We start from the raw sequence: 72,089 nt of genomic DNA, 5'->3' as shown, positions 1-72,089 counted from the left end.
TCGAATGCATATTTGACAAAATCAGCTCTGCCTCGGTAGCTCAGTCGGTAACGTGTTGGCTTGCTGTGCTCAAGATAGCGGGTTCGAACCTGGCCTAGGATCGCAGCAGTGTGTTGGGGAGTAAACATTACTTCCAGCACCGTGTTTCGGAGATTTCTGGCGCACGTGAAAAGAGCCCCAGGTGATAGAAATTACGTTACGCATTTCTGGCAATGGAGCAGTTTTTTTGCCTTTAATGGCTGCTGAAGATCCAACCTTTACTTCCCCCCTTTTTTTATTTATTTCTTCCGCAGTCCTGCCCTGCAGCATGTTCAGAATGCCGCTATTCGTTTCCACTGGCCGGCACGCCTTACCTGTGTATCTACTCCAATTACTTTCGTATCTTTTATTAGGGACCACACGGTAAAGCATAGCGTGTTCATTCAGAAGCGCAAAACCAAGAACGTTTACACAACATTACACTTTGGGAAGGGTCCAAAGCCTTCCTGATAATAGCGAAATTTTTCTATGAAAACAAAGGAAGGAGACAAAGGCTCTCGCATGTTGAAGCTGATATTGCCCACCTCCTCGACTGCCGCAGATTCTACACCCCTCGAGCCACACTCAGACGAAGTGTACTCTAGCTGCGGTGGGGAGACTTTTCTCTGGCCACTCTGCTATGCCCAGTACGACATCCCACACAGCGGTGTGTGACCAAACAGTTTTGACGTTCCTCAGCGAGACAGGTCCCATGCACAGCCGAACTCAAGTCTTATCTCATTCCTCAGTGCCCCACCGTGACCTCTCACCCTTATACACAATACAGTCATCTTTTTAAAATATTATTTGTCTTTAATCTATCTCATCAATCCTTCACCTTTTATTAAAGGGGTACCAAAATGCCACCATAGGTTCGCTTCAAATTACGTTACACGCTGTGTTCATTTCGCACTTGGTGTCGTATTTCAAAACTTTCATTCCGTTACGAAGTTACAATCAAAATTATACCGGACTCTTTCTTGCCTCGGCACTACGCAGTGAACATCGCTTCAGCTCGAGCATCGGGTATACATCGAGTGCTTTTAGTGCACGCTGCGCGTGAACGCGCCTTCCACGGCATGGAGCAGTTTCGACGAAAAAAACACTGCGCGACTTATGAAGCACGCTGGTGTCAGCATTTGCTGCCGCCAAAGATGGCTCTGTTTTCATTGCGTTTTTCTTCTAAACGGTAGCGCTGTGTGAACTGATTTTTCGTTCATATAATACTAATTGGGTCACGGCCATTCATGTGAGAACAAGTTGTTTTTGCATTTTAGTGCCCTTTAAGTTTATCATTTATTTCCTAACTCTTTTCTTTCCTCTTTATTTTTTTTGTGGAATAGCAAGCCGACATACCGTTTGGCTGACCTGTCCTCCTTTTTTCCCTCTGTTCTGATAAATATATTCCCCCTCTGGATCTCAAATCAAATATGCAAGCATTTTTATGCGAAATACGCAACAAAGTGCAAAACACATTTATATGCACCATATAACCCTCTTAATCTCTCCCAAACTAGGACCAAAAGAGTTTTTTTTTTTTCTTCGTCTGGATACGAAAGCGTAATGAAAAAGAAAACACGCCATTTACATGAAAATCCGCGGTCTGCACATTATTATTGCTTGATGTGCGTCAACAAAGGCTCCAAATATAACCACCTGGCTATCGGCTATCAAGCAAAAGGGTTAAGCAAAACTAAACGAATTAATTGGCTGGATATAAGATCGATAAGGCCAGTCCCGAGTGACTCGAGACTAACATCTCCATTTTTTTCTGTTACAAATCAATCAATCAATCAATCAAGATCGAAGATATGAATCAGAGGGACGGTGTTGTGTGCAGGTTGCGTGACAACGGGAGTCAGGAAAATATGAGGTGAATCATAGGTGCGCTGCAATGACAAGGCTTGGACTTGAACGGTCCTAACACGCTAAGAACTGCAGGGGACTAACTATGTAACGTGCGTCCTCACTATGCCTCTGCCCGCTGTGCTTTGTCTATGGCTCACTATGCCGATCGGTATAGTGAGGACGTACATTGACTGATGCATGTGACGCATATTCGCATCCATGGAAACCCACAGTTTTACATCAAAGGAAGAAATACAGAAAATTATGGTTGCGACGTCACCGCTTAGTAGCGTACTGTTACTCCAAAACGCATATCTCTTTCACTTGGTCACCTAGAAGAATAATTGTCTTACTAACCGTTCTGCCGTGCAGCCATACTTGGCGTAGTTATCTGCCGATAGTATTAATATGTGGCCACCACGTTAAACATCGATTTCTCTCGATGACATGACCGCATTTTTGTAAGCCTAGCAGCCGTGTAATTCCTTAATTATTTCTTTGATTTGTAATGTCACACTTGGCTCCCTATTAACCGAAATGTGGGATGTCGAGCAATTTGCAGCGTATGAAGCCTGCTTATATTATATGTTAACAGCAAGGAACCGTGTGCAAGTTTGTTCGCATTTGCGATCGGTTCCACGCGGGAGCTGCATAAATAGATCGCTTTACATCTTTACACTCTGCGAATATTACCTATACGTATTGATAAGGAATTATCTGTTTCTCAGCCCTTTTTTAGGGTATGCTGTCATCCTTCAGAAGGGGATTTCCTAACTATACCCATAAATGCGGCACTATTACGTTTCGACGCGCACTACAATGCAAACTTGCATATGCCCCTCGTTTGGGTCGAGCGAAGTCGAAAGCCAGACGATTACAGCTAAAGCAAGACAAACAAAAACGTCGAGGTGATTACCTGAAGCGTGGCCGGGAAAACATACTTAAGGCCATCGCGTTGAGCTGGATGAGCCATCATGGCAACGTGCACGTCATCGAAAGCTCCTCTGCGGATAAGGAGCTCCTTGCCCCCGTATCGCTCCTCGGCTGGGGTTCCCAGGACAACCACCTGTGAGGGTAGGAAATGTGCTTCTGTTGAAGACAGGATGCCCATTGCTATCGCCGAAATTACAATTTGTGAATAGTTCCTGGAATTTAATAGGCGTATAACCTACGTCAATTTCAACATTTTACTGTCTTGCCACAGATGAGTAAGTGAGAAATATAGGACCAGCACTAACAGCAAGCGGTACGAACCAGTCAAGAAGTCCAATCACTTGGTACGCTTTAAAGCAGAACTTCAGGACACGACACCTTCGAGGCTAACCACTGCTATTACTCTTGATTTAATCAGAGAGCATGCATGGCGTACACCTCTTTGTGACAATTATCATGCAACTGAAGTGTTCACAAAAAGCCTTATATATTCGTCCTGGAATCAGGATAGAGAACGACGTCACCTAAAAAGCATGGTTGTTTAGGAGCGTGTTCTGTTTTAAGATTAGGCCTATATAGGGATCTCGATATTGGATACACGCGAAAGCCCTGCGTGAGAATGGTTCCTTTCAAAGCAGGGTACGCCTGCTAAAACGTTTTGCGTTGATAGCCTGCTATCCCAAAAGGCCGAGCACATATGCTTGCGGCGAGCATACGTAGATGACAGGCACTTCGTTTGGTAAAAAAGAAAAACAAGGAGATGTTGGCCCAACCCTACATTGGGCCGGCTATTCCAGCACTCTTAGGGTGGGTGGCAAGGTCTTGCTCCCAGGATTCTAAAACTATGTTTGTTCCACGAAAATCTGAAAGAAGGAGAAAATAGAGTGGCACACAGGCACTATCTGAAACACCCACGCTTTTTTTTTTTCTTTTGTACGTAGGTTACACTTTCGTCATTTCCCTTCGAGCGACGTGCAGCCACAGCGACTTCAGGAACGAACTTCGCGCTACTATTGCATGCAGTCATCATTGATGAAGGGCAGCAACATACAAAGATCAGGGCTAAAACACAAAATAAAAGAGACACCACGACTGCCAACTAGCAACTGTGTATAGTTAACACAGGAACAGCAGTTCCTACGAAATTCGCAAGGACTGCAATGTGCAAGTGTGCCCTCAATTGGTTTGTGCACACTTACGGTCTTGTCGAAGCATAGACAGAAACGAGTTAGAGAAATCATCGAGGCTCATTTTATTGATAAACAGAAGAACATTTGCATTAGCTCTCCATCGGTCGCTCTCACTGAAAGCGAGAAGGTGTATCTTCGGCGTGATAGTGAGGTGGCGGAAGGGGAACCGCATTTGATCGTGTCACAGGATGGGTCTCGGCTGTTACTCGTGATGCGGCTCTCTGATAACGAGTGCTGCCCTCAGGCAGGTTATCTTGCAACAATCCGGGGGAGGGGTCGCTCCATCCTGCGAATTTTGTAGGAACTGCTGTTCCTTTGCTAGTCGTGGTGCCCCATTTGTTCCTACTTATTCCTACTTTCAATCATCGTTACCGACCAGTAGAGGCCCCAGAACGTAAAATAGTCTGTTTTGGAAACGTAGTATGCTGAAGCATGTCGTGCTTTGTCCTACCATCGTTTAACGGACATTTCTGTCTCGCACTGTTCGGTGGAGCATGCGTGGTGAATGGCGTGCCATTCTCTCATATGCTTCCCATGCTGCAAGGACCCTTCACGATATAGACATAACGTCTGCCGTCTGATTTTCAACACGATGGTACCTCTGCTCCACACCTCATTACCCAACCGCTTCTTTCCGATAACAAGGTTGCATTGGATAAGGAAAGTGCAAGGCAGCGAGAACGTGCGAGATACCATAATGCGGGCCACTCTAGTTGCACTCCAGAGTCTCATCGTTTTATCACGACTGCTGTAAACGTTAACGTTTTTATGGTACGCTGCATTTTATTGTATGCTTGCGCGTTGGCTTTCGTGCTGCATACACGTTTGTCAAGCGTGAGATGCTGTGTGCTACTGGATGTGTTAGTTCGTAATTTTATCACCATTAACTAATTCCTATCTTTCTAATTCTAATAAACGAGCGCGTGCGGTTACGTATTGATTTCGGCGACTCGTCGCAGCAAATTTGAGCGTGACATATGTGAAAACTTCAACTTGAAATAGTGTTGAGAAAATACAATAGGAAGAATCATATAGCTCTGTATGCTACTAGAAATAGTCAAAACATAGTGAAATTTGTAAGACGTAACGTATGAACCATTAACACAGCATTTCCCCCTAAACATTCATCACCCACTTTGTAGGTAAGAAACATAGTTGACCAAAGAAAACAGCAAATTACCATTAACACAAGCGATCAACACCGCAATGAGGCCACGTCCCCGTTGTGTCGCTGTCTAAGTTGCATTTAGATCACCTGAATCTTCGCTGCACAAATGATATTTACTTGAAGTTATATTGCGCAGCTTTTTGCAGACTCGTCCTCTTTGTAATTGTTTACTTTTATTAATAATGAATAGTAAAAAAAGCTCAACACATCTGCTTAGTTAGATCCCTGTGCGTGAAATCTCATAGGCATATCCATATTGAAAATTTTCTGTAGGACATAAACATTCAGGTGAGTTTGACAGAATCACCATGGCCGATCCAATGTCACGTCTAGGGCATTCCTGCATCCCGCTTCGTGTGCGGCCTCCGTGTCGTGGGCTGTGGCTGCTCCTCACTTTGGTTTCTAATTTTCCGAACGTGTGTTGTCCGAACGCACAGTTCACTGTGAAGTCTGCCCAGGATGCATGATCCCCCCGGAAATAAACATGTCACCATATGAGGTAAGCAAAGAGCACGGTAATTTCGACACTACCACCACCTATGTTCTTGGGCAGACTTTGAATTTGTGAAGTGCATTACAGTAATTCGGAGTATGCTTCCTATGATAACCTGTAAGAAGCTTAATCCACGAAGACTTATGAGCATGGTTTCAGAATGTTTGTGGTAATTTAAAATGGTGGTCCCTTAATTGTCGCTGGCGTATGGACGTTATCGGAGAGACAAATGGTAATACAATCACGGCGAATGAAAAATACCTTTCCAGTCAGAGTGGGGTCCTTACACAGCACCTCCTTGATCGCAATTCCTGCTGCCACGCCACACTCGGCGATCAGGTTGTGACCGCAGGCGTGACCAATGTCAGGCAGAGCATCGTACTCGCACATCACAGCAACGGTGGGGCCGTTTGTGGTAACTAGGAAGGAAACGGATCTTTAGTTATCACTGCGAACCAACTCCTATTCTGATGCGCACATAAAGCAATATTTTAGATCGTCGGCAGGCTTGACACGACATTACTTATAATGGCAGGAGGCAGCCAGATTAGATACTAGGCTTTGCGCGGTTTCTATACATACGTATGTGCACAGGAACTCATCTAACTTAAAATTACGATGCCCGGTTTGTGGTCCGTTAAAGGATTTTATTAAGGCCTCAAAATCACCAAACACCAACCCAAGGAAGCACATTATGGAACGTGTTTCATCAAATTAAAGACTGATAAACTTTTGATGTGTCAAAAATTACAAAATGTCTTTCACCACCAATCCTGACATCAAGATCTGAATTAGTGATTATACAATGGCCAGAAACTAAGAAGTACACGTTACGCAACAAGTAACTTGAAAGTAACTAGTCACGTCTGCAAAGTTCATTTTCATAACTGGAAGCTGCATTAGTAACTTCGTTAATTTTTTACAGAGTAACTTAACCTTTAACTAGGAAGGGAGTTGCCTCAGGACAGAAGCCGCCGATATTTCGAACAGAGACTGTTCTTCTTCTGGGCACCGTCCTCATCATTGGCATGGTATTTAAAGGGTTAGGTGTGACGTGTTTAAAGGTTCATGCGAATTGTGGGTCAACAGCCCGGAGGGAAGAAAGGTCCGTACGGGTTTTTACGGCGGGAGTGAATGGCTGCTTTGTTAGAGTGTGGAGGGGATTATGTGAACGTAGTGATCTAGGCACCTTTAACTAGTTCACTTTATCGAGTAACATCCTCATCTCTGATATGTTAGGACCTAGTGGGAGTGACTGCTGGCTCGAAATATTCAAATGCACTATTCAGAACGACGAATTAGGCAGTGTTCACACTTTTTTCCTGCAAGTATGAGCAATTTTAGACCTGCTCGCAGTTGATCGACACCGGCAACCAACAGCGACTACAGTTGCTCGGAATCGCTCCCCAACCGAAATCTTGAGAAGTTGCTCGTGCACCGGCCAATCGGCGAGGGGAGCATTGCCACGTGACTCCCGATGGCGTGATGTGATTTCGTTCGTGGGTTCATGGGTTCAGATCCTGCAGGTACAGCTGAGAAACATTCTTTTTTTTGCTAACACCACACAAACATATCAGTAGGCATTTTTAAAGATAATGTTCTTTTGGCGTAATAAACTGACTAAGATTTGATAAACAGCAGCTAAAGAAAAGACACCAGGGGGTTGGACTCGAACCCACATTCTCCGATTGCCGTAAGACTGCTTGTGGGTGGAGCCACCGAGTTGGAACGTGTAAACGAGGCCTCAAAGTTGCTCATAAGACGTTGGTTCAGGTTGGTGGAAAAAGTTGCCCCGTATGAACCTATCCTTAGGTGATGGTGCCGATCCCGCCGGACAAGCGACTTATCCTCCCGTCGTGTGACTGCACCAGACGGAAGTAACAATACTTGGGAGAGATGTGTTCGTTGGTACTATTGGTCGTCTTCGAAGAATTCTGTTTTGAAATTTCTCGCGAGAGGCCATTCATCGCTGGTTGAAAATGAACACACCGTTCATCAATCTGGCTCAGTGATGATTATATCCTTTCCCTGTTCCTACTTCACTGGTATCACATCAACAAAGCATACTTTACACGTAATCCAATAGAAGACTCTAGTCTAAAAAAAAAATATCTGTTTCATCGTACCTTCCTCGCTGCCGCCTGGGCTTCGGTATTCAGCTCGGAATGCTGTCGGCAGCAAGTAGTTTCTCTGCACAGAAAATCCTTCCGACTCGAGGAAGTCGGTGAGGTAGTCATGTGCCTTCACTTCTTCGAGCGCCAGTTCGGGATTCCCCCAGAGGAACCGGCTGATCTGATGCAGTTTCTCCCGGCGCCCATCGATTGCATTCTGCACTACTGTACGAAACATATCCTTCGTCCCTGCGTAAGTGTGCATCTGTCAAACGGCGTCTCGTAGAATTCGTGACCTTTCGTAACGTGAGCCCCCTCTCCACGTTAGTAAAGTGTGCTCCAGATAAACGCCTTATCTTATTGCGAAAGGGTAGTTTTAGTAGATGGGAACAACTCATCCGGAAACGTTGCGATAGCGAAAACTACCGCAACCAATCTGAGCGCTCCAAAACGCGAGTGCGATTGGCTTGTCATGTTATCATGATCTGCTGCATGGTTCTTGAGAATTACGCTTATCTTCAAGCTGCAGCCTCGAAGTGTTTTCAGGTTAAAAATAAATAAATCATGCACAATAGCGAGTTTTGGTAGATGGGAGGTGTTCCCAATAACAGTTCTGAAAACGTGATAAGCCAATCGCCCTGTTTCTTCGAAGTGGGTGACATCACATTGCGAAGCTTGGATTCGATAACTTCCTTTATCGCATCGTCTTCATAGACTTCTTCCGATGTACTAAAAATCGCTACAGCGAACGAGTTTTACAACACGGTAAGCAGATAAAGGAAGATATGAAATCAAAGCTGGGCAATGTGATGTCACCCACGTAGAAGAAACAGCGCGGTTGGCTTATCATGAGAGAACTGGGGCACGTTGCTTGCATGTCCTGAATATCGTAGCATCCTAACGCCGCTCACTGCGCGAGCACGGACGGCGTTACGATGCTGCGATCTTCAGGCGATGCAAGCAACGCGCCCCTGATGTTCTGAGCCTGGAACAACATAGAAGGGACAAATACATACAAAGCCTCAAATTGCCTAAGAAATTAACGAAGAAAGATGAAAGTCACTGAAAAGGTTAGCCAGCTGTAGGGTTCGAACCCACATCTTCTGGATTGCCGGTCCAGGGCTCTACCAATTGAGCTAAGCTAACACGCCTTCTCAGCGACTTCCAGGGTGCGTCATCTGAAGGGACAAACCAGTCACTCTCTCTCATAGCGTCCTCGATAAACTTGCTCCGGGATTGCCCCGAAACCACAGTGGTGCGTGGCGCTCTACACTGGCGGTGCCCTGGGCGGAAGCATTATCGAACATGAAACTGCATTGCACTGGTGGATCTGATGGATACTAGCATGCGCTACCTAGAGATCTGTGCTCGTTGTGGCTCGTAGGCTGCGCGACCCGTAGCGAGAGGCACCTGGCGAGCGGCACCGATCGAATGCCATGCTGACGATAACTGTCTGCTGCTACTTGCACGGCTACATCTGGCTACTTGCCGCTTCCGCCTTCCTCCGTGCTTCCGGCAATCGCGATGCTTCTTGGGATTGCACTCTGGCGCTCGGCCGATTTTCTCGGTGTGGGTTCAGGGCAACTCAGTGCTGCACTGAACGGGTGCACTCCTTTAATCGAGGACGTTCAGTGCGCACAAGAGCAGTTTATCGAGGATGGCAAGCCGCACCAGGTCGCACCGGGGCGCACCGGTGCAGTTTATCGAGGACGCTATCACTCATCCTCCTTTCACTCTTGCATTTTTGCTCACTCATACACACATTCGTACGACATGGATCGACGCAAGCGGCAACTGTTGAACATGAGAGAACTGATGTTCTGAGGCTGGAACAACATAGAAGGGACAAATACATACAAAGCCTCAAATTGCCTAAGAAATTAACGATGAAAGATGAAAGTCACTGAAAAGGTTAACCAGCTGTAGGACGCGAACCCACATCTTCTGGATTGCCGGTCCAGGCTCTACCAATTGAGCTAAGCTGACACGCCTTCTCAGCGACTTCCAGGGTGCGTCATCTGAAGGGACAAACCAGTCACTCTCTCTCACTCATCCTCCTTTCACTCTTACATTTCTTACGTTTTGACTTTCTTCGTTGACTTTCATCTTTCTTGGCTTATCATGTTGTCGGAACCGTTATCGTGAACACGTTTCGATCTACGAAAACTCGCTATTAGGGAGTTTTAGGAAATCGTAAGCACCCTCCGATCCATATCGCTGTAAGTGAATCAGGTGTCAGCAATGTGATGTCAGCCACTTCAAAGGAATCAGGAGAGTAGCTTATCGCCCAGCAAACCATATACACAAAAACTCGTTTCAGGGAATGGGCGTCGCCATTAGTGCCGCCACCCCATGGTAGTCACAGGAACTGTGCACATGTGGACTGCCGTTTGCCGAGTTCCTTCATTTTCCCGTGTGTGTTTTCGTTCATTTTCGTTTCCGTTGATGTTCATTTCGTGCCGGTTCATTTTCTTCCGCTCGGGAACAAGTGTAGAACAGATATCGCATGGGCCAGCACTACTCACGTGAACAACTGTGCATATCGCACGCGGAAGCAAGCAATCTTTTTTTCCCTTGATCTTTCGAACGTTGATACGCGGCTCAGATGTTTAGCGGATGACTAGTTGTATGGAATGTTACGTTATCGTCAGTCATACTCATTAAAGACGGCGGTCACGATTATCATCTCAATGGGAAGAGCGATTTTGGGAGTCCACCCCTGTTGTGTCGTCGCTGGGAAAGAGGCTAAGGAGCGCACTGAGACTAGTGATTGGAGAGTAATGCGGCAAGGTCTATACATTCCAGGTACATCCTAGCGATATCGCAAATTGGATGGTAGGGTATCCATGGGTGCTTCACAGAGAGCTCGTTCACAGAGAGGAAGTACATCCATGCGACTGCGAGATTCCTACTGTTCACATCCCAGAACCGTCGCATGGACATCTATTTGGGATATTTGGATGTTCAGGGAATATTTTAAAAATAATGCTGTATTTGTGTTGGATCAGTCTCTACAGAAAAAACGTCACTGTGACGTAATCATGACGTTGGTAGACATAGTGAAACCGAAACAGTGCCGCCGGAGAACACCGCCGTGTTTCACAAAGCCATATTCCTTCACTAAGATCGCGGATGGCTTCTTTGTATTAGTGGTACACACAAATGAGGTCACATTTTTAGTCGCTTTCGTGTCTTTGTTCGCGTTCCCAGTCCACCGCGGAAAGAAAAGTAGGCTTCATCCCAATGGTTGCATCGTCTGAAAGTCACTGTCGTTATCCTGTGCGGAAGATGGTTTGTTATTACTAGAGCCCGGATTTTTAGGCACGAAAAAACCTTGTTTTAGGCGCCTATAAAAGGCGCGAAAAATCCCGATTTAGGCACTAAAAATGGCTTCTTAGGCACTATAAATTGTTGCGTTTCTCTTTTTTTTCATCTGTAGCACTGAAAGCGCAAAAAGAAAGCGAATAAATCAGTTTTCTCCGCAGGAAGAATACCGTAAATGGTGGTTGTGACTGCTTTCATAATTTTTGGCTGCACGAAATGCAAAACTTATTGATCCTACTGTGGTCAAAAGACAAGACTTCTAGCCATTGCCACCGGTTTCACAACACTTCCTCGAACTTTTTAGGCTTCGCCTTCTGGATTTCGTGTTCGGCATTACTACAAGAGTCGCAATAGTATGGGGGATCAAATATTAGAGATCAGTTCTACTCAAACTGAACGCGGTGTCACGTGTCACCTTCGCTCGTGTACTTATGGGCCCGACAGCCCGCGACGAAGGGAGCTTGCTAAGGTTGCCAAACTGTAGGGACTTGTACGTCCCTTCATACGTCACGCCCTCTCATTGACAAAAAAAAAAGAAAGAAAAAGAAAATAAAGAAAGCTTCGGGGTCTCTTCTAGATGTAAACAGGCGATAACGATGCACGTTCTAGATTGACAGAAAACCGTTACAAAACGTGCTTATACTTTTTAATAACGACCCACGGGACACCACAATGCTGGAATGGAGAGAAAGAACAAGTAAGCTCCGTACCCAGTAATCGATTTCTAATTCTCAACTTACATTCCAATAGCTTCGCACCTTATCAAATGATCAATGGTTTCAAAATGACGTGCGACGTCACCCATGTCAATTTCCCCTGGAGTACGTGTTTCGCCACCGCTTTAGGGCCATTATCGGCAGTTTTTCATGTTTAATCGGATATATATATCGGATATATATAATCGAATATATATAGGCAGTTTGTCATGTTTAATCGAAGTTTTAGGCATCTACGCCAAAATAGGCACTAACGTCGGAATAGGCATTTATAGCCACTATCAAATCCATACAGGGGGTTCCCCAGCACCCAATTCGTACTCATGTATCGAAAAGGCACTGTTAGAGCCACACACACACACACAAAAAAGGCATTTGCCTAGGAATCCGGGCTAGTTATTACGCCTTAGTTCGCGCTTGCTTTGGACAGAGACACCACGTGCACTCTGAGAGAAACTCGTGCCCTTCAAGCTTCTGAGGACGGAAGAGCCCGGTAGCCACCTTTAGAATGGGCTACCGAAAAGATAGGGCTACCGGTACAATGTAGCAGAACAAGGCTATACAACTAATAATAAGAATTACAAAAAAAAAACAATGTGTGAAGCCACATTTAAACGTGAGTAGTAAAAGGGCATGCCGAGGTAAAAGAGGGATTAGTTGTGGGCGCGTTTATTGACCCCTGGGCCGACTTCACTCGCGTATTTTTTCCCACGCGGTGGGTGGCGCTCGGGTGGAGGGCTGCTCGTGCGCTTACGGGTGGGCGGCGCGTGGCCGGAGAGCTGCGCGTGGGCTTGCCCTCGCACATTTTTCAACCTGGGCTGACTTCTTTCGCCATTTTTCCGCATGTGCCGACTTCACTCGCAAATTTTTTCCCGCTACAACAGGTGTGCAGTAGGCGGCTTACATGCAAGTATAGACATGCAAAGGATAGCCATACACAAAAGTACAAGTGAAAATATACTTATTAAAGCCAATGCTGTAATGTCAATCTGTGAATGGGAAAAATCTAGCCGCAAAACCTGAAGCAGAAGAAACACAATACCCGTAATAAAGAATATGCTTATTACTGGTATGATGCAATAGCATTGAAGGGGTATCAAATATTAAACAGAATTTTCTTTATTATTAATGGTAATCATAAAAGTTTTAATGAATCAGAATTAAAATGGAGTAGCACATTTAATCGAAGAAGATATTATTAATCAATACGGTTACAATCAAAATTACAACGTTTATTATAAAAAGTCTAACATTCCTATACGTGAGCACCATCATTGCAATAGTGGAGCTTTAATTACAAGTTCTGATAGATGTACGTAATTTCAAGCACGATAGCTAAGTTGAATATTCCAAAATGACACAAATTTAATTGGGGTAGCACATTTAATCAAAGAAGATATTTTTAATCAACATGATTACAATCAGAATTACAAGTTTTATTATAAAAAGTCTAAAGTTATTATACGTGAGCACCATAGTGGAGTTTCAATTACAAAGTTCTGATGGTGTACATAAGTTCAAGCACAATAGGGAAGATAAGTTGAATATTCCAATATGGCACAAATTTAATTAAGCAGATTCTTATTAAGTGATCGGTGGTCGGCAGATTGACGGAGAGCAGTGCATTTGTTTACCGTCGCACATTTTTCATCCTAGGCCGACTTCTCTCGCGACTTTTTTCCCAGCGCGCGGTGGGTGGCGCGCAGGTGAGGGGCGGTCCGGGTGATTACGAGCGAGCCGAAGGGCTGAGTGTGCCGTTATCGTTGTGCATTTTTCACCCTGGGCCGACTTCTTTGGCGATTTTTCCACCTGGACCGACTTCGTTCGCATTTTTATTCAGGTAGCGCGTGAGCACTTTACATGCAAGTAGCGACATGCACACCGGCAACCACACCAAGCGATGGTGCCATCACACCTGGGCCGACTTCATTCGTAATTTTTTTCCCTCTACAACAGCCGTGTGGTAGGCGGTTTACACGCAAGTAGGGATACGCATAATGACAACTCCTGTGCAGACTTCATTCACATTTTTCACCCTGGGCCGACTTCATTCGTATTTTTCCCCGCTACAACAGCTGCGCGGTGGGCGGTTTTCATGCAAGTATAGACATGCACACTGCCAACACACCAAAGCGGTGCTACCATCACACCTTTGCCAGCTTCACAGGAATTTTTTCCTTACAACGGCCGTACGGTGGGTGGTTCACATGCAAGTATAGACATGCAGAGGATAGCCATACACAAAAGTACAAGATGAAGTATATTTATTAAAGCTGATAATGGCAGAAATTATGTTGTGACTCAGTGTGAAGAAGAAAAACTCAACAAAAAAAAAACATGAAACAGAAGAAACACAACACACATAATAAAAAATATGGGAAGCTAAGTTGAATATACCAACAGGACACAATTAATCACTTTCTTATGACGTGCACACATGCAAGGAAATAACGAGAAACACGATCATCAGCTAATTGAGAGCCAAACACATGCATCATCTAACAAGTAAACAAGAGATACATACAGGAAAATAATTGAAAAACAATCTATCAAAACGAGAAACATTACAACTTTAATACTGCGACCAGCACAAAGTTAATGCTGAAGAACAGAGAAACACTCTAAACAGCGCCTCATCCAACACGTAAACAAAAGATACATGCAGCAAAATAATTGAAAAATAATCTATCAAAACGAGAAACTTACAAATTTAATACTGTGACTAGCACAGAGCTAACGTTGAATAGCAGAGAAACACTTTAAACAGTGCATCTGCCAACGTGTAAACAGCAGACACATGCAGGAAAATAATAGCAAAACAAACTATCAAAACAAGAAACATCACAAATTTAATAACTTGAAATGGAAATAATGGAATAATCTTTTGAACTATAATAAAATCATCCTTGTGACCTAATCTTGTCAAACAATGTACAATTTTTATCTTACTCAGGCACTATAAACATTACCTTGACTGAGACGTTTCGAAGACGTTTCGGCAACACGCCGGGCAAAGTTTCCCGGACACCGTTCCGAAACCGAACGCGATTCGGCGTTACGTTTAGTTGCTTTAATTACTCTCAATTTCCCTTTAATTACATATAATTACCTCTGGTTACCATCGGTAATCTTGAATTTTATTTAATCTTTCTCTTAATTATATATACCTTACATCCATTACCTTTAAACTCAACTTTATTTCTTTAATTACCTTTAATTACCCTTACCTCTTACTCTTAATTACCTTAAACTAGGAGCAACTTATTTATTTACACATGGTAACAAGACTTACATGCATGAGACTGCACTTCTTCAGGTTACAAAAATATGAACATAACCTGAAGAAGTGCAGTCTCGTGCACGAAAGTCTTGTTACCATGTGTAAGTAAATAAGTTGCTCCTACCGTTTAATATCACTCTTTGATCTACTCATCACCTGCAACTTGCCATCGCCTATTTTTCTGTCGTCGTACCTTAAACTACTTCAATTTCATATCATTTACCTTCACTCACATTTACCCTCTTATCCCCTGTTTACATCTCCACTTATACATTTACCTCAGTGAGGCTTCACCATCTCTGACACACACACGCACACATACAGACACATACACACACAACTTTTTCCACTTTGACGCTTCTAAAGCTAACACATTAATAAAATCTACACCACGAACAAGCCGGATAGCATCACCACACACGACATGTGGTCCATTGCCAACGTACTGAATGAATATTTCACCAACCTATCGAATACTGTCAACCATATCACACATCAACTCCGCATCCTGTAATAGAACTGTTGATAACAGATCCAACGACATTCTTCCTAGCTCCCACCGACCGAAACGAGATCACAGACATCGTTAAAAATCTGAAAAACACAAAATCTACAGGCCATGGAATCTCCATTGGATGATGGGAATCTCTGTTGAACTACTGAAGGAAATGCTCCATATCATTTCGCCGTATCTCGCTCATGTAATCAACACAGTGCAGCACAGGTATTTTTCCGTCCACAAACTAAAGATACACTATCTTTAAGAAAGAAGACAAAAATTGCCAAATAGCTGTAGGCCAATAGAGATACTACTATTAGAGAAAGTACTACTTTGTCACCCGGACCATTTTTGCAACACAAACTCAGTTCTTTTGGGTGAACAGAACGGTTTCATAAAGGGAAGATCTACAGAATCAGCGCTACTTGACATCACCGTATTCATTATGGAAAGCATTGACAATAGACTAATAACCCGTGCATCTTTAGAGATCTCACAAGAGCGTCTGACTTAATTAACCACATCCTAATTATAGACAAATTATCAAGGTACGGAATACGAGGCATACCACTCAACTTAATCAATACCTGCCTCTCGAACAGGTGCGAATATGTTTCGGTTGAACAAACCAGCTCAAACATCAGAACAAACAAATTGGGCGCCCCACAAGGCTCAATACTAGCTTCTTGCCTTTTTCTACTGTACATTAACGACTTGCCAACGAAACTTAATTGCAAAACAGTCTGATACGCGGACGATACAACATTGTGCATTTCTGGTTCATCCATTATTGAAGTTTACCCGATAGCGAATAAAGACACGCAACACTCTCGTGATGGTTAGCAGCAAACGAACTTGTGGCCAATTAGAATATTCCAGCCGAAAAACAAACGACTGAAGACAGACAACCTACGTGAAAACATTTTGGACTAAGCTCTAAAGCAAGTTGACCATACAAACGTTCGCGACATTGTTATTGACGAAAAGCTTTCATGATGAAATCACATCAACACATTTTGTAAAAAGATATACCCAATGATTAGCACTTTCTCCAGACTTCCAAAAGATCTACCACTCAACTCATTACTTACTATATACGTATAACTCTCTCATACACTGGCGCATAGCCTACCGCACAGCCATATACGGAATTACATACAAAACTTTGCTATACCCACTACAAACATCTCAGAATAACGCTATTCGCGCAATACTAAACATGAGCCGCATGGAAAGCATGGAAAGTGCATTGTGACTGTACACGTCGCTAAACATCATACCTGTCCTGAAATTTGTACATTTCAGTGCCATGCTGTTGACTGATAGACTCATCCACAGTCAAATAAAAATACGACACATTGAACTCACCTATACAACAAATACTATGATACTATGACACCGACATTTCTTCTGTTCGCGAGCTTTCGTCTGCAAAACATGAGTGTACTGCTCCCCACAAGTCTCGCGACTTAACACTAGGAACTTCTGTGCTTCCTGCGACACAAATTTCAGCTGCCCCTCCACACCAGATAATGTTATATCTTTGCCTTCCATATTATCCAACGCAAACTCTGCAGTATATCACAGAAAAGTTTTTAACGACCTAAAGGGTGTACTATGGGGATACACCCGAATTACACTTATACTACACTCCACTAAGAGCTCGGGTTGGTGTAAAAAGGGCGTAATGTACCACAACACCCCGATCACACTGATGTTACACAGCATGCTAAATTTTAGAACTCCCATATCAGTGCAAAAGAGGAGTATGCCGCGCAATGCTCAAAGCTCGTGTAGTTTTCTTTTTAACTAAATGCAGATGTCGTAGAATGAAGCTGCTGTTGTGCTGTCGACTTGCCCCCTTAGTCTTAAACTCCCCTTTATAAATATTAAGGGGCAAATCGACAATGCAACAGCAGCCTGTCTTCGACATTCGTATTTAGTTAAAAAGAAAACTACACGAGCTTTGAATTTTCGGGTTGTAATCTCGGATCCATTCTTCCTGTTTCTTCGTATATCGGGTGTCTTAGTTAAATCCCCGGGCTATCCCCGGGAACGGCTGCACCAATTGACGGACTTTCATTTTTACAAGTATCTCTCCGATACCACCTACAAGTTGCACACCATGTGAATGAGTAGGAGGCGCTCATTATTGAAATACGAATTCAAATGAGTTTCGTGAAAACCATAACTTCTAAAGCAGGGAACTGTCGGCATTAAAATGGGTACTACCCCTTTTGGGACCTTCGGTGGACACATTTTAGAGAAAAATCTGCCATCGAAGCGGGTCATTTGTTGCAGTAATTAGTTGGTGTCGGTTTACATATTTGTCGCCTATGGTCGCGGTGAAGCGCAAAAGGACGTAATTCATTGGCGTAATTCATTGGTACGTGTAAGGGCATAATTCATTGGTGGATAAAGGAGGGGAAGAGTGTCCTCTTGCGCTTCACCACGAGCAGCCGCGACAAAAATATGTAAACCGAGACCAATTAATTACTGAAACAAATGACCCACTTCGATGGCAGATTTTTCTCTAAAAGGTGTCCACTGAAGGTCCCAAAAGGGGTAGTACCCATTTTAGTGCCGACAACACCTTGATTTAGAAATTATGTTTTTTTACGAAATTCATTTGAATTTTTATTTAAATAATGAGCGCCTCCCACTCATTCACACGGTGCGCAGCTGGTAGGTGATATCGGACAGATACTTGTAAAAAGAAAGTTCGTCGATCGGTGCACCCGTTCGCGAATTATTTAGCCAGGGGATTTAACTGAGACACCCTGTATATATATATATATATATATATATATATACAGGAGAAAGTGAGAAATAGCAGAAGCTCTGTGGCTGCACGTTGAGCATATGTTTGTAATTTGATCGTGCACTCCCAGCCGACGACAGCTGTTTCGCTCTACTTGGAGCTCGTCAGCCTGACGCAGGGAAGTGACACGATCTTGGGTCGGCGCTTGGGTTAGCGCCGACTCAAGATCGTGTCACCTCCCTGCGTCGGGCTGACGAGCTCCAGGTAGAGCGAAACAGCTGTCCTCGGCTGGGAGTGCACGATCAAATTGTAAACATACAGGGTGTCCACGCTAAGTGTGAACAGATTTTTTAAAAATATATCAATCACTTTTTCCGAGATGAAATCAATTGCAATATAGCATATGCTGAAGGGCACTTCCTAGGGGGTCATTAACAGGCTCCTAAGGCAATGTCTTAATTAACTTTCAATGATTAACTTTTTAATTATAAAAGCTACGAAGTTGCTCCAATGAGAACATCTGATCTCTTCGGTCACCAGATAGCAAAGCCGTTTTCAGAACAAAAATCCGTTCGATAGATCGTCCGCAAAAAATCGTGAAGGAACGCCATTTTTTCTTTATTTTATTCATTGCGCATCTCTAGAGACGCGTCTTTCCTTCGCCCCCAATACGAGAGGATGAAAGGCCACACTATCGCCTCTTGCGTCCTGGAAAAAGATTAAAAGAAAACAGAAAATGCAGCCCAAGATAAGGGCAGTCGCGATAGAGTCACCCGATAGATTTGTGTTTTTGTTTTGTTTCCGCAAGTTAACGCTAATCTTCGACGCATGAGGCGGCACTGTGCTCTTTCACTCTCTCACACTGGGGGTAAAGGAAATCCGCTTCTTTGAAGATGCGCCCAATAAACCAAATAAAGAAAAAATCGCGTTCCTTCACGAATTTTTTTGCGGACGATCTGCCGAACGGATTTTTGTTCTGAAAACGGTTTTGGTATCTGGTGACCGAAGAGATCAGATGTTCTCATTGGAGCAACTTTGTAGCTTTTATAATTGCAAAGTTAATTATTGAACGTTAATTAAGACATTGCCTTAGGAGTCTGTTAATGCCCCCCTAGGGAGTGCCCTTCAGCATATGCTATATTGCAATTGATTTCATCTCCGAAAAAGTGCTTGATATATTTTTAAACAATGTGTTCACACCTAGCGTGGACACCCTGTATATATATATATATATATATATATATATATATATATATATATATACATACACACACATACAACTACATTTAAGCAGCGTTCATGCGGGAAGAGCATACATAGGTCGTGATAAACTTGGCACGTGAAAAAAAAAAGAAAAAGAAATGCACACAGGTGATATAATGAATGCTAACTCAAGCTTCCATAGTAGGTTAAAGCGGAAGCACTTGGGGTGCTATAGCTAGCTAAGCTCTTGGAGAGCACAGCTAGCTAAGCTCCAGCCGCGACAAAAACATGTAAACCGAAACCAATTAATTACTGCAACAAGTGACCCGCTTCGGTGGCAGATTTTTCTCTAAAAGTTGTCCACTGAAGGTCCCAAAAGGGGTAGTACCCATTTTAATGCCAAAGGCGCCCTGTTTTAGAAGTTAAGGTTTTCATGAAACTCATTTGAATTTTTATTTAAATAATGAGCCCCTCGCACTCATTGATATGGTGCGCAGCCTGTAGGTGGTATAGGACAGGTACTTGTGAAAAAGAAAGTTCTTCGATTGGTGCACCCGTTCGCGAATTATTTAGCCTGGGGATTTAACTGAGACACCCTGTATATGATGCTTTAAACATTTTTGTTATACGCTTTCCATCATCAGCAGTGCTCCGGCTTGGTGACTTGAACTTTCCATCCATTTCATGGGCTGACGGCTCCCCGCATGTTGTACTCTCACCTAGAATTTCCGGTGAATTTTGTTAGCCTGTGTGGCGACTTTAGCTTTCATCAGATTGTTTCCCATGCTACTAGAATATCAGCCTCATGCTCAAACATTCTCGATCAAGTCCTCACAAACGCGCAGAGCTCCTATCACCGATATCATATCTTGAAGGATTAAGTGATCACTCTTTATTGCATTTCCATATCGCATCTTCTATACACCGTATTCCCAAACGACTAAAGCTATTCGGAAATTTCGAGTTGCGAGTGGCAATTTCAACGCCATCACCAATGAGCTCTGTGGTTTTCTGGACACTTTTCTGAACAGGTTCGAGGAAGGATCCGTCGAATCGAACTGGTCGCTCCTTAAAAGGATGGTGGCGGATTTAGTTGACCAGTACGTACCCGTTAGTTCCTTTCTTGCGCGAAAGGAACTAACGCGTGGGTCAACCGCAATTTAGTAAGACTAAGAAATGAAGGTAAGCGGTTGTACCGATGAGCAATATCCGCCTCCTCTCCCTCGAGATGGGACAAATACTCTACCTGCGTTGACGAATCCAAAGCGGCTGTTAACAAGGCAAAAACCGAATTTTACGGTAATAAATTGCCTGCAATGCTGTCAGAAAATCCCAATAACAAAAAAATGCCATTCTGACATCTCGTTCTGTAACGAAGCGGGTATCCTCTTCAATAAGGAACAGTGTGCTTATATGTACTGAACACTGTGTTCCCAGGTACGTTCTCTTCAGATTCCGATGACGAGCACCCCAGCCTTATTCAGTTCAACTATATACACCTTTGGATATGATCGTAATCGATACCGTTGGGACCCTTATGCATAAAAGCGTCGTAACCTCGCATAAAAGAAAGGAATGAGTGACCCCATTCCACAACCCTGGCAGAAACCACCTCATTATTGTCTGTGTACTTATATCTGCAGTTCCGATACTTAACACAAAGTTGCTGCAAAATATATTTTTGTGAGGTCCCAACGCTAGTTTTCACTACGGACCTCTTGCAGTATGTTTTCCAGTTTGTAACCTTCTTCAGTGTAAAATAAAAATGAAAGGAAATGAAATAAACTCTACGCCCAAAACATCGCGTACCTTCCCTAAATATTTTCACGCATAGTGTGGGACTGGACGTAGCGCGTACTTGCCATTTTGTGTATGAGGCAATATCTCCTTGTGTACTTTTTCGTGCCAAGATTTGCTAAGCACACTGTGCGGTGTAACGTTCCTTTATTTCGGAATGTCCTTCACGGCTCCCAAGAGGAGGATGTAGTTGTCGCTCGGCCTGTAAAGAACCAACAGGAAAGGCCGACACACCAGGAAGTCCAGTGGAGCAGATGGGAGCTCCAATGGCTTTGTACCGGGGTTTTCTTGCAATACGAAGACAACCTGAGAAAGGGTGACCACGACTTCGTTAACAATGCAATGCACAAAGTAAATTCTGAAATTATTAAAAAAGTAAGTTGATAAAGTAAGTACCACGTTCAATCTGCAAACTGTGGCTGCTAACAACATATAGGTTTACCTTGCGGTGCACCGTTACATATGGAAAAAAGTGGAAGAAAACGCAAAAGCATTACGTATTTAGAACGCACATATTACAGGAATATGTCATGGTCACAACCATGCAAATTATAGGAACGTTGTATGCGCAACGTATTCTACATATAACTAATTATCCGTCGTGGTCCTTCCTAAACACGAAAATCACGGACTCTACTAAATGAGAACACCAATAACAGCAATAAATGATGTTGGAATGCCTCAATTCGTTTCCTGCTAACTGTGGCATTGGTGGAATGTACAAAGGTGGAGCAGTGTCCGCAGGATAGCCTGTGAGCAAGCAAAAACGAAACTTTTCTCGGGTATAAAACCCTTGTGGAATGTGTGGATCACGCCGAACGTGAGCAGGCAGTACACAAGATGGAGCTACGAAACGCTATGGCAAAGTCATGTCGCGAGTCAGAATCATCCGATCTTTTGTAGATATTGGCTCCGAATGCTGACGCCACTTTCATATTTGCGATGGTCACGCCGCCGTGTCATATTACTGCACATGGATACTGTAAAACTCGACTGCAATGCTACCTGAAGTGGCTGAATGAAATACAGTGTAGGCTCGCCACATCGGCCACTGCGTGCAGACATGTTAGCACATCCTTGTGCTCTACCCTCTTTCCATCATTCGTACAGTTTGCACTAAAGTTAACTTGAACGTAGCAAACTTGTGAGATATCCTAGCCGCGCTTAATAGCAATAAAGCGCGATAACGTTTGGGCTATCCCCACTCGCGTGGGATAGTCCAAACTTCCCTTATATCTCCTAAGCGTCGCGAGGGTGTGTCTCGCCTCGATCCGCAGGGCGAGACTGAGTTCGAGTTAACGTTGCAGCAAGCTACATAACTCCGCTCCTGTCAAGGCGTGGCTATGGCAGCTGTGGCTATGTGCGGCGTACAGACATGGAGAAATGGGGACAGGGCAGCAGGAAGGAGTGGGGGATAGTTGGAATAGTATGCGTCCTGGGCCGGCTTCAGTGAGGACTGTGTCGACATTCGGCTGTAAAGTCTGCCGGAAAAACCTGGGAAAACCTCACACGATCACCCTAACCACTATGTCATGGGAGCTGGTACTGTTCTAAACCTGGCAAACTTTACGTTATGTCACCAGGCGATTGCACGCTCACAAGGCAACTACGATGGTAGGCGATGCTATATACAGTAGAAGAAAAGACACAGGCTACTCTCGCCCCTTTTTTTTTGGAAGCGCGTTGATGCGCGTGCGAAGAAGGCGGAGAAGAACGACGATTTGACAGCGTGGAGCGCGGTTGCGCGTGCGCGATTTCTGTAACTCTTTGTACCGATGAAAGTTGTTGACCCAACTTGAGCCATTCCATGCGAGCTAACAAAAATCGAAGGACGATTAATGTAATTAATGCGGTCGAAATGCATTAGCATTCAGCCGACCCACCCACTACCACTATCCACACCTATCCACCTCTATCCACCCCTACCTGTCACTAACTGTTACTAACTACACAGCCACAACAGCGGCACAAGCATTCTTCCACGCCGGCGGCGTATTTTGAAACGGGGCTTTCGCTCTTCCTCCGTCTCGTTCGCCCGCTTTCGGCGCCGAGCAGCTGCATCCTGAGTTGCTTGCGTTGTTCCTCGGTTTCGGCAGCTCGCCGCCTTCGCTCTGAATCGGTCTTCTGTTGGCGCCTACATGGCCCGGCACTCGTACTCGGTTCACACTCCATTGTGCACTTGCAATCAGCCCATACGCGTCTCGCACACCCGCCCGCGTATCTGGCAGTAGAGTGCAGCTGTAGCTTCCACGATAGAGCCTATGCATAATTCAGCGCCATCTCTCGAGGTGGCGGAACTTTCGCGCTCGCGGGATGTTTGTATATGGTATTTTTGGCGTTGCATCACAGAAGAGCTTCCCATGCCGCACACTGGCTCAGTTCCGGTCTGTATATATCGGGCAGGTGCTAATAGCACCAAAGAAAATGATGAGAAGGTGGGTACTACTTGCTTCATTCGTGAGTAACGTAACCGTAACAACAGACGTGGTAGCAGGCTGGCCGATAGTGGCCTCCTTTTGGAACTCTTTCGCGAAAATAGAGTACAGAGGGTTATGAAACTCCTCAGTGCGGCTTGCAACAGGCGTTTGACATTTTATTTTTACTGTTATAGGTGACATTCCAGAATTTCCCGTCCACAAAAACGCCGGAACGAAAGGCTCGGAGAAAGCGGTGGCTTACCGCCATAAAGCGTGCCGACGAATTTAATGTCGACAAGGCGAAAGTGTGCTCGAAGCATTTTAGGGAAACGGAGTTTGTTCGCAGTGTTGCAAGCGGAAGAAGACTGCTGGTTGATGCCGCTATACCATCGATATTTCCATTTAACCAACAGGCGAAGCCAAGGAAACCACCCTGCACTAGCGTCCCACTACAAAGTTTTCACGCTCTGGATCGTGTAGAAAGCAGTGGCAATGTGGAAGAAAGTAATGGAACTGAAAGTGAAAGAAACGAAGAATACAGTGAGGTTCCCAGGATGGACGAGAAACATCAGTTCAGCAACTGCAGCAAACGGCACACAGAAACACTAGCGAGTCTGAAAAACAAAAGCGACGTATAGAGGTGCTTGAACAAGAACTGCAAGAAACGAAAAAGTTGCTACGAGCTTCAGAAGGGTTCAGTGCGTGGTACGAGGAAAAACTTTTGTGTGCTAAAGACAGTAGCTGCTTCTGCATTGAGATCCTTAAACGTAACGACGAAAGTATATATGTTTCTTCACTGGCATGCACAGCTATAGCATGTTCGAGGCACTTGTTGTATACCTCGACCCTGGGAAGAACGGCTGTAACCTAAAGTACGAGACAAGTCCTACGACAGCCTGCAGTGGACGGCCACCAACTTTAAGTGTTGAAAACCAGCTTCTTCTAGTTCCCATCAGCTGCGGCTTGGACTGTTTGAACAAGACTTAGCTGAACGATTTCGTAAACACCAAACTACTGTAAGCAGGGTATTTTCGTCATGGATAAATTTTCTATACTACAGGATGTGCCAGCTTCCCCTGTGGCATTCGAGGCAGGTGATTGACAAAAACATGCCAGACGCATCCAAGGGAAAGTACCCATCAACAAGAGTAATAATTGATGCAACAGAAATGAAGTGTGAGGTGCCAAGCTCCCTGGTGCTCCAGTCTGAAACATATTCAAACTACAAATCAACGAACACCTTCAAAGCATTGATAGGAATTTCTCCAGATGGATATGTAACTTTTGTTTCACCGCTTTATACAGGCAGCATATCTGATGTCGAGCTGGTAGAGCGTTCTGAATTTTTGTCTTTATCATTTGAAAGGGGTGACTCCGTAATGACCGACAGAGGCTTCCGTATTCATAACCTACTATCTTCCATAGATGTCAAACTGAATATCCCGCCATCTTTAAAAAATGGGCACCTCACAAGTGCTCAGGTGGCAGAAACGTCGGATACAGAGAGTCAAAACATTTCATATCTTTGAAGAAGCATTCCTATCTTGCTTGCTCCGTTAGCTAACCAAATCTGGACAGTTCGCACCATTCTAACCAATTTTCAGTCATCGCTTGTGAAGTCAACCGCACCTTACATTGTAAGTAACTAGTCGGTGATGAGCATGGTACTTCAAATCGAAAGAGCCCTTCTGTGATAAACTGTGTAGTATGTTCTATTCTCAACCTAGACTGTTATGCCTACGCTCTGCCTGTTCCGTGGATCCTGTTTGCCACTGTTTGTTATTTTGACCGTGTCTCTATATATGTTTCCTCGGTCCAGTGACTACCCGGCTTTGTGCTCTTTCTCTCTTCTTTATATGTACCATTTCGATGCTAGGTTGTCAAGGCTAGTGTAATACAAGCAGAATCACAGATGCTGTCAAGTATGCAATATTGAAATAAACAAGAGAAGTCACAAATAATCTGGTATATGCTTTAATACATCACAGGTGACATTTACCCACATCACTCCAGTTCAAACTCACTCTTTGGTGAAAAAAGGTATGCTTGACGAGTATTATATATATATATATATATATATATATATATATATATATATATATATATGCAAGGAACGTTGTGAGAAGATTGGACACATTGTGTAATATCTGCTTACTTCAACAACATATGCATAGTCTAAATAAAGCAAACTCTTCTGCCTAACAAGTATAGGCTTCAATAGTATCAAATATGCTGATGTAAAATTGCTGGAAGATTGACTAATGAGAAAAATACTATGCAGGTACATATCCCAGCTGATTTGTAACAGGTAAAAATTATTACAAATTGAGATTGCGCAGATCACATAGTAGGGGTTCCCTAACAGCAATGTTATCTACAAGCACAAAAAAAGGAAGGAAAGGTAGCAAATAAATGGCACAAAAAAATTGTGCAAAGCAAGCATTCCGCCATTACATCACGACCACGTACGCACTAGATTAAAATAATTGTCTCCTGACTAGGCAAGAAAAGATAATTAAAACTAAAGTATAGAGTGCAAGAATATAGTGCTCTGGACAGACTTATCTGTAATTTCAATTGCACAAACACAAGGAAAAAAGAAGCACCGTAAAAGAATGAGTACAGCATTCAATATTTCTTTCCAGTGGTATTCTTCTCAGACCTCGTGGGCCGTTATCACACAGCACAATTGAGATTGCACAGAGATGCGTCCTGAGCATTGCATGCTGCATTAGTGAAAGACATTAGTCATCACAAGCAGCAAGATATGGGAAGGCAACATCGAAATAGAAACTATGTATCTTTTGTTTTACTCCCTCCCAGAACTGTGCACAAAAGTTCACCTTTGTTATTATAATCCACCCAGCTGAGTACACCACGAAGTGTGCCCACGGCAGTCCAGAGCAATAAAGCTGTCCCATATCCTGATAAAAATAATCACAGTCAGGTCTCAAGAATGGCTTCCCATCTTGATCGATCACATAGAAGTCTTTACAGCTCAGTGCCTCTGATAAAGAGCATGCCCTCTTTGACCAAGGGCACTTCACCTCAAGTACGCCGAAGGGACTGTCTCCTTGTGGATCGTACACTGGGCGGTCTGGACTCGCTCCCTGCCAGGGTGACTCCGGTGGAACAATGATTCCACAGCGAAACGTTTGCACATCGTGACCTTTTTCTTTCATGATCATCTCGTACCTCTTAACAGCGTTTGCTTCGTTCCTCACGCCATATTGTGTAGAAGACACGTGGGAAATGCCTTTTGGAAAGAGTATGGCGCTCAAACTAGCCTCTGTCCAGCCCGCCCTCCTTTTACATATCCTTCCCAACAAAGAGGACAGGATGCGTTTTTTTGCGAGCCTCCCTCCATTCACTGCTGGCCGCTTGCATTTGTGTATCCCTCTCGAGTGTTCTTGCCTCAACAGCGGACACGACAAGGTCCTATTAAAAACAAAGCAGTGAGTACGGTCCTCACGTCCTCACACTAGCCATAATCGTCTTCTGATAATCTAAGTGCATTGAAACAAAGACCTAGCAAGTGGCAGTGCCTTTTTCTACCTGCAACACGGGGTGTTCCGTGGGCGGTACCCAGGGCTCTGCGTCGATAAAAAGTGTCAACTCATCGTCTTCCCAGGGCGCTGGAGCTGGTGCTGCAACCGCCACAAAAGCCTCAAACTTCGGCACATTAACAGGGTGATGCACAGTCATGGCAGAACCGACGGGGGCCACTCCAAGCTTAGTTTCTGTAAAATTTGAGGTCTCGACGTCATCTAAAGTGTCCACAACACTTGTTTGTCCTCCCAATGCTTGTAACGCCGACGACAACCTCTTTGCAGCTTCTACCTGCTCACATTCGTTCCGCCTCTTCGCAGGGGTGTTCAGCTTGCATGTCAGCAGAGTGCTGCTGTTCCCCTCAAAAACGCTACGCCAGTTCACATCCAGTATGTTCTCTGCGCCCAGCACTCGTCGTGGACGGTTCCATTGCTGCGGCAGCTCCGTGGGTAAAAGGTTGTCTGGTGGCACTTTGTATCCAAACTTCTGCAAGATGGATAGCGTACGTAGCACTGCCATGATACGGTTACAGTGTCCGGAACTTCCCACTGGGCACCGGCATCCAGAGGCCACAACATCTGACCTCTGAGATAGCACAACAGTGATATCATAGGGTTCACTGGTCTGCCTTTGGCTCTTGTAGCATCTGCAACTTATCGTGTGGTGCGTCTCTGTGGGACTAAAAAGTAGGCATACAGGTTAGTCGGCACACAGCAGCTGTGGTAATGGCATGATGAAGTCGTTTAATGAAGAGTGGCTGATAAGATTACTCCATGCCGCAAGCACGTTCAATATGCGTCCAGTACGCAGACGACAAGTACGCAATTGCAACTAACCTGCCGCTTGATTATGAAACAACACCAACCCGATTATGTTTGTCGTGGTTCGTATCGTCGGCAAGTCCACATATGACTCCGTCGTGAACTTGTAGCTCCTGTCGAAGAGTCTTCTCGACGACGTTCTCGCTTCATAAACAGTTTTATACGGTCGTCGGACAGAACTGAAAGCTTCGAAATGTCCCTGGACCACACCGATCTGTTATCCATGTAGTAACCGCTCAGCACAAGTTTGGAAAAAGACAAAAAGGAAACAAAAAAGAGCGTTGTTCGCCGGCGATATGTACATTCAGTCCACGGTCCTGCCACAATCATGGCGCCCACGACGTCGGTCACCGACAGATGGCGGGACTTATGCAAGGGGATGAAACTCGCGAGTTCGTTTGCGGACTAAAGTGAGGTGGTGCGAGCCTTTCGCGTCATCAAACGTCATGAAACGTCCAAATTTTTACGTCCAAGCGGGAGTTCTCTACCGAGAGCATCCCATTGGCTCCTGCGGCCGCTCCCCCGGTATGCGAGCGCTCATTGGTCGGTTTGAAATCATAACCTTTTCGTGGCGCGTAAGCCGGCACCGCCGTGTCTGGGGTGTCGGAGCAGCTCGCCGTAAAGTTTCGAAATATAGTGCAGCAGGGACGCACGCAAAGCACCTTTGCCGTTACCGCTTTGGATGGTTTTTAGTGCCCGTGGATACCGATTCTGAAAAACTCGAATCCTCTTGGATACTTCTGCAAGTAAATTCAGTGATAGATAAGTGGAAGGCGGGTCTGCTTCGCTTGCTTGGTGCGACAACGATTCAAGAAGGATCAATACTGTGTTTTTCCACTCGATGGAAGGTAAGTCAGTTCCTATTCCATTCTGCCGCTTAGCGTAGCATAGCATAGCACCACACCTGTGGCATATACGCAACATTTCGGCCGATAGAATTTTTAGTTTTCACGTTTTCTGATCCCTGTTCTGGTCTTTCTTGCTCAAGTATCAACTAGGTGCTGCTCAACTCATATCTGCTTCAGAAAAGCATCTGCATGGATGCGGTAGAATGGGTAAGCCACTCTGAGTGGTTGGAACATCATCTTTCGGCTTAGCAGCTGCACAGGTTCCTTTAGTGACAGGTCAGCCTTGACATGTGACGCTACACAAGCAGCAAAGGGATATGGACATGTTTCCTGTCATGCTAGATTTGTGAATGTGTGTGCCTGTGCAGTGAATTTACTGATCTACTGTGACATCTTCCACGTGAGACATCAGCTAACAGTGAATGCGAAGTTGCTTCGGCATGTTACTCGAACTTCAGAAACAATGTTCATGTCAAGTTCGTGTTTGGCGCAGATACAGAAGACTGCATATGTGTGATTTGGAAATACCAATCCCGAAAAATAGAGCATAAATATACCTTGTGCAACAGAAAGAGCCAATGCTTCCGCGTTTTATTTATTTCACTGGATGCGAATGAAAACCCAGCCAGAACCGCCAAAGCGGGGGAGAGAACAGAGGGGAAAGGGAAAAAGAACGCCTCGGCAGCGTCGCTTTCCGTCGCCCGTCACCCAGGGAGACAAAATAAAACAAAGCAAAAAACTGCTCTACCGAGGCCCAACGATTGGCCCGACGTCGGAGGTTACGTGAGTTTTTCCCAACAATAGAAATATAGTACACGTTCATTCCCCTGACTTATGCATGGGGTCTACTTCGCCACGAAAACCACAGTCCCCCTTGGCCACGTGATCATCCGTAGCGAATCGCGAAGAGAGAGCCGGAAAATGGCGCCAAAAAGCGCGCGCTGACTTGATCGAACTGCGCACGTGCGCTGCGTGCCCTCTCCTATACCCTCTCACTCAGATCCCCCCCCCTCCTCTGTTCCCTGCGCTGCGCCGGGCCGTCTGCTAATATTATCGGGGCGCAGAAAATGAAAATCCAGAAGACGAAGGAATGCCCATGTACAAATTTATTGACACGGTAAAACATATAAACAGGAAACAACATTTGAATGAAAGTAAATCTACACGGTTATTACAGAACACTACAGAATAACTAAATAGAACAACAGAAAGCGTGACTATCATATTGCTAGTGCAGATACCATATTGATACCATTTCTAAAGGAACCTATTCGGTTTGGAGAAAGTGGATATTAGAGAGTTTTAGTACATCGTACGCAATGGCGATAGCGTACGTTACAGATAGCGTTGGTGGTTCTGCGCACTGCGCGAAGCTCTCTTTGTTATGGGCGTGCGCAGAACCATCAACGCTATCCCTTACGTACGCAAAGGCGATATCGTACGAATTACTAAAACTCGCTATTATTATTATTATTATTATTATGCGCATACATAGCACGTAATGAGGCGCAGGACCCATTCGCTTCATCCTAGCACAACTGTAGAATTTTCAGGTGACAGGGGCTACATGCTTGGGGATCGCAGGGCCACGAACAGCTGTCGGTGTCTGACTGAAAAAAAAAGAAAAGAGAACCTGTTAATGGTAAAGCAGAGCATAAGCAAACGCTATATAAGACATGCTATCGGTCTTAGTCCCGTTAGGCACCGACGTGTCGACTAATGACAAAGTTCGGGGAGCCAGACATACGGTATACGTGCTGTTTTCCTTTTCATGCACACCAGTGTATTACACATCAGATACATTCAAATAGCAGAAGAAAACGCAACTAGTAGCGCGATACAGAATAGCACATGACCAGGTCCAGTGTCATGACTCATGATCGGTAAAGTGATGTAATACGGGACAAGGCGTACTTCGGTTATGCACACTGTTAGGCGGCAGTATTCAACGTCTGATGACTGATATGAATCATACGTTTGTCGGCTTACCTTTCATTCCGGCGTTCGTCTGTGGCTCGAACATCTTCGAAATCCACGAAACGAAATCACCGTCTGCCCACATGGACGCCAGCTGCACAACGGTCAGACGGGTCGGCGCGGTGGTGCTGGTGAAAGGACTCGCCGTTGTCGGCCTCACAGAGGTGGGCAACGTCACGACTACCGCACTGGGGGAATGTGCGTCTTGGGCCGACTTCTAGGGGAACTGTGCCGACTATATGTCTGACCGTGTCTGGGGAAACCCCAAGAAAAACCCCAGACAGCACAGCCGGCACCGGGATTCGAACCCGGGTACCTCCCAGTCTCGACGTGACATGGCCATCACGCTAACCAGTGAGCCACGCGTGCTGGTATCGGCGCCTCGGAGGAAACGAACGCGAGCGAATCCACCGGTAAATGAGCCTCAGCCAATCACGATCGAGAAAGATCATGTGGGGGATCGTAGCCAATGAGAAGCACAGAGCCGGAATTTGGCAGGAAATGCCAGCGGCGACACTATTTTCGCAGCAGCGAAACCCGCTCACTGTGCCTCCCACAGGGGTGACACAAACCCACCATTGCTGTAACTACCAAGGTATATCTAAACTGGTAGCGAAAACTAGCGAAAATACCAAATCAGACCCATCGGCAAGGCCACCAGCATGAGGCGCGAGCGATCCTGGGTGTTGACAGTAGAAGTACGGTTGTAAACAGAAAAACTTTACAACATGGGCCTGGCTTGTGTGTGTACTAATAGGTTATTCTTAATTTCAATGTAGAAAAAGCTTTCTGTTGCCCCGCTCGTGCATATATACGAGATCATCTACCACTCCAGTACATTTCCGTATCCTGCTCCTTTGCGCATGTGACACAGTTGGGGGGTGTTTATCCGTGTGTCTCTGTATCCGTACCGTGTGTCCGTGCATTGTAATACGGAGTTCGTACACTCTTTGGGTTAAACAGGAAGCGACCTTCACATCTCCGTGCTGTAGACCAAGATTAACAGATGTGAACAGATATGAATGCAACAATGCATCTCCTGTTGCTGGGCCCGCGAAAAAAAGATTTCGTCATGGGACGAGCGGCCATGATGGTGTGAGTGTTAGCAGGAACCAACTGTGCACCAACGATGTTGTGTTTTGTTGCAATGGACCTATAACGGCCACTCATTGAATAAATGCAAACGTCTAATCACTAGATGTACGTATAGCTCCAGGTGAGAAATGGGCCTTATGTGAGCCTTTCTAATTTCTTTGTGGTCTCCAGACGCCTTTCTGTTTGGAGTTGTCAAAATCTGTGATAACTGTATGTATTTGGAATTGATATGATTCATTAAATATGATATGCTTTATTTTTCAGTGTTCTCGTCTGGTATTGTTGACTGGGCGCGGAAAAGGGAATACAAGGCAAGCGAAGTGGGCCATAAACGTGCATGGCTAATTATGCACTACTTATTATTCATACTAGTGACGTCGTCTCTGACGTCATTTATTTACAATCGTAGTAGTCCGCGCAACGGATGGATGGCGCTGACCGTCTCTATCATGGCGTCATTCTGAAGACACAGGGGCCTATGGGAGTTGCGCTACCTGTTTAAATATACCTTGTAACTACCCTCAAGCGGGTGCTTTTGGCAAAACTGCCATCTTGTCCTGAGCGCACGTCATAGAAAACGCCATTTTGAGGTCATGTGACTTTGTTTGCATGTCGTTTTGCCGTTTACCGACATGTTTCCGTCGTCATAACGCCAAGAGATGAACGTATTTTGCCAGCGTAAGCTATGTGGTACTTTTTCCGCAACATGGTAGACCATTTCTGCTAGTTTAAGTACATCGCATCGGCTCAGTGAGTCTTAACGCGCGGTCGTCATCACATCTTTGGAAGTCGTCAACAGTACGAGGCCTTATATGCAAAACTTCGTGTTTTACTGCGAGATTATAGGATAAAAATAATTACCGTCATCGAAAGACATTCAAAACGTTGCGCAGAAACAACCGCATCGTTTACGAACGGTTTCGCCGCCGATCATGGGCGCCGCCAAGGTCACGTTTGCCTTGACGTTTGCTGTGACGTGCGACCAGGTCCTGTACAGGATGTATTGCGTTCGCCCAGCACTAGAGATGCAAAATTTCCGGAAATTTTCAATCGCTCGAAAAAAAAAACGGGTTTTGGAAACATGGAAACAAACGCGGTTACTGCTGAGTAGAAGCATTGCCGGCCAAGCCACAGCATACAATGAGCTGGAATCTTTAGTAGTGTTCACCCTCTAGGCATAAATGCAGAGCAGAGCATCCCATGAGACTGCTGTCTACTCAGCGATAGGTAATTGGAACAACCCGTCCACTCCGACCAGAACTCCGACATTATGTGAACGCGATGGCGATCGCTTGGAACAGCCAGACGGAGCTCTAAGTTGGTGGTGGTTGGCGGATTAGAGGCACCTAAGGCACTGTTGGCGGGTTGGATCGCATCGAAGGCAAGAAAATTTACATTTTTGAATTTTGTCGCCTGGAATTTTTGGGCAATTTTTCCGGGGCTTGGCACCTCTACTCAGCACGCTTTCGTCTACGGAGCAATACATTGGATGCCACCCCTGTGGTGCCTCCCCTGTATCTGGCGCGCCGCCAAGACCGCTTCGCCCCGTGACCTACTTTTTCTTACTCTCAACTCTCCACTGCCCTCCTCCTTCCTCACGCGGCGTACTTCCTTCGCCCCATTTTGACAACGGATCGACACCAACACTTTTCCTTGAAACGCCGCTCCTAATGCGAACGCATACGTACATTATAATATCTCACCTTTTGCATGACATTCGTGAGGCGTAATGCACCGACTTGAACGGCAGCACTAAAGTCGGCACTCTCCATGAATGCATGCTTCACTCCTAATGTGATGAGTGAACGGTTCAAGTTAATCTCCTGCGTAAATGTTGTCCTCGGCAGCTCCACGTGAACTTGTTTTCTATTGAGAAGAGATGGAATTTGAATGTAGTAATAGCATAAGAGCGCTTCGATTTTATACGTTGCATTACTACACGAAGCAGTGCAGGAAACTGACACCTCACAGATACACGTATTGCCTCAAGTATAACCTTGTAGCTGACAACGCTTATCGTATGAGATACGAGAGTCAACAACAACTTTACTTTAAGATGTTGGGAGATCCTGAATGGGAAGTTTCATCGCAAGTGGCGATACTCTACCTCATTACTGGTGGTGATGTGGGGAATGAAATAATGAGCCCCTTCAAAATTATAGTCACTAATATTTGGAGAAAGGTTAATGCTGTGAAAGTATTGCCGCGTAATGAGAAAACGTGCTTGCCGCCTGTTCGTACACCGTGAAAGTTTCTGCGAAGTCGAAAGCGCAAAAGCCAAAGGATGAGTAGTGTGTGTGTGTGTGTTATTTTCTGTTTCTTCTCGTGCTCCAGAAATGTGTTGCGTACAAGTTTAGCGAATTGGACTGGCCTATCTGGAGCGGCTTTCTTTGCCCCGCGGCGGTGAAGGCGTGTTTCGCTGAGGTGCTCTCTCGTGATTAGCCGATGAATTGTTTGTTTCTATTACAGACCAGAGCATCAAGCCGAATTTTTTTCTGGTTTGGTTCAGATTGGGTTCAGGTTCGGGTTCAGGCATAATGGTCGGTTCCGGTTCAGCTCCAGGAGGACACATATTATCGTTTCCGAACCGGTCCAAGATGCTCCAAACCGGTTACGAACCGGTTCCTTGCACAGGGTATATGCCCTAAAATAAACGACAGCAAAGTTTATTATAATTATCATTGGGGGTTTACGTCGCGAGACAACTGAGATCATGAGCGACACTTTTGATTGCTTCAGAGAATCTTTGATTCTCCACTTTGATTGCTTCGTAATATCAAGATTGCTTTTGCCCACCTGAGGGTTCTTTAAACGGACCGAAAAGCGAATATAAACCTATCGAAACTGTATGTTCAGCGAAAAGCTTGAACCTCCGAAAGTTCAAATATCAAAGGACTCCGCTGAAATCGCTGTAGTTTTTCTTTAATCGAATTTTCCATGGTTGCATGTCCTGGGACCTAGTAGGAAGCCGAGCAGTCTGTCAACAATTGCATCACCCCGCGCCATGTGTTGAGGACGCATGTAATACGCGCGCTTCGGCTCGCCAATCCGTCGAAAACGAAAATGGCAGTGAGCATTTGTGACCACTTTCTACGTCGAGAACGTTGAACCTCTTGAACATGAGTGCGCTAGAATTCCGTATTCGAGAATTATCGCTCACACAGAACTTCTGTTCGTGCGATAGCGTACTGGAAAGTGTGTGCTTCGCAGCAGAAGATTCCTCGTCCAGAGATTTACCGGAGTCACCTTCGTCCTCACCAGCAGCTGACCATGCCGTGAACACGGACTGGTTTGTAAAATTTACATGTACCAGGGAAGAACACCTGTGTAAGCCGAAACAAGCGCTGTTTTTTCGTCGTGCAGGTGTTCATGTGAGAAATGCAAACCGATGGATATTACGGACCAGTGTTTTTGCTGCCGAGAGGTAGAGAATGCGTGTGAAAAGCAGACAGACAATTACGTCACAACAAAGAATATTTCGAAAAACTGTTGCCTTGACACCGAAGTCCTGCAAGTGTCTTTTACATACATCCGAGAAACCGAAGGGCATGGCAACATACGCGGCAGCGCCGTGTGGTCTTTACGCGCTACTTGAATGGCAAACTGGACGGAAAACCTTTATTTCTGCAGGAAATTCTGTTATATCACCTGTCGGCTATTCATAAAAAGGATATGGGGTGCTCTGAGAAAGTACAATAGAAAGTATTCTTCCTGCCTGCGTCGTGCATGCTATTAGGGATGCTTTCCTCATCATTGTGCAGACTTGTAGAAATGTATATATTGATATCAGCAAATTTTCATTTCTTGCTTGCTGCAAGTTTTTCTCATCGCTCTTTCTTTGCAGTCACAGCATATTATAATTATTAATTTGTTCCTGGAGGGTTAAGTAACCTAAGGGCATATCTGCATGTGTAGATTATACTCATGTTTTGTATATATGAGAAGTAAATAAGATAATTTTCATCAGTGTTGTTCAGCTGAACTGTGTTCATAACCTTTTAATATACTTCTTATTGACCAGGTTTCCAAATGCCAATTAATGTTTGAACCGATATTTGGATTTAACACTTAATTCTGCTTTGCTATAATGAGTACTTGTAACCGATTCATTATTATGTCACCAACTAACATTTGTAAAGAAGGATTTGAGGGCTGACTTAGCATCCCTTGATCTGGGTTCAAAGTTAACCATGCTGTATTGGTGTGGGCAATAGTACTCCCAAATGGCTAAATAATTTATTGCATAAGTTCTCTGTTACTGTAATTGAGATGTACTTTTGTAAATATACTTTTGACAGACCTGCAAATTGAAACTGGTTTCAGTGTACACGATAAACGCATCGTAACATTTAATTGAAATGTAATATTAGGGCAGAAGCAACATTTTGTCAAAAGTCAAACTATATTTATCTTGTTTATTGTCCAGGGATTTAGGAGACAGAGTAGGACTTTCTGCCCTCTGATGTTTTGGCGTACTTCTTGTAAAACCTGCAAAAAAAAAAAAACAAAAAAAAAAGAAAACAAGAGTTAAACAATTTTGTCTTTCCCTTTTGAATTTAACAAGCAAGTTATATTTTACCATTTGTGCACTTTTGTATTCTCTGTTGATGCAGTGAGTACAGGAACAATAATGCTGCAGATGGATCCAACAATGACCTGTCATCTTGATGAAGATGATAACTTTTCTTCACGTGTACTAAGTGAGACAAAAGAAATGTACAATGAAGGTTGTACAAAAACAGCAAATCTCCGTCGACTAAAATTTTAGATATGTGGATGTTACCACGTTGTGTAGTTTCCATCCAAAAGTAGGACTACCATACACTATTCACTCGTGGCAGGGTGCAGAGGCAAACTCTTTGAAGTTATGATCTGCGGCAACAAAAAGATTTGGCATGTTGATAAAGCAAGGCAAGGATGTTTGGTTGTTCTTGGTAGGTTGTTGACATGTTGATGTGCTATACCGTTATAGCACATCAATATAGATGAGGGGCAAACACAGTAGAAAGCGTGATGGCTGCAAACTCTCAATTCAAGATTTATTCAACAGAACAAGAAACTGAAAGCATGAGTAGAAAAAGGCAGTGCCATATGCAATGCATGGAGAACCACATTGATCTCTGAAAAGGTAGGATCGGGAGAGCAATAAAGAGATATGACAGTTGTGTCCGAGATAGGGGAACTCTGCAAATTTAGGACCAATATGATGTGGTAACCTTGCATGGCTCTCTGCAGCTGTGACACACTTTGAAAAATTCCAGTAGTGGGGCTTCAGAGACAGTGAACTTTCGCTGTTTCACTGAGCATTCAAGTGTAGAGGATGCATCTCTAGAAAATTAATTAGCGTTCTTTAGTCATAACTATACCTCAACAGGAAGTATTCCTCTACCCTTCAAAGAAGATAGTAGTTCTCATCGGTTTCTTCTCCTACTGTTGTTCTGCACCTGTCCAAAGATTCCAAAAATGACACAGTCTGCAACACGTAACAAATCTAGTGCTTCCATCTGTGGACTTTGCATACCTGCTTTCAGCTATTTCTGACATGTCAACTTGAGTGCCTAGATCACACACACACGAAGCAGTCTGGCGCCACTTCAACATTGGAAGGCCCCTAAAATTAAATTTGTTGATGTTGAGAATGTTGAGTACGGAACAAGCAGGATAACATAAGTTAAATGGAATACGTCACCACTATATCATAATTTATACGCGTGTGACACCTGTGCGTACCTGAGACGTTGTGTTGAACTCGTCACCTCGGTGAAGCAAAATCACTGAACGGCAGTTTGCTTCGGACGTCTTCGCAATTCGCCTTCTACGGCATCTTCGTAGTCATCGGCAGCAAAATGAGCTCAGCACACACGACACGACTGCTGTATCTAATAACTGAGTGCTTCGAACCCCATTAGTTTTCGCGCACTCTCATGTGGAATCTTGAGGTAGAAAACGCCCGTCGTCGAAGATGAACGAAGATGATTTTTGCATCCCCGAACACCAAAACTACACCAGGCACATGTAGGTCTCTCGAATACGGGACATAGCAGCCACAGACATGTCATTCACTTCCATTTTCTGCTTCGCGCGACCAACATGACCGCCCACGACGTAGACAATAAACGCGATAACACAGACGGCTTGCAGATGGCGCGGCGGATCGTAGCTCGTAGGGGCGAAGCAGCTGAATGCTCTATTAATGTAGAGACTATGGAAGTGAGCGTCATTTTTAAAATGGCGTTTAGCTGTAAGATAATGTGCGTCAACTTTGTTCTCTACAAAATTAACCCTCACGTGGTACGGGTTGACCAATTCCTGGGAGCCATGGACCCGAAACCCAAGTTGCTCTTTTTCGCCGTTCGTTGGCAGCGCCGTCCATGTTCCGGCAATCTTCAAAATATTTACACGTAAAAAATATGCCGAATTGAGAAGTAATGCTTTCTGTGTGTTATCAAACAATGATGTTTTGCACGATAGTGGGCAAAGAGATGGGGGCTATTTTTCACTTTACAGTCCCTTTAACGTGCGATGAAAGCTCACCACACGGCTCCCCGTATTTAACCTCTCGTGGAAGACGGCGCGTCTAAGCAACTTCGACCCTGCCACCGAGTTGCTGGCGTCATCGACCGGGATCGAACCCGCGATCAGATGGTGAACGCGCTACCGACTGAGCCACCGAGGCCGAACAGCAAAGTTCTGAAGGCTTTGTTTCTCTTCACATGTCCTAGCTGGCCACAAAGCTGTGACAAGAACGCTTATCCACAGGAAAACGAAACTACATAGAGCGCGGTTGCTCGACGTTGTCTCCATCGATGCTGTCGTCCAGCTATGCGTTTCTGCTTGTATTGGAGACACGGGTTGCAAAAAATGTCGCCTGAACCGGTCACTTTCGGAACAGGTTGAGGCACTGGAGGTAGGTAAGATGAAAAACGGCCAGTCTCGAACTCTCGATGCTTTGAAACTGGTTTTGCAACGGTAACCGAAACTTTCCAAATCGAGCGGTTTGGTTCCGGTTCAGCTCCAAGATGGTGTTGGCCTTTTCGGTTCGGTTCCGGCAAAAATAACGGTTCGTTCCGGCTTTGGGTCCCGCTTCCCGTTCCGTTTGATGCTCTGCTACAGGCTGCTTTAGCAGTCCAGGTGTGACGGTCTGGGCTTTTTGATAAAATCGATTTCCGAAGCTTTTTCCAGTTTTCTAGCATCAAAGGGACAGCGCGCCCTGTTCCTTTCAAACGATCGCAAGAGCTCGTGTTCCCACACAGTTCAAAGTCATAAAACTTTAGTTGACATGTACGCAGTGTCTCTCCGTGGGAAGGGTAACATCTGCTCCCCATTAGACAGTGTTGTTTTCCCCTGGAGGCGGCTTTGCGTAGAAGGCAGCATAACTATGTTAACGGAAACGGTGAAAATTACAGCGTTCATGGAATGCAGTGTCGGACGCATATGTGTTCTTGGTTTTGCGTACGTGACTGACCCGGACTGTGACAGGGCGCGGAAGGTTATATAAACCATGAATGACGTCGAGAAGGAGAAAAAGTGAGACAGTCGCCTAAACACTCAGTGGTAGTTTGCGTCGAGGGTTGGAACCAGCGAAGAGTCATCGACATGTGATCCAGAGCGGGAGCCCGGACGGATGCCCGGAAGGAGATTGATGACGGCGGCGCCTTGATGTCTGGAACCCACCTTCGATATGAGGGTACGTCCCCGAAGTCTCCTTCCACCAGCGCTGACGTCCGGGCAACCGAAGTTACGACCTAGAGGCCCAGCTGGCGGTTACTGACCGGAAAGAGGTGCATCCGACGACGATGTGGCGAGCGAAGAGACGGATCGACGAGGGCGGTAGCCGAGCCCCTGGGACCGAGCCTCCAAGTGGGACGGTAGGCCTGCCGCCAAGTCGCCGTCTTCGCTATTGTTTGACCCGGCCGTGGACCAAGACTGGAGACTAGAGCGGATGAAGATAGACGGAAGCAGCAATCTAAAGCCACAGCATGGAAAGCCGGCCGCGTAGGTCACTGCCGAAGTCGTCTTCAGAGCTCGTCTGCCACGCTATCGTCCATGGCCTGGTGCAGATGTGGTGTCGTCGGGGTGCGTAAAGTAAGGGTCAGTCACTGTTGCCGCTTGTTGTGTCTCCTACGTTTGCACACGATTCACGTGTTCATTTCCCGCGCGTTTTGCATAATTGTTCATTTAAAGTATATCATGCCCGCATTACCTCATGTGTATTATTGTCGCGATTCCTGTAATCTATCACGCACCGTGAATAATACCATTGCAGTTGAGCTTTCATTAAATCATGTTTTGTTGTTGTTAACGAAGTGTGTGGTTCTTATTCCTTCTCGCCTCTGCGGGTGCCCACGTTGAGTGTATCCCTTTTTCTTCGTTAACTTTGTGCTCCGTTCCCCTTCGGCTACGACGAGGGACGTCACGCAGGTAAGGGGGCATCGTAAGAAAAGAATTAGGAACATCACTTTGCCGTAACACTAGCGGTGAAGAGAAGAACGTAAAAATGAGAATACCTTATACACACGGTATAGAGTTTCCTCATTCATACTATCCTATTCACGTATGTGATCAGCGCTCAAAGAGCTTTTGACATTTCTGGACACCATCGGACTCCAATCGTTATTGTGAAGAAGCTCTGTATTTTATACCCCACATCTCCACTAGCAATGGGGTAGAGTATCGCCTCTGGCGATGAACCTCCCCACTCTCCTTCTGAAAATAAAGTTGTTGTTTGTTCACGTATTGTGCGTGGGAAGAACAAATCAAACAAACAGTTGCGGGTGGCGCCAAAGTCCATAAGGAAGACATGCCTTCAAATAAATAGATAGGTAAATAAATAAATAAATTGCTTGCTGTCTATGGCTAGAAGTTACACTGACACGTGGAGGTATTTTTCTTCAGAAAGTACAGAAGTTTAAGACGGTGAATATTTCTGCGTGCAAACAAGGGTTCCAGATTACTCGAGGAATACAATGACATTACCGGCTTTCGAGAATTATACTGATCGTGAATAGAACGGAGAGCATGCTTTTGGATAGTCTTGCGCATACGTTTATCTGTGTGCGGGGGTCTGAAACTATGTCAGCGTATTTCTAAAATCAGCCGAATCACCGTTTTATATGCGGTTAACCTTACGGCAGAATGTACGAAGCACAAATATCGCCGGAGCAACCGCGGCTTTCTTTGCGCATTGCGAACGATGTAACTGAATATGACTGTTCCAGCGGAGATAGGGAGAAACGATGACGGCAAGGAACTCATTTACTCTGACTAGGGAAGTGGTACCAATGGAACAGCCCCAATTAAAAGGATTTCTGTGGCTGGTCACTATCACGCAATAATAGTGACCTGCAACAGAAATCCTCGTAAGGTGTTCCTTGTAAGTGTTCGTTGAAATTCCTTGTCAAGTGTATGCGGCGCATATACTTGATGAAATTGAGAGGAAATTGTCACAGTTCACACCAGTTTACAATCCTATGCAATACGTCATCTAGGCTAACATGATCAGAAGGACCAGAAATAACGTTGTATAAAACGCAATCATCAGTAAAACACCTGATTCGAACTGGGACGTCATTTACGAGGTCGTTTTGGGGACCGGACTTTATACACGAAAATCTTCCCAAATATGCATGCAAATATGCGACGCGAAACGTCGAAATACGCAAAAAATTATTCAGAATTATTGTAAGGCAGGGAATGTATCTTCGGAAGTTTTTGCGTCGCTTGGAACTGTATAATTACGTAAATCATCTAAAAAGCGTTCTACAAATGAAAAATGCTCATGTCCTATGGGAAGTTGGAATTGGATGAAAGATGGAAGTCACTGAAAAGATTAGCCAGCTGTAGGACTCGCAGGACTTGAGGCTTTGTATGTATTTGTCCTTTCTATGTGTTCCAGCCTCAGAACATCAATTGTCTCATGTTGGAATTGGAGGTTGGAACGCGCGCACACTAAGGTATCCCTCATTGGTCGGTGCAGCATGCGACCGTAGCCATATTCAGGTTTCCAAGGACTACGACAAGCAGTTTCACTGCCACCATCACCACCAACACCAGCGATTGTTTTTGCGGTGGTGTATTCCGATTGGGTCCCTCCTTGTCGGATTTGTTTGCTTTGTATCAGATTCACGTGCTGGCTGCAGAACGACCAGTCGAATTCGCTACTCCTGCTGAATCGTATACTAAGCAACATGAGAGAACTGATGTTCTGAGGCTGGAACAACATAGAAAGGACAAATACATACAAAGCCTCACGTTGTCTAAGAAATTAACGATGAAAGATGGAAGTCACTGAAAAGGTTAGCCAGCTGTAGGACTCGAACCCACATCTTCTGGATTACCGGTCCAGGGCTCTGGACCGGTAATCCAGAAGATGTGGGTTCGAGTCCTACAGCTGGCTAACCTTTTCAGTGACTTCCATCTTTCATCGTATACTAAGGAATATTGTCACTATTAGATTGTGCTCTCACACCTGAGAATCTTCCCCTAGTGAGCCATATATTCCTCCTTGCAAGGTGAGTGAAAACTGTTCTTACAGTAGTCATCCTTCTGAGCAGTACCTTGTTAGTTTGTCCAGGACTTCTTTCAAGAAGCTAGGAGTGAGTCCTGCTCGGTAGTCATTAACGAACGAATGTCGGTCGGGCAGTAAGAGCAGAAGAGAGACCTCGCAGTGCCGGAATGGGATGACGAGCGCTTTTCCAGAGGCAGGCGACGTCAACTCTGCATACATGAATTCCCCAGTGGCACCTATCATGTCTACTTCCAGACGAACGGACGCCTTGGGACAGTAGGTCGCCAACCCAATAGACTGAAAGGCATGTTCCGTTGGGCTCTGCAAGGATACACGAATTGGAGTATTTGCTGATGTCTTGCTATACGGAAAAATCATTAAGCATACAGAGCTTGGTGTAGAGAGTTCAAACATATCGAAAAAAGCAGATTTCTTTTTAGGTTATGCATTATCTTTTCCGAATTCGGTAACACCTGACAGTCATTAGAAAGTTGTAAGTAACCGTGAGTACACTAACTCTCCTTTTCCTTTCAACAATTCGGTTTTCCTGGTGCGACGTCAGAAAAGGAGCTTACAGAGGACCATGTTGCTTGAAGTGTTTCCACGTTTGTCAAACGTTTTCAAACAATATTTTCAGCGCCCATCACGTAGAATGTGCAGGTCGCCTTCGACCGCGAATATCTCGCGAAATATGCCGCTCGTACCTGGTAGTTGTGGCCTCTCGTTGTTGACAGCCACCATTACACTCGAAGATGAGGGGACCGTTAAGTAGCGGCTCCGAACTCCAGACCGCATGGAGCGCGCTCCATTTTGGTAAACGGGACATCTCCTTTTGCGCAGTGTGGCGCTCCTGTGCTCCCTCCCACAAGTCGGAGTGCTTCTCGCGCTTTCCACTCTCCTCTCCGGTTGGACCCACCTGCACCTTAATTGATTTCTTAAAGGAGCACTGAGGTGACCCCCACAATTGTTTTCGTTTTTCGGTGCGGAGTGTTCTGCAACGAATGGCTTAATTGGCTTAAAAACCTGTTTAGCAGAGGCTCCGGGGCGATGGAGACAGAGTGGACGGAGCGCGCTCTGCATAGCCGCTACTTAACGCGCCCAAGGAGTCGGGAAAAGAAAAGAGTGTCATCTGCGGTGTGTCGTGCGTCTGTAAAACGTGTTCCTTCACGACTCAACCTGCTGCGCTCTGATTGCATGGTGGTGATAGGTATTCGGAGTCGGGAAATGCCTGTGCTTAAACTCCCTATTAGAGGGGTCGAGAGGATCACAAGCGCACTGAGACTCAGACTCCCAACGTTTTCGAATGGGATACTAAGCGTCCTTCGAAGTGGTTTAATAAAAAAATGAACGCCTCCCCATGCTACGATTCATTCAGTCTACGCCGACTTCGCGGAATCTATCAGCAATGGTGGAAACTGAATGGGCCCTGTGACCCTCCTTCGGCTTAGCTGTTTTTGGTTAACTGCTGTGTCATCTCTTTACCTCTGTCATTCGTCTTTTTTGTACGTGACAAATGAGGAATGAATCACCGTCCACAGTTTGGCACTGGCATTAATTCGTCAGGTTCCCGAAAGAGCGGTCGAGCATCGTGGGGTCACCATATTGATTTCACGAAACGGATTCGGAAGGGGCTTGTTTCACGTTTACGGAGTCGTTGGTTCGTAAAACGTATCAGCCTCCGAGTCAGCGGGATGCACTCAGATCAGCTAAAAGCGATATGGGGTTGGAATGAGACGGTTAATACGAACCTCATCATAGGAGCATCCGTATAGCACATACACCGAAAGAGTACAGCTCTGAGGCTTCTCGTACAGCTCTTAGTTCTTTTTGCGTGTTTAACACGACGCACCAATGAAACACAGGGCGTCGTGAGTATTGTGTAGTGGTAACTGGCGCTTCCTTTCAACAAGTTTTCACAAAGATTCATGTCTGTTCTCACGATTCTCCGTTACCTTGAAGTAAAACGCGGAGACCAACATAACCTTCTCCGACGTGTCGATCGTGCCCGGTGGTACGATGGTAGTCAGATGTCCGTCTGTCGCCTGAGCAATCCATGCGTTGGCACTGGCGGCAACAGCCTCTGGATCCCCTCGAAAAGCAGCCGGTTCGACTCCGCACTTGAACATGGTCTCTACAGCGTTGCTCCAGCCTTCAACGAGCTGCACTGTTCTGTCAATATACACCCTACGACCGGAAGTGCAACTTTGACTCTGTAGGTTATATTCTTTTCGATTGTCAAGAGACCAACTATGCAAAATGAACACCTCTAGTGCACTATAAAATGTCTAAAGCGTCTGTAAACCTTGTGACAGCAACCAACGCATCCATGGTACACGAGCGTGGCTAATTCGTCCTCTTTCACAACGATGTCATCTGGTTCAGCCATTTACTACGGACGGTTCCAAACACAGGCTTCCTGTGGCTACACACTCCGCTAATGGTGGCTTGTTTCGGTCGTCGAAACCAGGGTCGTAATTGACGGTCTCTTAACGACTTCGCCACGACGTTTGAGCGACCAGGCTTTCTTTATCTTGGTGGCGTTGCATCAGCCCTATGTGACATCAAGGTAAACTAGGAAGAATACGCTACACATGTTGATAGCCATTGTCGTTTTCCGTTTATGCAGACAGGCAGCATTAGCAGCATCACGTGTTTGTTTTAAATATTGTTTGGTCTCACGAAAGCTCGATTTGTGGCAAAATCGGCAACCAAAAAGTCACACTGAGCCTGCAAAAAATCACAAGAGAAAAGTAGATAGTCTGGTTGAGGGTTGGGAGACCTTGTTCTCTAATCTGACTTCCTAATGAGTGGACGGATACTTTGAGGTTATTGCGGAATACCTGGCGCAGACCTTTCACATTTCGTTGCCCCTCTTAGGACGGTAAAATTACTTCGAGAATCGAGTAACAGCGAACGCAAAGTAACTCCTCTTCTATAGGCTATTTTGGTAAAGCTTCCGCTTACGATTTCGACAATTATGAGTGATCTGTGAGTTGAAGAAACATTTCAAAAGGTAAAACGTAACCGTCCGAAGAGGAGACTAACGCTACGCGTTTGGGGGGCAATGTAGTCCAAATACAGCCGAAGGCGTCCGCTGTGCTTTTTTCTTTTTTTTTGTTTCTCCGCTTCTGCACCGCTTCCTGACCGCAAGGCAACCCTGTCACACCATTAGCCGTTGTTGATAGACCGCACTTCAAGGGCCATCAAAATGTGAGGTTTCACCTGCACACCATGCAAGTGCCGTCCGCGCAGCTCCACACCTGCCCCTCTCCCCTATTGTTGTGATTGGATAGACACTTAGTCACGTGATTTCTCTGAACTGTACCGTCTCACCTGCGCAGAGACAAACTGTAGTAGCGTATAAATACCACGAGAAATTCCCGATCCATTTCAAAGGCAGATCGGGCAATATCAACGATCGTTTCCAGCGCAAATCTTGATCCGCACACGTTCGCTGTTTTTCTCCACATCTAAACTTTCGTGCAGCTACTTCATGTCAGGAGATCGTTAACGACAAATTGTAACGGAAGGCACAGCGAGTACATTAAGGGACAAGCAAATGAGCGGTACCTGTGCACCAGAAACGCTTGAAAGTTGGAGCTGGGTTTTCCAAACTGTACGAGCAGTTTGACAGTGGCCGCTTGTAAGTACGATATCTGCCCATGCAGGACAGGTGTTGAGAGCAGCTCGGCCTTGGTCTCCCCCGAAACAGCCATCTGTAAGGTACACAACTGCGCGGCCACTGCGGCTGGGCAGACCATCGTAGTGTGATCGATGCGGTCTCTGGCCACCGAGGTGAAGAGGGAGAACCCGAAATGAGCAAGGGCCTCTGCGCTGGGATCGCTCATTTTCACGATCTTCCCTGCGCTGAGCGAGACCGATGAACAGATTTAGAATTAGGTGCTTCAAGCCCTTCGGGATCTCAAAGAAACAGCGCCGTCGTCACTGCGCATACCGAGAACACGCAAACCGTGCTTTCGGTTTGGGGCCCCAGCACTATTTTTAAAAATAGGGTGGCACTCCCAAACTGACTTGCGTCAGGACGTCAACAAGTACAACAAAAAGCGTTTTGCCTTAATATAGTATCCATAATTATTCGCACTACTAATCACGCAATATGTTTACCAAAGGCGATTTTTATTATTTTATTTTTATTTTTGACGTCTTGCTTGTTAGCCGGAGATCGATAAGCAAGGCTTGTGGTTTGCCGCGAGTACTGCTCCGGCCTAGCGGAGTAAGTCGTGCGCAGCAAGAGACCGCTAAGTGCAATATAGCCAGAATCGCAAGCACGGTGGGCTGGGGTGGGGGATTCCAAATTTTGGAAAAATGATATTATTAGTTACGATGTAGCGCCCAATGTATCATTGCCGACTAGAGATGTCGCGGACTGTACTCGGATCACAAAGTTCGAAGACGAACTTTGAGGTTCAAATGGTTCGACGAACCTTCGAATTGTTTGACAGGTTCGAGCAGGCTCACGTGATTCGATGTGATATTAGTGCAAAATGACGAAAGAGGTGCAGTTCTTTATGGTGTGATGACTTTTATGGTTCCTATAGAAGGGAAGTACTGTTCTGTGTCTTTCTGAATGTCATTTGCCTTTATATCTTAGGAACTGCGATAGTAAACTGGGCCATCAAAAACGATGTGTACTGTAGCGACACCTAAGGGTGGGGGCGAAGGGGCAAACACAAAGCACTGCTCCTCCTGTGTGGGCACTTTGTTGGTAAAGGAATGTGAATCGAGTGAAGTAAATTCAGTTTAGAGAACTGCTAGCCTATTCCACTTGAACTCGACCACGGTGATGAGAGGTTGTCTGGATTTATGAAAACCTAGTACGATTGATGTGGTTGGAACATCCTGGTATGTTTACGGAATGCATGTTGGGAAGATATAAACATTTTGCTGCTTGCTTTGAAAAGGAGGGGGATTATCCGTGGAGTTTATCAAAAACTTCTCAAAACTGAAACTGCAGATTTGGGTCTTCCGCATGCGCAACCTTGTCGAACCTCTTAGTATTTTTCGACGAACTCCCTGAGAAAGTTCGAATTTCTTCGGAACCCTGCGACTGGTTCGAATTTCTGCCATTATGATTGTTTTGAATGCGGGATTCGCACGTTTCGCATTATAAGTTCATAACTTTGCGCTACGATGCGCAATTACTTTGAAATTGACGAGAATTGAACCTCCTTGAGAGCTTTATGCGTAGACGATACAATCATTCGCCTGCATTGAGTAATTGCCGAGCTTAGCATTCCAGGGCGGGTGGACTTTTACGGGGCGCCACACTGTACCCCGTAATATCTTGAAGAGTATAAGAAAGTGGAACAGATGGGAAAGCGGGACCATTTGCAAGTGGGTTATCCTTCCTGAAGTTAGATATCTGTGGCTACAAGGAGTGGATCCGCGAAGACCTTTACATTGGGATTTGTTAACCATCTCCTGCGCTAATCGTGCATAACAATCTAACGGGCATAAAACATCAAACCATACATTAATAAACGGCGCCGTTAAGCCTCTCTGTGTCAATAATCAGAAGATGTGAAAAGGTTAAGAACTTACACAAAGGGATGGGCACATGCAGCAAATAGAACAGTGCGTCTTTGCACAACTTCTTTCACTTCTCATGTGATAGTTGAAGCGGTTGAAGTTAATGCCAGGAGGGTGATCGAGATGCCGAGATGCCTGGAGTAATCCTGCTGCCTTCAGAGTCCTACGGAATTTATGCCACTGCAAATCGACGAGTTTCCCACTCTGTAAATTCTCAAAAAATGCAGGGTAGCTACCCATGCCCATGCGGGCGCGCTGTACTCACCAATATTACTCAGTGCAGGTGGATAATTCCTGTGTCCTCGTGGAACTCTAACTGGTATGTTTCACGGTGATGAATTTCAGACTGATTCAACATCGCAATCCAATGTTACAACCAAAAACCTTCAAATCCCTATGGGAAAACAATCAAGATGGAAGCCATGTTAAGAGAGCAGACGACCAGTTAGCATGCGCTCCACCAGATGGCGCCACCAGGTCGGCTTCCCCGAAGGGCTACTGGTGGCCGAACCGCCCAGTGTATGCTGGGGGCTTCGCGAATTTTCAACACGCATTCAGTAATTGGTGAATACGGCCCGCAGGCATGGGTGAACATTTACACAGGGTGCCCCAGAAAAAGTGTCACTGATTTATCATAAAAATGAACTACGCCACCTAGAATCATGCGGTCACGCTATTTGTTCTTTCTCGGTTTTTGTCACCTCCTGATGTGAATGTCATGTGTCGTCAGTTTAACTATGTAAATATTTGCGAACTGAACTCGGAAATATGCCAAGTAAAAGTCACTTTTTTACCCCACCAATATGAAGAGCGTTCCGAATTCACTCAAATTCATGATAATTGACAGTGATATTCACGAGCTATATCATCGGAAAAATAGCCGAACATCATGCTTTTCGGAGCACCGGACCATAACGCGCGACAACTCGCTCTCAATCCGATGAAAGGAAGTTCGAAACCCAGCCCACAGAGTGATAGTAGAAAAAGTGTCAGTCCCTGAAATTGGGAAAGGGAAAGCATGATCCCACCGAAAGCCGGACGCGATAAGCCATGCCTGTGTTATCGCTTTCTGCGATTCCGATATGGGCTGGATTTCCAACCTCCTTTCGTCGGACTGACAACGACTGCGCTGAAAAAATTGTCGCGCGCTATCCTCTTGGAGCTCCGTAGAGCACGATGCTCAGCTATTTTATTCGATGGGATAGCTCCTGAATATCCCTGTCAATTATAATTAATTTGAGTAAATTACACACTCTCTTCACATTGGTGGGGTAAAAAAGTGATCTTTACTTGACAAATTTCCGACTTCAGTTTGCAAATATTTACATAATTAAACTTACGTTGCACGACATTCACATCAGAAGGTGGCAAAAACCTAGTAAGAACAAATGCCGTTGACCGCATGATTCTATGTGGTGTAGTTTTTTCATTATAATTGAATGACACGTTTTCTGGAACACCCTTTAGGTAGCTACAGGGTGTTTCAAAAAACGTTTCATTCGGACTTTATAAAAAAAACGGGGCGACGGAAAAATACGGGATAAACGGCATTTGTGTGGCAACTGAATTTGCCATCTTGCAAAAATATTTTCATTTGATTTTAATTAAAATAAATTGAATTTCTTTAATTGAACTCCAAAATTTCCCAAGTCAGCCTAACGTTTTTTTTTTACAGAATTAGAGAACCCGTAGCGAACTTCGTCAGATCCACCAAGAAATCCGCTCGATATTGCAAATGGAACTGCCCAAAAAAAGTTCCGAAATTGAGGCTTCAAAGTTTCGGGTATTCAACGGCGCACGAAATCAGACGCAAAGATTCGTGGAGAGGAGGACTTCCTCCTGCCCCCATGAAAGATAGAAGGTAAAAAAAAAACAGGGCGGGAAAAAAGAGGCGGAATCATTTTGTTTGTCGCTTATCAACGTATGGTGGATTGTCACCCGCCTTGTTATCGGCGCGTCTTGTGCTGCACGCTGGTCCGGCGATAAACTGTTCTTCATGGGGGCAGTTACATGTCCTGCCCTCCGCGCATCTTTGCGACTGATTTGGTGCGCTGTTGAATACCCGAAACTCTGAAGCGTCAACTTCTGGACTTTTTTTATGGAGTTCCCTTTGCAATATCGAGCGGATTTCTTGGTAGTTCTGACTAAGTTCGCTACGGGCTCTCGAATTCCGTAAAAAAAAAAAAAAAAAACACGTGAGGTTGACTTGGGAAATTTTGAAGTTCAATTAAAGAAATTCAATTCCTTTTAATTAAGATCAAATGAAAATATTTTTACAAGATGGCAAATTCAGTTGCCACACAAGTGCCGTTTACCCCGTATTTCTCCGTCGCCCCGTTTTTTTATAAAGTCAAAATGACACGTTTTTTGAAACACCCTGTATATACCCTGTATTGTTTCATGTGACGCGGAAGTGTCATGAAATTAATTTTGGCTTTCCCAAATATGACGTGATAGGATGCCCAGTCTGCATTGTGACTTTCAACATCGTTCCCCTTGCGATTACCGATCACCTCCCAGTCTCGGCGTGAAACGCCATCATCGTAGCCACTAGGCCACGGATGCTGGTGTCGAAGCGCGTAACATTCACTGACGTCATTTATATTTGGCACTTTCTCCTCACGCTATCATAATCAGGGAAGGGGCGTGCCTCAGGGGTCTGTATTCTTCCACCTCTACTCTTCAACCTCTTGCTAGGATCCGTTCCAACACATACTGATGTTGTGACCATTGTATACCGGGTGTTTCAGTTAAATCCCCGGGCTAAATAATTCGCGAACGGGTGCACCAATCCACGAACTTTCTTTTTTACAAGTATCTGTCCGATACCACCCACAAGCTGCACACCGTGTGAATGAGTGGGAGGCGCTCATTATTAAAATAAAAATGCAAATGAGTTTCGTCAAAAAGCGTATCTTCTAAAGCAGGGCGCTGTCGGCATTAAAATGGGTACTACCCCTTTTGGGACCTTCAGTGGACACCTTTTAGAGAAAAATCTGCCACCGAAGCGGGTCATTTGTTGCAGTAATTAATTGGTTTCGGTTTACGTATTTTTGTCGCGGCTGGTCGCGGCGAAACGCAAAAGGGCGTATTTCATTGGTGTAATTCGTTGGTGTAATTCATTAATGTAAGGACGTAATTTATTGATGGATAAGGGAGTGAAAGAGCGTCCTTTTGCGCTGCGCCGCAACCAGCTGCGACAAAAATACGTAAACCGAAACCAATTAATTACTGCAACAAATGACCCGCTTCGGTGGCAGATTTTTCTCTAAAAGGTGTCCATTGAAGGTCTCAAAAGGGGTAGTACCCATTTTAATGCCGACAGCGCCCTGCTTCAGAAGTTACGCTTTTTTACGGAACTCATTTGCATTTTTATTTTAATAATGAGCGCCTCCCACTCATTCACACGGTGTGCAGCTTGTAGGTGGTATCGGACAGATACTTGTAAAAAAGAAATTTCGTGGATTGGTGCACCCGTTCGCGAATTATTTAGCCCGGGGATTTAACTGAAACACCCGGTATACTGATGACATTGCCTTCCTGGGCCCAGCTGCATTGCTACCAGAGCTGCAATCAGCTTTACAGTCCTATTTAGATGTCTTGTGCACGTTGCTCTTTGTCATAGGGGTTTCTGTGAACATCAATAAATGTGCTCTGCTCCCGTTCTCATTTTCTCGCTCAGACTCCACTACCATCGACTTACCCAGGCAGAACCCCAATGTGGGTCCCAGGCTATAGACAAATGTAGGCTCTCTCGGATTCCCAGTGTTAGCCCAATTTTACAACTGCAACCCTGCCCAAGCAAGGCCTAATATGGGCAGCCGATATTCAAGTCCAATATTGCCAATGTACACCCCATATTGCCCAGGTATCATCTCAATATTGGCCTCACATTGGTCCCATATTGGGTAAATGAGAGGTCAATATAGGCCCAATGAAGGCACCGCTCACGACACGGTTGTCTCGAATCGCCTGTCAGCAGTTCCGCAGCACATATTACTTTCGTCCCGCCTGAAAGTGTTGTGCCAATATTGCATGTCAAAGTGGACCATATCGCAGGCAGCACACCAATATCGACACAATGTGAGCTGCCGGGTTCGCCAATATCTGCCCCATATGGGCTGCCAATATAGGTCCCCCGAATTGTGCCAATTCTTCCGTGATAATGCCGATGATGAGTCCGTGTAATAATAATGCATTATCCTGTATAATATCCACCACTAAAAGTGATATTACTTCGTTCGCTTTTTTTTTCGTGCATATCTAACATATCCACGTTACAAAACCAAGACTACATCGCCCTAAAAACGAAGAACAGGTGCAGTGCCTGTCTTGCTCAAGGAGCCAGGTAGTCCCAGAGAATTATACCCATACGAAACATCCATCAGAAACCTTCATTGGGATCTCTGTACTATATGACCCAAAAACTAATAAATAATGGTACCGTGATGTTACACGTGAGGTGCGTCAGCCTATTTTTGTGGCGACATGTTGCACGTGCCGCAGGGTAGGATAATTTGGACCACCCGGGGTTCTTTTGACGTGCGCCGGAAATTTCCGACACACTGTGCTGGAAGCAATGTTTACCTCCCCCACATTGCTACCGCCCTCGGCCGAGATCGAACCCGCGATCTTGAGCTCAGCAGGCCAGCACGTTACCGACTGAGTACAAAGGAGCGAAACACTTTCGTGACGGTGACGGATATACGCCTCAGCATCTCGCACTGCATCTGCAGTAACTTCAAGGCACTTAGCGTTACAGAACGGATATCCATTTCTATCAGACATTGCGTTTTTTACTTGACCTGCAGCTTCTATTGTCATTAGAGACTATAACCAAGGACATTTTCGCTCGAATGAAGCGACCGATCCGAGTATCGCGCATCCGCACTACGAGTGGTAGGACGCGCGATTTCGCTGAGGCGACCACACGTTCTGGGTTTTTCGCTTTCTTCCGCAACTACGACTGATTGGCACCGCGAAGCAAGATGATGGCTGTTTGTATCAGCTGTACTAGCTATACCAGGTGAGTTACAGTGCATGCTACAGTGGGATTGCCAGACGTTGACTCTTTCGAACAATCTGTATCGTCTGCGGGAAGTTCTTAAATATAAAGACGTGTTAAGTACACAGCAAACTTTTTAACACTTTTTTTTGCGTAAATGGCTTATCCCATGGCGCATACCTTTTTTGGTGTTGCTTTCACACCCAAATGAAGGGTGTTTTCTAAAACACCCTTTAATTAGGTGTATTCCTCGTAAAACACTCTTATAATGGGCGTTTAAAAACAAAAACGCCCTTAAAAGGGGAGTATTCTACTGAAAACACATTTTAGGATGGAGTTGTTTTCTGGCAAATACTTTGTCTGAAATAGCTAGTGTAATACAATCTCCAGTGGCAGCATGCCGAGACATACAGTTCGACGTTCTTGCTTCTATGGCAAGCACCACCCCGAAGAACACCGCATACTCCCAGCCATGGTTCCATCGTACAACCTAAATCGGAGCGCAATGCGTCACAGGCACGCCTCGTTAGCTTGGTAACACTGTGGGACCAGCGTGAGTGCCGGTGTAGCCAATATTGGCGGATCGGATGGATCATATACTGGAATACAATTTGTTGGGGCACGTTCATTAAGTGTAGTGGGGCGGAAAACGTTTCAACGGTGACGGGAATGCGTTTTTGCAATTAACACGTACGCATGCAACGAATAAAAGATACCAGCTGAATAGAATATTTATTTCACCCGTCTACGAAATGTTCAAAACATCACAAAGCCTGACTGCCGAAAAATCTCAGACCAGTGTGCCACACGGCCGCCGTCCCCCAGAAGCAAAACGATGTCATTTACCTTCTCCAGTTCCAGTATACAAAAAATGCAAGGTACGTACTATAAGTGCATTAACTTGTGGTTGCCTAACTAAGAGAAGTACACTATGTATAGATGAGCCCCGTTAGCCTTACACGTCCGTTGTGAAGAGCAACGTGGCGGCAGGACCACTGTCGCAAAACCTCCTGCTCACCCAACAAAAACAGTCTGTGTTCTAAGTAGTCTGTCACCAGTTGAGTCACCATGGAGAGTCTAGGGTGCATCAGGCCATACCAGCTAAATTCCTAACATCCTTCCGTGTCAAATACTGTGTTTTTAACTCAGGTTATCGTCTATAATGTGATTACTTGCTGAGTGGAGCTGTGAAACAAACATACTTTTTCTTTCACTAATTAAAACACAATTTTTAACACCATATTCCCAGGTCAAATGGGGTGTAAAAAAGGTATATTCGACGTAAACACCTATTTCAACACCTCACTTTGCACCCTTAATGATTGACATTGGATAAAATGTGGTGTATGTCGATATTACACCTTTATTAATGCTCTTCTTGCACCTTTGCTTCAGCCTGCGGGATAGAAAAGGGTGTATTTTTATCAGAATACACCTGTGACATTTTCCCCATATTGGCTCAATCTTTGCCACATGGGCCTATATTACCAAGTTTGAGTCAATATGGGGAAGGCTACGTCGAACGGGTCCCATATTGGACCCGTATCGCCAATACTCAGCCAATATAGGCCCAATTTGTGTGCTAGCTGCCTGGGATACGATTTGTTCTACGGCTATATGTAAATCATATTGCCCAGTTGCATCCAACGTTATTTCGTCGACAGCTATATGTTCACTATATTGCCCAGTTGTATCTAATATTATTTGGACTACGGCTATACGTAGATCTTCTTGGCCATTTTCATTCAATATTATTTGTTGTACGGCTAATGTAGACCATACTGCCCAGTTGAATCCAATATTATTTGGTCGACGGCAATATGTAGAATATATTCCAACTCTCATCCAATTTTATTAGTTCGACGGTTATATGTACACCCTATCGCCCAGTTGTATCCAATATTATTTGGTCGGCAGATATATGTAACCAGTATTAGCAGTTTTCAGCCAATATTCGTTAGTCGACGGCTACATGTAGACCATGTTGCCCAGTTGCATCCAATATTTGGTCGACAGCTATATGTAGACCATGCTGCGCACTTTCATTCAATATTATTTGTTCTACGGCTATATGTAGACCATATTGTCTAGCTGCGTCCAATATTATTTGGTCGACAGATATATGTAGACCATATTACCAGTTTTCGGCCAATATTCCATGTCCGACGGCTATATATAGACCTGTTGCCCACTTTCGTCCAATGTTCTTCGGTCGCCGGCAATATGTAGACCATATTTCCAACTTTCATGGAATATTGTTTGACCGACGGCTATATGTAAGCAATATTGCCAGTTTTCAGCCAACATTATTTGAGTTAAGGCAATGGTCAAGTTGGTACATCATGATTGGGAAAAAAACAGCGCGAAAACTGGACAGACAGAGAAGACACGTGGACGCCGGGTGTACGTGTCTCCTCTGCCTGTCCAGTTTTCGCGCCGTTTTTCTCCAACATTATTTGGTCGACGGCTATATGTAGACCACATTACCCTCTTTGAGCCAATGTTGTTTGGTCACCGGCTATATTCGAACCGCATTGCCCGCTTCCATACAACATGGTTTGCTCCTCGGCAATATGTAGACCACATTGCCTATATTTAGCCAATATCGCCTGTTCCATGGCTATAATGCGACCATATTTCCAGTGACCAGCCAATATTGACCGGTTGATGGACCAACATTCCCATGCAGCAGCGATTATTGGAAGAATAATGGCAAACGTGGTCCTATATAGGACCGGTAGTTCCAGTGTACCCGACAATAATGGACCAGGATAGTGTGCTGTATCGCTTGGAGGTGCTCCTATTCCTCAGGTTGACTCTCTGAACTACGTAGGTACTTCGTATGGCTCTCAGTTCTCCCCTTCGACACACATCCAGAAGATAACACCTCGAGCTGCAAGAACACCCCTGTCACACGGGATGATTTAGTGTCATTTTCGTGTAGTACACACTAAACTTTTTTACACCCTTTCCAGTGTAAAAATGGTGTTTGATAATCACACCTATTTGGGTGTAAAGTCTGTAGGGTGTAAGCAGTTACACGCCCTAGAACGGTGAACCTGGTTCGTCCCATTAATGACCACTGGGAATGTACTAGACAGGGTGTCCCAAGGAAAGTGGCAGATCCCAATGGGCAATCAACGGAAACCTGAGGCTGTACTTGTGGTACTTGAGTTACATACAGGTGCACGTCAACAGTAACACCTGTTTAACTCTGGTACCATAAATATATAGCGTCAGGTTTCTGTGTATCGCTCTCTTAGGCACTGGTCCACTTTTCCTGCGCCACACTGTATATATAGGGTCTTGGTAGTTGGCCTGGGTAAGAAGTCGGCTGGCGTCATTTGCATATCATTTAATTCTGTGCAGTTCTAAGTACTGTGCATGATGTTCAGTGCGACACTTAAAAACACTGGAGTGCATGGACCATCCTCACAGCACAGAACAAACAGTAGCTAAAGTGCATAAGTCGCATCGCTGCTAAAATCACAGAAATGCTGTGTGCAGCTGACCCGCCTTTTACACCCTATGGGCCTGATGACCTTCTCACGGAGGGTGTAAAAAGCGGGTAGAAGGGCGTAAACAGCAGGATACACCCACTTTACACTCAAATGGGTGTTAGACAGTTAAGTGTGGGGTGTAAATTGTGCAATACGCCCTTTTAACACCTAAAGAGGTGTGAAATTTTTTAGTGTGTACACTCCAACCAGCGAATGCCACTTTCACTACGTGCTTGCTACACGGCTTAAGTAAGGTCACTTAACTGCCTTCGGGCCTTGAGGAGTAAATAAATAAATAAATAAATAAATAAATAAAGTGTCACTTATGGCAGTGATGGCAATTACGATAGACAAGAATAAACGGCGGCAAAATTTTTAGGCGTGCTCCACAATACCTTCCTCAAAATGTTTTTTCTTTAATTTAGAAACACCTCCTGTTAATCTTCTTCCAACATTAAACAAATTGGCCTCAAACATGTTCCACAACAATTTTTTTTTGTTTTTTCGCTTTTTCTCAATATTTTTACCTATGCCACAAAGCCTGCCGTCGAGGCTACACACTTTGTCAGCCGAAGGGAAGTGAAGTGAGTTTGCGGAACTCACTAAATCGTTAGTGCACTTTCTGCCGAGTGTCACTAAAATATGTCGTGTGACAGCACACGAATGACACTAAGTGGAAGTGTCACTCGCTGAAAGTGACACTAAATTAGTCCGTCTGACAGGAGTATTACTTTCCTATCACCATCTTATGGTAGAAGGAGTGGTTACGCGCAGGTCTGTTCTTCCTTCATATTCAAACCAAATGTCTGCCCTATTCTAGAATTTGGTTCCGTTCTATCTTCTTGCCGCACCCCGTACAGACTGCGTCCCCTTCTACTATTAGAGCGTAAAGCGCTGTACCTTTACCTCGGTGTTCCGTATATCTACGTCCGGTTTTGTGCGCTACATAGAAGCCGCGTCATGCCTCTTTCCTCCTGATTCCACCTACTCAACGTAAGGACATACCTCGCTCTTTTTGCAAACTCATAATTCCTACACTTGCATTCCTTAACCTGCCTGTATACGCTACCTTCGCAGCATCCAGTGGGCGTCTCGAACCCGCTCGCACCTAGCGTTGGCGGAAGATCTTCTGTCTCTGTGTATTCACACGAGCCACATTCCCGGAAGAAGGGGAAGACGCGAAGGACGTCATAGCTAGTTCTGAGCGCAAGCGCTCAACGTCCAGTGTTCACGTACACTGCTAACCGTGGGGAATATCCTGCAACACAGTCACAATATATTCTGTAGCAGACGACAGAAAAGACTGACGGTGTCGTCTGCTAAATGCGCAGTACGCCACTCCCGATATACCACACCGTGTGAATGCTCAACATAACACGGGACGGAACTCCGCCTCTGTGAGCAGTGTTTTCGCTTTTTCTTCCACTAGAATCTTCCGTGAGGATGCCGCTCGTGTGCATACAGTCTGCGTGAGGTTCTGTCTCAACGTCCCCCTCTTATATTTTCCTTTTCCCGAACGTCACTCTTTCTCTAGTCTTTGGAACTGCCTCTGTCTTCCGCCGTAGTTCATGCCCAGTCACAGTGGCGTCACAAGGGGGGTGCGGTTCATACCGGATGACGCGACGGAAGGGGGTGAAGCGCCGCACCAGAACCGCCACTTCCTTCCGTTCTCCCCGACACGCCAAACAACTTGAGGAGCCCTCTGCGGACACGCGATTTTTTTTTTTCGCAGTGTGGTATAATGTTAGAGCTTTAGTACGTCGTACGCTATCGCCTTTGCGTACGTAAGGGATATCGTTGGCTGTTCTGCGCACGCGCAAAAAATCAAAAAAGCTTCGCGCATTGCGCAGAACCACCACGCTGTTCCTTACGTACGCAAAGGCGATAACGTACGGTGCACTGAAACGAACTATTGAAGGGATGTGCCTCAGGACGAGAGCCGCAAGTGAATTTTGTTTCTATAGAAAGAGCGTTTACATAGCGTTTCTATCCTGCACGCCGTCCAAGCACAGACGTTTCCTTGGATGCCTCTCTATCACTTCCTAATTGGTATCTTACGATTCGGCATCTCTCCAGTTGATTCGTGATTTCCTTTCTGCTAACAACCAGGTGGTGGCGGTGGTGGTGAAGATGAAAACTGCTCGCCGTGGTTGGCCACGCTGCTAACAACCAGGAACTCATGATACCATGGGTTCCTGGACCTGCGACTATGACTGCGAATGAGAGCGGCCGGCATGCTCTCCTTCTCCAGTTCTCATGTTTCTGACTTCTTTAATTTTTACTGCTCACGTGTACAGGGACATGTTGGGCGCTTGCTTAATCACATATTCGTCCTATAGAGCTACACAACCGGCCTACTTCATTCCTGCTTTATTCGTCCGCGTGGTGCTAGCCGCGGCGCTCACAAGGACAACTGCACTTGAACGTGTTAAAAACGATGCTGAAAGCATATTTACTATACGTCCTGGTTTGACTGCTAGGTGAAAATCTGCAAAATCCATGATATGGAGACCAATGTGTACTCGATCAGGGGTTGAGAGACACTTGAACTCTTATGCTGACTTTAATGTCCGAACCGTTTCGTTGCGAACCGGTTGCCGCAATTATTTTTTCCGGTTTTGAGCCGGTTCAGGTTCAACAGTGTCATGAAAATTTCGGTTCTGATTCGGTTCCGGCAAAAATAACGTTTCGGGTACGGTTTTCGGTTCGGGTTCAGTTCGACACCCTGATTTTAATATGCCCCACATTAATTGGGAACACTGCGTGCAATGTTACATACGTTACATACATATGCTGCGTACATATGTTAAAGAACGTAGTTCTGAGTTTTTGTTGGATTTTACGTTTTCTTTCAATCTAACTCAGGTTGTTAAGAAACCTACCCGTGAAACTATATGTCGTCGTAGTCTTTGCTGAACTTGTTCCTGTCGCAACGGTTGTTGACTAGATCATATACAGTCAGTGTCAAAAAAGGTATCTCAGACCATAACATAATGTAACAAGTACGAACGGTATTCTAGACCTAACGGTCACTGAACCAGGCGTCCTTGCCTCGTTAATTAACTTAGGCACGAAAAGATCTGAGAGTCCAGACGGTGTTCCTGCGCTATTCCTTCGGTGATATGTGGCTTGGTGTGCAAAATACTTGCACTACTACTACTACTTTATTTAAAGCTAGGACAGATTCATGCTACTTGGAAACCCGCAACAGTGATCCCGATCTACAACCAGGGTAACTCACTTAAGTAAGCAATTACCGCCCAATATCGCTCCTTTCGTCGTGTAGCAAACACCTTGGACACTACGTCTGCAATTGCATAGCCAGATTCTTAGAACTTGAAGGGTTCTTTTCTGCATCCCAGCACGACTTTCGCCGAGGTCTATCCACTATAACCCTGTTGTTCGACACCGTACATCACATAACAGGAGCTCTTAACTCAGGAGTCCAGGTGGGTTTTGTTTTTTAGACTTTTCAAAACCCTTCGACCGGATTTCTCACACAAAACTATTTTGGAAACTGAGTACTGTCCTAAAAAATGATCACCTTATTACTTGGCTAGAGTTTTACCTCCGTAACAGAACCCAATACGATTCCGTCAATGACAATAGGTCTGAGCTATCAATCGTCACGTGAGGGGCGCCTCAAGTCTTCATTTTGGGTCCTCTTCTCTTCTTAAGGCTTCTGTCCTACACCCCCTGTGAAAACTGCAATGTTTTGTGTAGAGATTGCGTCGCTCCTACTTGTCTGACGTTGGAGGTATTGGTACCGTAAGAAAAGCATTTTTTCTATACTAATGCGCTACATCGTTTGTTTGTTTATACGTCGCTCAGCTGCTCTACTCTAAAGCGAGAAACATGATCATATTCTCATTTTTTACTCCCCTTTATCAAGATTTTACGCAAAGAAAAAAGAAGGTAGCACCTTTGCAGCGTGGTGTCCTGGGATACGCAACGTGTGCCACATCCCAGTATTATTGATATTTCGCGTAGGTAATTTATAGATGCTCCTTAGAAAAACTGAAAAATGGGATTTTTCAACTTGTCATTTCGAATTATTGTATTGCTTACCTGAAAGCAAGATCTACACTGAAGACCGCAAGAAAAATTTTCACCGTAATCAGAGTGTATCAAGAGAAGCCGGAATGCCTGAAAGCTACACTCTTAAAAATGAACTTCACCTCATAGCACGCTCCTAGCCAACCACTATCTCGAATGATATCGTTATCTGCCCTGATTTGTTAAAAACGGGAGGCGTACGCCTTTTTTGTGACACTTATGCGGCATAATTGTCACAAAAAAGGCGTACGCCTCTCGTTTTCAACGAACCAGGGCAGATAACGATATCATTTGAGATTTTGGTTGGCTAGGAACGTGCTATGCGGTGAAGTTCACTTTTAAGAGTGTACCCACCTACCGCCCACCGAAACCGAAACGGATGGGCTGTGACAAGCGAGATTTACCGCATAAGTTGGTATAACCATGGTTTGTAAGTCCCAGCCATACCACGAGAGGTATCACAGGCAAATACCAAAAGAAGACCTTTTGTGCTATAGCTTTTATGTGTTCTTTCCCTTATCTTCTTCTTTCTTTCAGTTATAAATGCCATACAAGGTCAACAAATGCTATACGTGGAATATAACGGTTGTGGATGTTGAAGGGAAAAAAAAAAATCGATCCATTAGTGGATCCGACGGAAATGCGTTAGCAATAAAACTTGAAAACACTTTTGGAACTTCCCTTCACAAAGCCACACGAACCTTCACACGACCCTACACAACGCTAACGCAAGACAGCAATACGCAGGCAAACGAGCCTTTTGGGCTTGCTCCTATTCACCTTGGCTGCGCCGTCTCACAGCCTCAGCCTTCTTTCGCCGCCGATCCTCAGTACAGCTTTCATAGTCCATAGCCAGTCCACGGAGACACATCCGAAACTGTCAACCGCCACAGCTGCACCTGCACTGCCGGCGACGCGTTAAAACTTGAAAACTCTTTTGGAACTCCCCTTCACAGCGCTCACAACCCTTCACACGACCCTACACAACGCTAATGGTCGGCCACCGGAGATGTAGTGCTGTGAAGATCACATCTCCGCATTCGTGACAAAATTTCTGAGGTCAGAGGAGTTCAAGCAGGCTAGTAGACGTCAAGAACAGATAGAATGAGTGCAGGCATTGACGGTGCTGCACAGGTTTAAAACAAGGACCCAAGATTGCTGCAAGGCTGAGCGGCTTGTTGTTGATACGTGGCAGTTGGGACTGGAGCATTGCTATCTCCGTACTGTATAGATGGCAGTCGATGATGACGTGTTGAATGCTTGCCACCACGCCGCAGTTGGAGCACGAGTCTGTTGAAGCATACCCTAGTCTGTGTCTGGACTGCGGGGTGAAGGCCACATTGAGGCGACGTCGATGCAGAAGGGAGGAGAGACAGCGGGGCAAACGGCCTGGGAGGGAAAACGACAAAGTTGGATCTACGGGGGGGGGGGGGGGTATAGGTTTATTGCAAAAAAAAAGAAGAAAGAGGGTGGGCGGATATACGGTGTGCAACAAGGACCTGTCTGTAATGTCCCGTCGATATTGGTGGGACGCCATTAGTTGGATCATCGCCGACAAGAATGACCTTCTGTCACCACGGGTGAACATATTCGGTATCACCGCCTGGCATTGTCTGGCAGCAGCAGCCACTCGTCAGTATCTTCATTTCCGCTTAGCCCACAGTGATGGAGTGACCTATGTTGCACAGACGCTGAACGTCACAGAGGATGTCCGTGACAATTGGAGCTAATGTACCTCGTGCACCCATGCTCTCTATGCACTGCAGGGCTGCCCTGGAATCCGTGTATACCACCCACATCCGCGGAGCCTCGCGCAGAGCATACCGCAGGAACGACAATATGCCGTAGAGCTCTGCGGACGTAGAGGAAGTGCAGTGTGCAGGGCGATACCCGTGCACCACCTGGACCGATGGAATAACAAAGGTGGCCGGTGAACTTACAGGTGTAGAGGACCCGTCGGTGTAAAGGGCAGTGTGCTCAGCGTATACGGTTAACATCATGTCCAATGCCATCTGGCGAAGGACTGACGGTGGCACTTGCTTTTCTTTTTTTTAACGTTGAGTCCCGGAATGCCGGGGGAGATCGAAGGCAGTGAGATAGATCACGGGAGAGACGAAGACACTGTTGCAAACGAGGAAATTTACAAACGAGGGAAATTTAGGCATTGCTTCCGCAATGATTTTGTAGAGGTTGCTCTGCTTGCGCCAATATAAGGCGTAAGTAGTGACGTACAGTCTCCCTCGTCCTGAGGACTTCAATTTGTATTTCATGAGCTTCAGCTATGACCATCCGCGTTTCTGCATCTCTGGGGACGCCAAGACAGATCATCAGGCTGCGTGAAAGGAGGCACCGAAGCCGCTGAACTTGTGCTTCAGAAGTTCCGTGAAGAACAGGGAAGCTATACACAAGCGTACCACGAACAAGAGCCTTATGAACAGTCAGGAGTGATTGCTCATCCATACCCCACTTGGCACCAGCAAAATTACGAAGGACGGAGGTACACCGCTGAACATTTTTGTCAAGGCGATCGATGTGCTTTTTCAAGGACAAGCTGCAGTCGAGGACGACACCCAGAAACCTGTGATGTTTCGCCTGCTTGATCAGCGAGCCAGCAAGGAAAAGCTGATAGCGGTGCATATGCTTCCTTGGGAGGACGAGAGCTGCAGATCTGTCCGCCGATATGTCCATGCCGACTTTGGTGAAGAACTGCATAATTCTGTCCAGTGAACTCTGCAGACGACGCTGAATTGCAGGTTTAGATTTTCTAACTGTCCAGATGCAAACATCATCAGCATACATCGGGATCTTGACCTTGGAGGTTATGCAGGACTTCAGACCCACCATGACGAGGTTAAATAATACAGGGTGTCCCAGAAAACGTGTCATTGAATTCTAATTTAAAAAATTACGCCACCTAGAATCATGCGGTCAACGGCATTTGTTCTTACTAGGTTTTGCCACCTCCTGATGTGCATATCATGTAACCTAACTTCAATTATGTATTTTTTTGCGGAGTGAACTCGGAAATTTGTCAAGTAAAGGTCACATTTTTACCCCACCAACATGAAGAGTGTACCTAATTTACTCAAATTCATTATAATTGACAGTGATGTTCAGGATCTATCCTATCAGGAAAAATAGCCGAACATCATGCTTTTCGGGGCACTTGAGTATAACGCGCGAGGACTTTTTGAGCGCAATCACTGTCAGTGCGGCGGAGGTTGGAAACCCCGCCCACAGAGTGATAGTTGAAAAAGTGACAGTTCCTAAAATTGGAAGAGGGAAGGTATGGTCCCAGCCGAAGCCGGACGCGATAAGCTATGTCTGTGCTATCTCTTTCTACCATGCCGGTGTGGGCTGGGTTTCCAACCTCCTTTCGTCGGACTGACAATTATTTCGTTGAAAACTCAGTCCCGCGCTATCCTCCGCGATCTCCGTAGAGCATGATTTTGGGCTATTTTTTCCGATACGATAGCTCCTCAATATTCCTGTCAATTATCATTATTTTGAGTAAATTCGGCACGCTCTTCACATTGGTGGGGTAAAAAAGTTACCTTTACTTGGCAAATTTCCCAGTTAAGTGTGCAAAAATTTACATAATTCAACTTAGGTTACATGACATGCACATCAGGAGGTGGCAAAAATCTAGTAAGAACAAATGCCGTTGACCGCATGATTCTATGTAGCGTAGTTTTTTTTATTAAAATTCAATGACACGTTTTCTGGGACACGCTGTATAGGGCTTAACACACTACCTTGTGGTACCCCGTGCGTTACCACGATTTCCAGTGTGGCTCCATCACGTGTGCGAACTGATACAAATATCTGCTGTAGAAAGACAGCAAGCCACCGGAAAAGCTTGTAATAGTTCATGCAGCACCACAGCATGACTGACGGTGTCGTACGCTCTCTTCACAAGAACAACAACAACAAAAGACGACATCACGATTTTCTTAAAGAACTTTGCTTGTTCGACTGTGGTGACAAGGTCAAGGAAGGAGTCCATTGAGCTCAGGTGCCGACGTAAGCCAGACATTTCGTTCTGAAATACACGATGCCGTTCCAGCCACCATTTCAGTCGATGAAGCACCATGCGCTCCAGCACTCTGCCGAGTCAACTTGCCAGGCTGACAGGGCGAAACGATGCAAGGTCTTCCCAGGCTTTAGCAAAGGAACAACCAGGACTTCTTTCCAGTCCCTGGGCACCACGCATTGTACACATGAAGAAGGCAGGACATAGCAGCAGCACTAAGGTTACGGATGAGTCTATGAGTGATGCCAACTTGGGCTGGCGATGATCGGCTCGAGATGAACATAGCGCAGCTTTGAGCTCAGCCAAAGAAAAATCCATGTCCATTTCTCGGTGGGTGGCCAGGTCCGCCCGTGCAATTACCTCCTGAAGACGAGAGGAATGTGCTTGATGCTCGTCACTACGGGCAGTCCGAGAACTGGCTGTGATAACTGTGCAAAAATCGGAAGCAACATCATGCTAAGTCTTATTGAACGAAAGTGCCAGCACACGCAGTGGATTTCTTCGGGGTGGAGTCTCCTTCGGGGTGGAGTCACAGCGAGCCATGCTCCAAACTTTCGTGGCAGAGTGACAGGGCGAGAGGGTTGAGCAAAAGCGACGCCATTGCTGACGATCTACTGCCTTAAGCGCCCACAGATCTGGCGATACGCCAAGCTGCTGCAAGTTCTTCGAGCAATCCCGCCGCCTTGCCTTCCGTTCAGCTCTACTCCTTCATGCTCGAAGCTTTTCAACACGAGGGATTGTCACCATGTGACCTGATGTGCCCTTCAGATGTCGAAATGGTGACCGAAGAGAAGATGCCACAGTAGTCCTGTTAACTGGTCTGCTGACATGCCCTGGTGCATATGACTGGTGATCGCCGCGTGAAATGTGTTCCAGTTAGTCAATGTAACCGTTTTGCACCGAAGTAGTGACACATACCTATCACACGAGATATGGATATGCAGGTGATCACTGCCTGGCCCATCAACGTCGGTAGCCCATGACAAAGGCTTAGAAATGTCCTTGGAACAAACTGAAACGTCTAGAGGTAACTAAAAAGCTCAATTATATTTTCTCACAAGTCCTCCGCGGTGCTTGTAGCGCGTATTGTAAAGGGACGCATGATTAGTCTTTTACTTTCTCACTCATTACAGGTAATGGCAATAAGTTTCTGAAAAATCGCTACGTGTGAATGATTTCTTCCACAGGTGAGAGCAATATGTTCGGAAACGGACCCGTATTGTTCTGCTGAGAGGAGACCGCCGTTCAATTCTGCGACGCCTAGTGACACCCCTGGCTTCCCGCCAACGGAAAACCGACATTCTTTCCCCCCTCTATGTTGAGCAGAGTTGATCCAACGCTCGCTTTTCGCATGCCACGAAACACCTCTCGTCAAGATGCTGCATTAATCCAACGAATGCGCCTCGATGTGGCCTTTACAGCTCAGTGGCGTTACCGCTTGAGACAAGTTGACTCTCCCACCCGCTGCCACTGTGGTGCTCTTGAGGATCTGGAGCATATTCTTCTTCATCGCCCTCACTACCAACCTTCCCGAACCACACTCTCCGAGTCTCTTCGTCAGCTGGACTCTCGCCCTTTCTCCCTATCGAAATTGCTTGGTCCCTGGCCCAATCCAGCCCAGCAACGCTCTGCGCTCAAAGCTCTTCTGACATTTCTGGACACCATTGGACTTCGATCGTTATTGTGAAGGGGCTCGTTATTTTATTCCCCCCATTCCAACCAGCAATGGGGTAGAGTATCGCCTGTGTCGATGAAACTCCCCACACTCCAAGGTAAAAAATAAAGTTGTTGTTGTTGTTCGCACAATCTATGTGAGTCATCATAAATAAGATTTATTGCTGACTAGAAGAGGTTGCTCTTCAGTGACTGAACTTGAACTCTGTCCCCCTCCTTATGATTATGATGATGGTACGAGAAAAAAATGAAGATGTGAGCCCGTTCACTGCGGGACAAGCTACGGGATGGTTCCATTCCGTGTAATGCTCTAAATGCTGCACGAGAGCATGAAAACAAAGCTTAACATTGGATTGTACTTTTTTCATTTCACCGTTGCTATGGCAGTATTGTTTACTCAGAGCGTCCGCCTATGAATGCGACATTTTATGAAGGTTACGCCCATCTTGGGTTGCTGGACTCAGAGTGACTGAAGACTGAAGACATGCCCCTACAGTTCTTTAAAAAATCTTGCAACGTGCGCATCCCAACGACGTAAAATTACTTGGGCAGTGTGTACGCGTGACAACGAAGCAGCACTTGGGCAAAACAGGGTGCTGACAGAGCCGGACGGGCTGTCCTGCCGCAGCTCTGTAACAGCCGATTGCCAGAAACGCTAACGTGAACGAAATTGAAAAGCTGGTATCAGAAACGGAGAATGGAAGCGAGAATATACAGTCGGCCCGCGTTTATCCGGACGGCTCCGTTTCCTGTGAAAATGTCCGGGTAGCGGGGGAACCAGATAAGCGAAACGCAAAAATCCAGAGTGATCCTAAAAGGACATCTTTATTGACCATTACACAGCTGCTCAGTGGATGACTTTTGTATAACGTGCAAAGTCGGAAAGGGATAATATTCTTCCTAGCAACACCCTCCTTGTGTCAGTAAAAAGGAGGCCACTACCAGGGTTCTCAACCTCGCTTTACTAGGTGTGGGCCAAGTGTCCTTCCTGGACAATGACCGGATAACTGAAGCCGATTGTCGGGTATTAGTCACTTCTGTTCCCTGGAATTCTCGTTCGAGTCCGGACGCTGAAGTCCGGATAAACGAGGGCGAAATACATGGGGAGAAATCCGTCCCCATGCTTGTTTGTTCGGATAGCGCAGGATCCGGATAAATGAAGTCCGGATAAACGCGGGTCGACTGTAGCAGTAACGAAAATGGAAACGGTAACGAAAATACGTCCGTTACCATTCCCTGCTTGTGATGTTGATGTCAACAAAGACAATTGGCGGGGGGGGATTTTAGTTCATAAAGTATGGAGTTGGGGGTCAACCCCGAGATGCTATGAGGCTGACCAAATAGACTGCGACACAGTTTGGTAGTAGGTAGCACCCCTCTCCCTCCATCTCTGTTTTTTTTTTTTTTTTTTCTACAAAACAACTACGTTGCTGCTCAACGTGTAAAATGCCGCCTATAAACTTTACGTGAGAGCGTAGAAAATAGGCGACATAAGACGGATGAAGAACCTTTCTTTCGCAGGTAGCCAGTCGCCAGGCCATTAATGAATATGCAGCGTACTATTCAATTGTTTAGGCGTTGTGCACCACTCACAGAGAGTGTTTCAGTAACAATGTCAAAAACGTAAAAGTTAATAGAGAAAGCCCGTCACAGAAAATGTGTGATCAGTGGCATTTATCGGTAGGGAATATAACAGGGAAGTTTAATTGCAATATTTGAACTTCTAAGCTTGCCGGGTCAACATGTCGTTCTCTTCTTTTTGCCAACAGTTACTGTGGCCTTTTCTGACTGAATGGAGCACGTCGGACAAGTCCTTTTTTATGGCAAGAAGAAACAAAGATAAAGATAGAAGATCGTGATCGAATTTGCTTTTTTTAGAACTTCATAAAATTACACGTGGTTCGGTGCTGTGATACTGACTCAGTTATATGTACAAGGTAGGTAGGTGTGGTCGTTCGCGTTGCATCATCTCGAAAACCTTCTTGCTTGCCTGCTTCGTAGGAGATACGACCCTCAGGAAAACGTTCCTCCCACTTCTCAACCATTGAGTTTCGCCTTTTTTTAAAGGACGATAGAAATGAAATTTTCCAATTGCGGAAAGGCATTAAAGCTATATCTATAACATAACCCTAAGGCCAGAACCACCATTATTTTATTCGTACACCGTACGGATTGGTATATTTTGAGCGATTACGAAACCATCTTACAGCGCGCACGGAAAGCTCGCCCTCCGAGCAAGCGTGCAGTCGCAAAGCATCTCGGGATCAGCTGAGCCATCCGTGACGTAATTTGTCTCCGACGCTGGCGGTCAGGAGGAAGGAATCCTGTTGATTTGGTCGTTCGGTCGGAAATCGCGCTGGAAATGTCAGACACGGACAGTTCGTCATCATCATGGGAATCTGAGAACGAATTATCAGGTGATCTAGGCGTTCGCCCATACGTTTTTGATCCACGGCTGGATTCGGACGACGAATCTCCGGCCGAGGATGACTACGCCAATGCACCCGATGCACGCCGCGCAGAGGAATTTGACTGGTAAGTTTACATATGTAAATGCTTTGAAATGTGCGGCTCCTGTGATTTCCAATATATCGCTATTATAATTTTGTGACTCTTTAGGTTTACATGTACGTACGTATTATACCATGTGAGGATGGACGCTTCGTAGCGAGATGGCTAAGAATTGTGACCTGTACATATATTTCTTCGTCACATACAGGGGCGATGTTTGTGCGTCATAACTGCAATGAAGACTTGTGAATACAGACACCGCTAACTCTGCGCAATCGCTTCATCCATATAATTATTTGTTTCGACGATATTGTTTTATTCTTGCATCAAGAATAGCGAATTCAAATTACTAGAATACTGTAACTTTCGCCTTTTGTTGTCCTTTCGTTGACAGGTGTTCCTGTGGCAATTGCAGGCTAATGGAGACTGCAATATCCTGCATCTGCTGCAAAGAGCAATGTAGGGCTAATGACATAATGCAAGAAGCTGGTTTGGAATGAATCACAGAAAACAGACCTTTCCGAAAGCACTGCCTCGACATAGACACGCTGAACTTGGAAGAAATTAAGCTCCGGAACACAGACCGTGGCTGCCTCCAGAACCGTAGAGGAAATAAGTAAGCAAATGACAGCTAGAAAGTGCATATGGAAACAATCTTTGTTTCATTCATTCATTTACAGTGTGAAGAGGCACATTGCATACAGACAGTTCATCTTTTGGGTGTATCACAAGCTTGGAAAGTGAAACAGGGCTGTAGTTCCTAGCTGGCGCAGTACTAAAAATTCGACAAGCATTCCCATCAGAGCATGGTGTGTACACTGGCTTCAGGTATGCGCAGTAATGCAAGAAGGAAAAGGAATAGCTTGTACAGTATGTTACTTTATCAGGGTGTCTACCAACCTGGAAAGGAAAACAGGGACTGTCAGGGAATCTTGGTAAGACTAGAAAAGTCAGGGGATTGTCAGGGAATTTGCCTAACCGTGAGATGAAGTCAAGGAAAATCGCAGACAAACACTGTCACGATGCACAGTGATTCGCGGGTACTTATGACTGGTTGAGCGGCTACACCACAGCAACCTTGCTGCAAGTAGCAGTGTGCCAATGCAACAAGTTCAAAGGCAGAAAAGCAGTGCAGTCTTACTAATTCCTCAGTAAATGATCTGTAGGGATCTGTATCGAAACTTTGCAGCAGGCACCTCGACACCAGGGTGGAGCACTTCGACTGTTTGACGCTTTTGCTTCAGTGTATGTCTTGAAGCTGGATGCGTTTTCAAGAACTTCTTCAAGGAGAGTGTGAAGATACCCTGCCAAAAAAGAATGCCATATGTATCAGCAATTAATAAACATTCTCATATTACCGGCCTCGGTGGCTCAGTCGGTAGCGTGTTCGCCTTCTGATTCCAAGATCGCGGGTTCGAACCCTGCTGAGGACGCCAGCAACTTGGTGGCAGGGTATAAGTTCCTTAGACACGCCGTCTTCCGCGAGGGACGTTAAATACGGGGTGCCGTGTGATGAGCTTTTATCGCACGTTAAAGAACCCTCAGGTGGGCAAACGCAATCCACACACGTCGCTCATGATCTCAGTTGTCTCGCGACGTAAACACCCAATTATTATTATTAAACATTCTTATTGTATTCAACTGTGAGTCGTGCACCTTACGAAAACTGCATTCCTCTTTGATTGGGAAAACAGCAGGTTCTTTTCTTGAGCGGGGAAACTTGAGGACACAGCGAAGCTTTCCTTCAGAGGTTGTGGCTTGTTGCCGCTTGCTATTCTCATTATAGTGCATTGCGGCAAGGTAGGTTCTACAAAAAACGAAAATATCTGTCATAAAGCAATGAGCACTTATGCCTTCATAACTGTACACACCTTGCTTTCATCCAAGCGTGAGTAAAGTGTGTTGACTTTGGTGCGAAATGGTTTAGTGTACTGTGGAGGCATTCCACAGCATATGTCTGCTCCACGCTCGACAGCTGAGGGATGTCCCTTAGCAGGCTCTTTGACTGCACAATGTCTCGCAGTTTTTTGTGTGCCACAGAATCTATGCAGGTGTAAACAGGAGTAAATGTAGACATATACATGACGCTCTACTGAGGCATTCCATTCACAACATGACTGACCTTGAGGAAGCCATTTTATCCTTCGCATATCACCATGTGCACACTGTGGGAAGAGCGGGTCGTCATGGTCATGCACATTTGAGATGTGTCGCGAAAGTGATGTCCACTTAGGCAAAAATTGCCTTCGGTCTTGGGCACTTGACTTGGCACACCAGTACAGATGATTTATAGTGGCTTTTACCCACTCTTGCAGATCCTTTGCATCCTTCATTTTTGAGGCAGCAACCATCTTTTTCTTTATACCTGAATGCATAAAGGGGTACATTACATGATATTCTGTGTTTAGCAAAAGCGTAGAGCATACTCTTTGCGACATGCCACACATCATACAAGTGCTCAATGTCTGGATTCTCCTTCTTCATATAACACTGGATCTGTAAATGCCTGTCGGTAACAAGCTTGTCAACTGTCACATCATGTTCCCGAAGAAACTGCAGTCCTCTTCTCAGACCTTCTAACTCCATTGCGTGACTGTTTGCAACCTCGTTGCTCTAGCACGTACGGAAGAAGTGTATACTTAATAAACTCAACATGTTATGCATGAATGTTGATCTGAAAATAGTTATACCTACCTGTACAGTCTCAATGTGTAACACCTTCATCTCGGAAGCATGAAGCATGGTGTAAGTACCGTACTTCGCAGAGTAGCTAGGCGAGTCCGCTCTTCCATCCCTAGCTACTGTGACTTTACTTCCTTGAACTGCATCAATCATAGCAGTCTGCTGGTGCAGCCAGACCTGCAAACACAGAAACAGAACTACTGTCACAAATATACAATGACACTGCATGTCCCTGACATTGCCTTTTCCACTGCAGGCAGCAGGAACGCAGTCTGAATATTGAAAAATGTCCTATAGCTGAAACATACTATCCCAATTGAAGTGAGCAACCTCAGTACCTTCTTAATGTTTGCTCCCGTGAAAAGGATGCCGGCACTTAGCAAAATATTCCCTAAGGCCTTCCTGTTCACTCGTGGTGGCTGTACCAAGTGTGTTTATGCCGATCCTTGCAGGCAGTTACCACCTTTAAAAGTGTGCCGTCGCATTTCTTTTCAACCATTGAACATTGATGACTGCATGTTTG

The 72,089-nt window shown here is 45.3% G+C and overlaps 2 protein-coding genes across 3 annotated transcripts in view; both read right to left on the bottom strand.

The window, feature by feature from the left end:
* The window catches only part of LOC135383093 (xaa-Arg dipeptidase-like), a 10,744-nt gene extending 2,637 nt beyond the window's left edge, over nt 1-8,107 (bottom strand). Inside the window, exons 1-3 of the mRNA XM_064612719.1 lie at nt 7,777-8,107; nt 5,912-6,069; nt 2,783-2,932 (exon numbers count right to left, since the gene is read on the bottom strand). Coding sequence (XP_064468789.1) covers nt 2,783-2,932; nt 5,912-6,069; nt 7,777-8,026 — 558 coding nt within the window. The 5' untranslated portion in view covers nt 8,027-8,107. The remainder of the gene's footprint in view (nt 1-2,782; nt 2,933-5,911; nt 6,070-7,776) is intronic.
* A 13,362-nt stretch (nt 8,108-21,469) lies between these two features.
* LOC135383092 (serpin B6-like) lies at nt 21,470-48,248 on the bottom strand. Of its 2 annotated transcripts, none has more exons than XM_064612718.1 (6): nt 48,118-48,248; nt 46,126-46,417; nt 44,508-44,739; nt 42,605-42,876; nt 33,752-33,914; nt 21,470-21,647 (listed from the first exon to the last, which is right to left on the bottom strand). In XM_064612718.1, exons 2-6 carry the CDS (start codon nt 46,401-46,403, stop codon nt 21,489-21,491), a joined length of 1,104 nt encoding a protein of 367 aa, XP_064468788.1. In that variant the 5' UTR covers nt 46,404-46,417; nt 48,118-48,248; the 3' UTR covers nt 21,470-21,488. The 2 variants fall into 2 exon arrangements, with proteins under 2 accessions (XP_064468788.1, XP_064468787.1); XM_064612717.1 differs by having other exon boundaries at nt 46,126-46,422; nt 48,118-48,247.
* Nucleotides 48,249-72,089: the final 23,841 nt, after the last annotated feature.

Source organism: Ornithodoros turicata, chromosome 2, assembly GCF_037126465.1.
Source record: "Ornithodoros turicata isolate Travis chromosome 2, ASM3712646v1, whole genome shotgun sequence".
NCBI lineage: Eukaryota > Metazoa > Arthropoda > Arachnida > Ixodida > Argasidae > Ornithodoros > Ornithodoros turicata.
The sequence above is the reverse complement of the archived record's forward strand: the minus strand, read 5'-3'. Positions and strand labels throughout refer to the sequence as shown.

What these genes read in the sequence shown, in the direction of transcription:
- LOC135383092 (XM_064612718.1), bottom strand. Translation starts at nt 46,403, where the DNA reads ATGAGCGATCCCAGCGCAGAGGCCCTTGCTCATTTCGGGTTCTCCCTC. An exon ending in CAAGCGTTTCTGGTGCACAG is followed by an intron (nt 44,740 to 46,125) that starts GTACCGCTCATT and finishes TTCCGGTCGTAG; the next exon opens with GGTGTATATTGACAGAACAG. An exon ending in GTCCTGGACAAACTAACAAG is followed by an intron (nt 33,915 to 42,604) that starts GTACTGCTCAGA and finishes TCTTCTCAATAG; the next exon opens with AAAACAAGTTCACGTGGAGC.